The sequence below is a fragment of the Coptis chinensis genome, chromosome 3, assembly GCF_015680905.1.
Source record: "Coptis chinensis isolate HL-2020 chromosome 3, ASM1568090v1, whole genome shotgun sequence".
In the NCBI taxonomy this organism is placed as follows: Eukaryota; Viridiplantae; Streptophyta; class Magnoliopsida; order Ranunculales; family Ranunculaceae; genus Coptis; species Coptis chinensis.
Window position 1 is genome coordinate 44,875,493 of NC_141458.1, and position 72,089 is coordinate 44,947,581.

At 37.6% G+C, this 72,089-nt stretch overlaps 3 protein-coding genes, 2 long non-coding RNA genes and 1 pseudogene across 5 annotated transcripts; 3 read left to right on the forward strand and 3 right to left on the reverse strand.

The window, feature by feature from the left end:
- The first annotated feature begins 12,024 nt into the window (after positions 1-12,024).
- Positions 12,025-12,857, forward strand: LOC147509764 (uncharacterized). Its single transcript, XR_015216630.1, has 2 exons — positions 12,025-12,243; positions 12,563-12,857. It is a non-coding gene; the product is annotated as an uncharacterized LOC147509764 (long non-coding RNA).
- Positions 12,858-19,641: 6,784 nt separating this feature from the next.
- On the reverse strand, positions 19,642-20,424 carry LOC147509765 (uncharacterized). Its single transcript, XR_015216631.1, has 2 exons — positions 20,149-20,424; positions 19,642-20,038 (listed from the first exon to the last, which is right to left on the reverse strand). It is a non-coding gene; the product is annotated as an uncharacterized LOC147509765 (long non-coding RNA).
- Positions 20,425-21,199: 775 nt separating this feature from the next.
- Positions 21,200-26,476, forward strand: LOC147509766 (uncharacterized). Its single transcript, XM_086599248.1, has 10 exons — positions 21,200-21,488; positions 22,817-22,943; positions 23,019-23,119; positions 23,179-23,293; positions 23,786-23,895; positions 24,275-24,412; positions 24,503-24,599; positions 25,623-25,733; positions 25,848-25,938; positions 26,220-26,476. Exons 1-4 carry the CDS (start codon positions 21,377-21,379, stop codon positions 23,247-23,249), a joined length of 411 nt encoding a protein of 136 aa, XP_086455374.1. The 5' UTR covers positions 21,200-21,376; the 3' UTR covers positions 23,250-23,293; positions 23,786-23,895; positions 24,275-24,412; positions 24,503-24,599; positions 25,623-25,733; positions 25,848-25,938; positions 26,220-26,476.
- Positions 26,477-34,399: 7,923 nt separating this feature from the next.
- On the reverse strand, positions 34,400-39,089 carry LOC147509767 (Low temperature viability protein). The gene is made up of 5 exons (XM_086602000.1): positions 38,440-39,089; positions 38,007-38,372; positions 37,266-37,835; positions 36,918-37,062; positions 34,400-34,695 (listed from the first exon to the last, which is right to left on the reverse strand). The coding sequence occupies exons 1-4, from the start codon at positions 38,833-38,835 to the stop codon at positions 36,931-36,933; spliced, it is 1,464 nt and encodes a 487-aa protein (XP_086458126.1). The 5' UTR covers positions 38,836-39,089; the 3' UTR covers positions 34,400-34,695; positions 36,918-36,930.
- A 710-nt stretch (positions 39,090-39,799) lies between these two features.
- LOC147509768 (uncharacterized) lies at positions 39,800-44,390 on the forward strand. The gene is made up of 5 exons (XM_086599249.1): positions 39,800-40,530; positions 40,662-41,470; positions 41,552-41,737; positions 41,874-41,958; positions 44,351-44,390. The coding sequence occupies exons 2-4, from the start codon at positions 40,871-40,873 to the stop codon at positions 41,937-41,939; spliced, it is 852 nt and encodes a 283-aa protein (XP_086455375.1). The 5' UTR covers positions 39,800-40,530; positions 40,662-40,870; the 3' UTR covers positions 41,940-41,958; positions 44,351-44,390.
- A 15,838-nt stretch (positions 44,391-60,228) lies between these two features.
- Positions 60,229-60,322, reverse strand: LOC147509769 (small nucleolar RNA R71; annotated as a pseudogene).
- Between the last annotated feature and the right edge of the window lie 11,767 nt (positions 60,323-72,089).

Below are 72,089 nucleotides of genomic sequence, written 5' to 3' on the forward strand. Positions count from 1 at the left end.
TATCGCAATATGACATATATATCTCCGAGTATATATGCAGGTCTACAACCCAATAAATAAGTAATACTAAATTTAGAAGTTATGTTTTTTTCGACTAAATATGATCAAAACACTAAGTGGTGACGAAAGAGATGAAGAATGTAGAAAAGTAGTGAAAAAGCGATGGTGATCGAGTGAATAATGAGACTGTACCTTTCGGTTGCCTACGTACCTAAATTATCGATGGGATCAAGTCTCAAGAAAGTAGTTCTTTATAAAAAATAATTTGGTATTTATATGTGTAGAGTAGAGATTTATTGTAGCTCAAATAATCTTGTAGCTTAAGTTATTGTAATTGAACCCGACTCTTAATTGATGATTATCTCTTTGATATGAAATGAATCTAGACATAAATTATGTACGTAAGTGGCAAGCCATGTGGCTAGGGTTCAGCCCTAAACACATGAGTTAATGGGCCTGTACATTGATCTATGATATTGCAAATTGGGCCTTAGCCCTGTTGATTAAACGAATAAAGATGAGACCTCTACCAATGGACGTTTGCCACGTAGGTAGGGGTCGAAACACCTCCCCCGCTTTGGCATGTGAACGAAGTTCATATGGCAAAGAAGAGAAAAGAAAATTGCTGAGGAAAAGTAATGAGAAAATAAATAGTTATATGTGAAAATGTAATGTCGGTAAATATGATAAATAGGCGTAGAAAAGTAGTGAAAAAGCGATGGTGATCGAGTGAATGATGAGACTGTACCTTTCGGTTGCCTACGTACCCAAATTATTGATGAGATCAAGTCTCAAGAACGTAGTTCTTTATAAAAAAATAATTTGGTATTTATATGTGTAGAGTAGAGATTTATTGTAGCTCAAGTAATCTTGTAGCTTAAGTAATTGTAATTGAACCTGACTCTTAATTGATGATTATCTCTTTGATATGAAACAAATCTAGATATAAATTAATGTACGTAAGTGACAAGCCATGTGGCTAGGGTTCAGCCCTAGACACATGAGTTAATGGGCCTATACATTGATCTATGATATTGCAAATTGGGTCTTAGCCCTGTTGATTAAACGAATAAAGATGAGACCTCTACTAATGGACGTTTGCCATGTAGGCAGGGGTCGAAACACCGTCCCCTCTTTGGCATGTGAACAAAGTTCATATGGCAAAGAAGAGAAAAGAAAATTGTTGAGGAAAAGTAATGAGAAAATGAATAGTTATATGTGAAAATGTAATGTCGGTAAATATGATAAATAGGCGTAGAAAAGTAGTGAAAAAGCAATGGTGATCGAGTGAATGATGAGACTTTTCCTTTCGGTTGCCTACGTACCCAAATTATCAATGAGATCAAGTCTCAAGAACGTAGTTCTTTATAAAAAAATAATTTGGTATTTATATGTGTAGAGTAGAGATTTATTGTAGCTCAAGTAATCTTGTAGCTTAAGTAATTGTAATTGAACCTGACTCTTAATTGATGATTATCTCTTTGATATGAAACGAATCTAGACATAAATTAATGTACGTAAGTGGTAAGCCATGTGGCTAGGGTTCAGCCTTAGACACATGAGTTAATGGGCCTGTACATTGATCTATGATATTGCAAATTGGGTCTTAGCCCTGTTGATTAAACGAATAAAGATGAGACCTCTACTAATGGACGTTTGCCACGTAGGCAGGGGTCGAAACACCGTCCCCTCTTTGGCATGTGAACGAAGTTCTTATGGCAAAGAAGAGAAAGAAATGCTGAGGAAAAGTAATGAAAAAATGAATAGTTATATGTGAAAATGTAATGTCGGTAAATATGATAAATAGGCGTAGAAAAGTAGTGAAAAAGCGATGGTGATCGAGTGAATGATGAGACTGTACCTTTCGGTTGCCTACGTACCCAAATTATCGATAAGATCAAGTCTCAAGAACGTAGTTCTTTATAAAAAAATAATTTAGTATTTATATATGTAGAGTAGAGATTTATTGTAGCTCAAGTAATCTTGTAGCTTAAGTAATTGTAATTGAACCTGACTCTTAATTGATGATTATCTCTTTGATATGAAACAAATCTAGACATAAATTAATGTACGTAAGTGGCAAGCCATGTGGCTAGGGTTCAGCCCTAGACACATGAGTTAATGGGTCTGTACATTGATCTATGATATTGCAAATTGGGCCTTAGCCCTTTTGATTAAACGAATAAAGATGAGACCCCTACCAATGGACGTTTGTCACATAGGTGGGGGTAATGTAATGTCGGTACATATGATAAATGAATGAATAGTTATATGTGAAAATGAGAAAATGAATAGTTATATGTGAAAATGTAATATCGGTAAATATGATAAATAGGTGTGAATCAATGTAAACTAAATAATTTCAAACTAAACTATATGAGAATGCAATGTAGTTAATTGAGAGAAGATGAAGTGAGAATTAAAATAGGTGACCCAAAAAAAGTTACTAGCTAAGCAATTAAAATCAATTTTCGGATGTAATCGGTCTAGGAGTGATATGTGATTAATCAGTGAATCGGTGATTTAATCGGTTTAATCGGCTTTATATTATTATATTTAAATATATAATTATAGCTAATACATTATTTAATTTAACAGGTATGCACATCAGCCCATGAGAAAAACGATGTGTTTGGTAGCAAAAAAAAGACTATGTGATGAGCCCAGTACATATGAGCTTGAGCCCATAAGCTTTAACTTTAAAAGGAAAATAAAAACCGAAAAGTAGAACGCACGAAGGAAAAAAAAAACAAGAAAAGGGAAAAGGGTCGTCGTCTCCTCAATCTGTGGCATTTCTATTTTGGGGCAATTGAGTCATGAATATATTCGCGAAACCCCCCTCAAGAAGCATCTCTTAGCTCATGTGAACATGAACATGAATTTGTGTGGGTGACAACACAATGACGTGGGGATGGATTAGAAGATGAAAACCATCCTGAACATGGAGAAAATATTAAGGTGTTGAACTTGGACTTGGACTTGCACAGAAATTGAACGTGAAAGAAATTGATTGAACAGACTCGTATATAGATGAATTGAACGAGTTCGAACTGATAGAGAAGTAAACAGCAACATAAAACTAAAGCTATATATCTGAATTGGTGATGAAGTTGAATGGTAGGACCATGGTATGGAATTTGATGGGTGGTGGACACGAATAAGGTCTGTTGGAGTGAAAATTCGTTGGTGGCGGTGGCCTGAAATTGAGGAGTGGAGGTGGTTTGTTGTTGATGAGTGGTGATGGAACGAAGTTTTTGGGAATCATCTCTTTGAACGCCGGTAATCTATAGACGATTAGTGTTGTCGACCTCTTCACCCGATTGTTTTGCTCTTTCTCATTCGTTTTGAAGCGTAGCGACAACAATCTCTTTAAGCGATGTTTTGAAACTCCAAACGAAACTTGACCAAACCGCATAAAATCTTGCGGAATATGACAAAGCGATGTCAATGATTTTTGATAGCATGAAACAGGTATGTTAGTAATTCTTATTAGTTATCTTAAAATTTTGGTTAAGTCTGAAAGATTGACGAAAAGTTATTTTCTTTTTGCCGCAGGTAGAAGCAAAGGTGTTATACGACCGAAAAGTCCACAAAGAAAAGTTTCGATTAATGTCTTAGAAGAATTAAATAAGCTGATAGAAAGGTTTGCTAAGAAAGTTCCACTCAGAAGATTGCCTTAATGCCTTAAACGAAATAAAGAAGCGGGAGAAAATTTTGCTCGGAAAATTTTGTTCAGAAAGATTGGCACAATAAAGCTGTCAGAATGATTCACTCAGAAAGATCATCTCGTTGCCTTGAAGTTGTCAGAAAGTTTCAATTCGCTTGGAAAGATTCACTCAGAAAAAGCGGCTCAATGCCTTAGAAAAAATAATGAAACTGTTAGAAATGTTCAATTCGCTCGGAAAGATTCACTCTGAAAAATCGGCTCAATGCCTTAGAAAAAATAATGAAACTGTCGAAAAAATTTTGCTCGAAAAGTTTCGCTCATAAAGATTGGCTTAATGCCTTAGAAACAATAATGAGGCTGTTGAAGTTTTTTGTTCGAAAAATTTCTCGTAGAAAGATCGGCACAATGCCTTGGAAAAACAAATGAAGCTATCAAAAAAATTCGCTTGGAAAATTTCTCGTAGAAAGATCGGTACAATGCCTTAGAAAAAATAATGAAGCTGACGAAAATTTTCGCTCGAAAAATTTCTCGTAGAAAAATCGGCACAATGCATTTGAAAAAATAATGAAGCTGACGAAAATTTTCGCTCGAAAAATTTCTCTTAGAGAGATCGGCACAATGCTTTTGAAAAAATAATGAAACTGTCAAAAAATTTCACTTGGAAAATTTCTCGTAGAAAGATCAGCATAATGCCTTAGAAAAAATAATGAAGTTAACGAAAATTTTCGCTCGAAAAATTTCTTGTAGAAAGATCGGCACAATGCCTTTGAAAAAATAATGAAGTTCGCAGATAGTTTCGCTTGAAACAGAAAGATTTGTACGAGTTGTATAAGCAAAAAACTGATAAGGAACCATTGGGACTTTCCCAAACCAATGATTATGTGATTGTGTGAACGTAATACCATAGAGCTAAAAAATCTTGTGATGAAAATAAAAATAAAGTATGGGTTTGTTATTGAATATTGTTGTTGTGTCAAAGAACATACCTGCGGAAAACTGACAGTGTTGTTGATTTACGTAGTTGAAATGGAATAGAACGAGACGCCCCCAATGCAAACGTAAGTTGGCAAAATTAGAGTAAACGAGTGTAAAAACGTTCAAACTTAGATTAACGAATCCAAACGTGGTAACTTCGTTAGATTTTGTCGTAGCTATAGTAACGAACTAAACGAGCGTAAAAGCGTTCAAACTTAGACTGACGAAGTTAAACGTGGTAACTTCATCAAATTTTGTCGTAGCGATAGTAATGAACTAAGCGAGCGTAAAAGCATTCAAACTTAAACTGACGAAGCTAAACATGGTAACTTCGGTAGATTTTGTTGTAGCGATAGTAACGAACTAAGCGAGTGTAAAAACGTTCAAACTTAGACTGACGAAACTAAACGTGGTAACTTCGTCAGATTTTGTCGTAGCGATAGTAAGGAACTAAGATAGGGTAAAAGCGTTCAAACTTAGACTAACGAAGGTAAACGTGGTAACTTCGTTAGATTTTGTGGTAGCGATAGTAAGGAACTGAGCGAGCATAAAAGCGTTCAAACTGAGACTGACGAAGGTAAACGTGGTAACTTAGTCAGATTTTGTCATAGCGATAGTAAGAAACTAAGTGAGCGTAAAAGCGTTCAAACTTAGACTGACGAAGCTAAACGTGGTAACTTCAACAAATTTTGTCGTAGCGATAGTAACAAACTAAGCGAGTGTAAAAACGTTCAAACTTAGACTGACAAAGCTAAACTTGGTAACTTCGGCAGATTTTGTCGTAGCGATTGTAACGAACTAAGCGAGTGTAAAAACGTTCAAACTTAGACTGACGAAGCTAAACGTGGTAACTTCGTCAGATTTTGTCATAGCGATAGTAAGGAACTAAGTGAGCGTGAAAGCGTTCAAACTTAGACTGACGAAGCTAAACGTGGTAACTTAGTCAGATTTTGTCGTAGCGATAGTAAGGAACTTAGACTGACAAAGATAAACTTGGTAACTTCGGCAGATTTTGTCGTAGCGATAGTAACGAACTAAGCGAGTGTAAAAATGTTCAAACTTAGACTGACAAAGCTAAACGTGGTAACTTCGTCAGATTTTGTAGTAGCGATAGTAAGGAACTAAGCGAGCGTAAAAGCGTTCAAACTTAGACTAACGAAACTAAACATGGTAACTTTGTCAGATTTTGTCGTAGCGATAGTAAGAAACTAAGCGAGCGTAAAAGTGTTCAAACTTAGATTGACGAAGCTAAACGTGGTAACTTCGTCAGATTTTGTCGTAACGATAATAATATTGCGATGGAGACCAAATTATACTATTAGAACTGAAGTAAAAGAAATACTTTATTGATCACCAAATCTTGAAAAGTACAAAGATAATAACGAAAAAGAAACTATTGAACTGGATACTGACTAACAAATTTTTGTCTGGTTTTTCGTTCAACTTGTCTATTTTGTCCGCTCACAAAACAAAATTGTCAAATTTCTTGGACGTTGTATTATTTGCTATTGTCGGAAGTCAGCGATGCTGGAAAACCAAAACGGTAAATAATGTCTCGCCATAAGAAATTTTTAATGTCCAAAGCATGGATCGGGGCTTTCGCTCACTTAGTAAAATAATTTGTTGCGACAAGCAAGAAATGAACACTACCAAGGGTCGTCGAAAATAAACCAACAATGTCAAGGCCCCATTTTGCAAATGACCAAGGTTTATGGATTGGATGACGCTTCATCGCGGGAAGTTTGACCCATATCATATATCATGTTTTTGACAAGGCACACACTTCTGGGACAAACGTTTAACATCCTTTGGCATCTATGGCCACCAATACCATTGGGTTAGTGCTATGTAAGTGAGACTTCGTCCCCGAGAGTGGTGTTCACATAGTCCTGAATGAATTTCTTTGAGGCCTAGTAAATCGTTCGTTCTGGCTAAACAATGAAGGATAGGATTGAGACTTGTTCCGTTGTGATAGAGTTTTTGGTCAGCAGGAATTCTGAAGCATCGTCAGCTGCATGATTGTCATCGGTAGATACCAAGACATTATCAGTGCCAAGCTCGTTGGAATCATTTGACAACATAAGTGGTTAATCCGGTGTTGTCTTGGCAGCGATGACTTGATTTTCACAAATAAGTTGCGATAGAATCAGGATGTCTTACATCATAATGTGGATACTGCACAATACTGATAGATGTAAAATTTTATGCAATTTGTTGAATTAATTCCAAATAAACAACCATTCTATTATCGCGAGCCGCATATTATCATTCAAAGTGGCTAGTGACTAACTTAGAATAGTTAATCGTAACTTAGTCACCCCCAGCTGAAGAGTTGTACGTATATTGCAAATGACAGTTTCGTATTCAACCATATTATTTGAAGGGTCAAAATTCAAACATATAGACCTCTTAATTATGTCTTTATTCAGTTTCAAGATGACAAAACAAAGACCGGAGGCGGACTTATTATGCAAACTATCGGTGTAAATCTAACAATCAGGTGATATATCCGATAAATATTTCAAGTCATCGCCCCCAGGTGGTAATGACAATTAGGGATCGACATTGTCCTCATCGAGTAATGCGTTCGACATAGGAATATCATCAATAAGAAAACTAGTTATTAGCAAAACCAAAGTTTGTCTCTGTGTAATTGTACAAGTGTTAGAGACAATGTTGTAAGCGCTAAGGTAACTTTTCCATTCTGCGACTCAATTTGTAGACATTACGAAAAAACTTGCGTAGCGGATAGTCAGTATAAATTTCGATTATTCCTTCCTAGAAAAAAGCTTAAAACGTATGGCAGCAAGAAACAAGGCTAATGCAATTTTCTCAATGCAAGAATGCATTGATTCAGCTGATATAAGAGTCTTCCTAACAAAGAATATGAAACGACTACCGACACTATCAAACAACAATGAACAAATATGAATTAGAAATGTTTTGTTAAGATTCGTGAAAAGTAACAAGTACGAAGTCCGTATTCACGTCTTGAACTCATGGGTAACTATTGCGAACAACGAGAATCTAATTATCACCACGTAAACGATCACACATGCAACTATGTTGTTAGTGTGTGTTACGTTGTGGTGTGACAGATACAACACCATTTTCGAGAACTCGTGGATTACAAAACGTTGGGAACAGCGACATCGATCCCGCGCTTATGATGTCGTTGGCGTGTGTTATGTTGTGGTGCGATAGATGTCACATCATCTTTGAGAGGAATGGTTCATTTCAGATGACGCTTGTAGTAACTGTTCTATTTCCGATCTGTACATGCTTGAACTTTCGAAGAAGTGCTTCTCGAGGTATTTGACTTATATTATCAGTATCAGATTGCGGAGACCATATCTTCATGGAAAAGTAGTAATGTTGTGCGGCGCTGAAGAGGAATAAGACGGATTTTTTTTTACCCATTGTCTCCAGGTTGACCTTTAACATCATGGTTGGGTTGATCGACAGTAATTATATCGGGAACTTGAGCTCTTCTAGTATTCGTCATAATTTTTGCAGAACGTGATCGAGGGTGTTGAATAAGAACCGCAGACGGAGCCAATTATGTTTCGACCAAATATGATCAAAACACTAAGTGGTGACGAAAGAGATGAAGAACGTAAAAAAGTAGTGAAAAAGCGATGGTGATCGAGTGAATGATGAGACTGTAACTTTCGGTTGCCTACATACCCAAATTATCAATGGGATCAAGTATCAAGAACGTAGTTCTTTATAAAAAATAATTTGGTATTTATATGTGTAGATTAGAGATTTATATATTGTAGCTCAAGTAATCTTGTAGCTTAAGTAATTATAATTGAACCTGACTCTTAATTGATGATTATCTCTTTGATATGAAATGAATCTAGACATAAATTAATGTACATAAGTGGCAAGCCATGTGGCTAGGGTTCAGCCTTAGACACATGAGTTAATGGGCATGTACATTGATCTATGATATTGCAAATTGGGCCTTAGCCCTGTTGATTAAACGAATAAAGATGAGACCCTACCAATGGACGTTTGCCACGTAGGTGGGGGTCGAAACAATGTTGTTATTTGATCATCATGTGTACTGAGATGATCAACCGGTATTAATATATGGACCAAGGAATTTGCCAGCCAAAACAATGAATGCATGCATGTGTTGCCGCTGTATTTAGGACTTCGGACTTATCGTTTTGTCAGAAAGTCAGAGTACTTTTAGTAATAATTTTTGCCCTTCCATAGATATCTATGTTTCTCATCTGCTATTAGCCTGTCAATGAGCTAAATAGATTGATCATTATTTACTGCAATCAAAAGATTTTCATACTAACGTATTTAAGCTTATAATTGGAGTCTAAGATCTGACTTTATAGTTTATACATATTCTCATGATGTTGTTTAGATTAAGTAGAATAACAAACCATCATGACATAAGCAATTTCCTCGGCATAGATTTTTGATCATTTGTATCTTCAGGCTTCAGGGAGATTGCATTTTCATTAAATGCACCACCTATTTGGACTATAATATCTTGGTCTGAAACTATTTTTCCTTTCCAATTTATTCCTTTACCTTGCTATCAATGTGCATGGGTGACATGGGTGACAGTCCCATATTCATGTCAGTTTGGAATTTCTGTAAGACTTAAGTTCCATGATTGAAATTCTAAGTAGACTTCTAATGATATGAATTAAAAGTTTATTTCTTCGACTCAGGCAGCCTTTGTGAACTTGCATAACACTAAAAGTATTTGCAGTGGTGGCACCTTTTTTTTATTTTTCTTCTTAATTCTGATTAGATTTTTTTTGTGCTTTTGATGTATTGTGTTATAATATTATCTATTCAAATAACTTATGCAAGTTTGGAAGCATACCTGTGATAGCCCCTCTATTTTGACAACATTGAGTCTTTGTGTATGTTTGGAGAGACCCCAACCATAGCTTAAGGATGTATCCAAACTGAACCCGAGGCACAACATCTTTTGTTCGCACACTCTGACCACACTCAATCACCATAGTTCACCAGAAGGATTTACTATTAGTTAGATTTAGATTTCTCCAATAGGTTCTCTTCAAGCATTGAGCTTATTTAGATATACTAAGAAATGGTTGAGATTCTATACTATAAAATTGCATATTATAAGTTATGGTTTATAAGTTTTTGGTTGAACTATGTATGTCAACGATGTTTAAACCTACAAGATATGCTTTACATCTTAGTGCTCTCTCTTATTTGCAATTAGTTGTTAATTTATAAATTATTTCTATTCTGCTCTGCTTTATACCTGTCGAAGTAAAGCCATGCCCAAGGACCTTGATGGCATCCGTATCAGAAAGCATGCACAATTACTAATGGTACTCAACTGTTTCAATTGATACATGCACTTCTGCATACCTCTAAGGTGTACCAGGTTCGAAACTTACTATATAACTGCTAAGCAGTGGGGGTGTGAGCGGAGGGTGGAGAAGAGAGAGGGAGAGATGGGTTTGTGGGTGGGGAGAGAGAGAGAGATTTAGGGTTGGGTTGAGAGGGAGAGGGAAGGAAGGAGGGAGAGGGAGAGGGAGAGGGCGAGAGAGATAGGTGGGGACAGACAGACAAAAACCAACCAACTTTGTTTTTGTCCGCATACCCCCCCTTCTGCCCAGATCATTCACTCCACTCACTTGATTATAGATATATTTTTTACATATAGATTTATTTCAGTTTTGTTTCGTGTAAACACCACTAAATTCCTTTTCCAGGGCATAGATTTATTACTTCCAGCTATGAATTTTTAATTTTTATTTGTCAGGTGAAGGAGTGAGGATTAGTATATGGAGAAACATTCAATGTTGTACCCATTTCTATATTGAACAGTTTGTTTCCCCACCTTAAGTTTTCTGATAGATGTACTATAGTTCTCAAGCAGCATTTTGGAGCACTGGATGTCGCTAAGTAGCTAAATCGTAGAATATTGTGATGAGACCGCTGAAATTGGAAGAATTTTAGCTGTAGTTATTGAGATTAGAAAGTTTTGTAACGTAAGGGCAAGGACTTTAGAAACTGCCCAATTTTTATTTTCATTATGTTACACATTTAAAAGTTTGTATAGTTTCAGAAATGAAAATTCAGGTCTTTTCTTTTTACTCATGGGATGTTAGTAAGAGTTCATATTGACAGGTATCCGACTTGCGAAGTTGCCTTGGTAAATCAATTAGACGCCAAACATGTTGGTAGAGGTGATGGGTCTCCTGTATAATCCAAAAAAGGCCGCAGAGTCTCTAACCACTTGGCCACCCCAATACCTCCATGCACTTTACACAGGACACTTGGGTTTTCTAAAGTCTTGCTAATGTGCACTGATGATCATCTTCAACATAGAGATTGTATTATTTGTCCCAAACCTACCTACTATTGTCTAACTTATTTGTTAAGTCGTAAACTTGGTATGACACGTTGTGATAGACATAGGTGTGTATGAAATAGGCTGACATCCATTTAGTATTTTTCTGAAAACCAGTGTTGATGTTTGGTCGATTCATGTATATCCAAATAAATTTTTGTGGGATGAGTTTGACACAAATCCATTGTCAAAGCAGAGCTATTCAAAATATGTGCCCTTTTCTACCCTTTTCCTTCTGACGTGCATTGGTCGATCTATGTAGCTATGGTGATCCTCCAATCTCATTTACAAGATAACATCAATCGTTGATTTATGCGAAAAAAATGATTCATTTATCAGAGAGTAAGCTTCAATCTTTTCGATGTTTTTATTTTAATGTTATTGTCATTTGAGCATTAGTGTAAGATTAGTATCAGACTGTAGAACAATGAAAGATCATTTTAATTGGATTGGATTTGTGTGATCAAGTTTAAATAGTGGCTTGCTCCATGTTGAATACATTCATGGTTAGAATTTGTTTTGTTGATATAGGTAAACTGGAAATGTGTACAAGAATGTTAAGAAAAAGATTGAGAGAGGGGAGTGGCTTCTGCTTATAATGCCGTTATTAATGCACTGATTTAGAAGAATATGGTTGATATGGTAAGGAAATACGATGAAGAAATGTTAGCAAAAGGACTCTCAGCTATCCCACTCAAAATAGAAAGTTAAACCCAAAAAAGCCCCGCGATTTAAAAAACCAAACCTTTCTTCTTTTCTCTTCCGCATACCCTAAAAAAAAATTCGTAATCCTCAAAAACCACAAAACCCTTTTCATCTCCAAATTAGATCTGTTTCCGAATAATTATCTTTGAATTGAGGATTTGCTGTTAGGAGTTCGTGAATTGAAGATGTTATTATATGCTTTCTTATAACATACATACCAGACCTACCCACTGAAATGTGAATTGGGATTAGAAATGACTTGAGAATTCCATGTCCTTATCAAGACGATCGAGTGTGAAAGTAAGTATTTTCTATTTCCTCTTGCCGTGCATTATTTGCTTAATATGTCATTTATGTACTTGGTAATTTAATTAATTAATTGTGTGCTGAAGCCTGATTCAAGGTTATTTTGAATTGATGTTATTTGGTTAGGAATTCATGAATTGAAGATGCTATGCTATATGCTTCCCCATAACTTACATATGTGAATAGAGATTAGAACTGACTTTGGAAGTAAAACACAATTAGGGTTTGTCCATCATCATTGAAATTGTATCTACGGTTAGTTGATTAAGTCGCATTGTAGATCTCAAGTTGTCATGTTAGGCTTTATGTGGTGGTGCTCCTGATCATTGAAATTGTATCTACGGTTAGTTGATTAAGTCGCATTGTAGATCTCAAGTTGTCATGTTAGGCTTTATGTGGTGGTGCTCCTGAATCCCGATGGAGTAGTATATGCCTTTATTTGATTGTAATTGGTTTCTTCTGCTTCATTGATTTTATTCATTGTAATTGGGTGTATGCTAGAACAAAAACCAATTATTTTTATTGTGTGATGTACATTCTAGGAACCAAATCGTGTGGGCAAGTAAAGAGCACACCTGGATGTGGCTCACTTTCTAGATGGGCTCTTGGCCCTCAATTATACAAATATGGTAATTTCCTTTGACCTTTTTGGAACGAGGGTTAACTTAACTACAACCAAGTAACTGCAGACGATCTTAACGAGTCCATCTAAAGGAAGGCAGCAGTGGAGCTCTGGTCTGTTATTGTTTATGATTTGTCTACTTCCTTTCACTGTGTAATATCTTTTTATTATATGTGATTTCTGTACTTATTTGGTAAATTATTTTGTGTGTTGAATCCTGATTCAAGTTATTTCTGGATTGCGTTGTGTGGTTAGGAATCTGTGAACTAAACATGCTATGCTATATCCTTCCCCACAACTTAGATACCAGACCGGGACTAACCCAATGCATTGAAAATAGAGATTAGACTATTGACATGTATTTTCCCCTTAAACTATTGACATGTATTGACAGTTATTATATATAAGTAAAAGGGTATGAAATCATTGAACATTCAAGCACTAAACTCGATCCTTTTTAATCTACATTTTGTCCATCATTCCATGTGCTTAAACTTTATGGTTTTATCTGTTCTTTGAAGTCAAGAAACTTATGTTATAGTGCATGCAGCCAAACACTCTTTGGAAGTAACATTATTGTTGTAACACTGGCTAATTTTTTCTATGTTTCATTGGTTTTTTTACTGTTGATTGTTTTTTAAGAAGCAACTAAACACGGAAAATATTGAAGTCAAATTGAGGATGAGCTCATGTTCTTAGATTTATGAAGGAGGTTGAAGATCCCTGTGTTCAAGTATGTGTGGTGGTCTAACCAAGAAGAGAAGGTAAGGAAAGGTGTGTATAATTCCATCGTAACATATGTTTACTGCTATAGTATAATATAAGGTTAATCAAACACATAAATGCTTAATAACGTTTTCACAAATTCCATTGTACCCAACAAAGTTTTCTTAGACTTTCTTATATACTGAGCACAAAACCAGTTGCAAGTTGGTTCGAATTGAATCTTGATTTTGACTTTTTGTGGAGCAGAGACAAAATATAACACCCCGTCTTTTTATTTTATTTTCCTAGTATAATAATAATAAAAATAATAATGATGATAATAGGTTAAACTAAATATATGATAACTATCAGTTAAAGATAAAAGCCCCGTAGGTAAAAAGATAAGTTTCGTCCTTGTTTTTCGATGAGGTTTTAAAAACTAAAAAAGGGGATTCTCACGTAGAGTTTTTGAGGGAAAAACACAGCGAGAGTTTTATACAGAGGAAAGGAAAAAAAAAAGAGTTTTACTGACATAAGAAAAGGAAGATTTTTCTGTTAGCTAGCGGATAGTCAGAACGCAATACGGGTGAGTAGTATGAAGACATTCTTTTAAATTTTCGTTGAATGCTAATCATGTCGGTTATAGTGTTTTTCTTATATGATATAGTGTTATTGAACATATTGTAACTCTGTCAATGGTGGCCGGCGTTCATAAAAAAATGTTGAAGTACTGTATCTAGGCAAATTCTTATTTTTTTGTGATTATTATGTTGTGATGATGATGAGCAGGTGGTATTAGTAAATACCAAATCTTTGTTTGATTGGATTCAAATAGATATGCTATTACAAGGGTTTTGTTTTACTTCTACTATTGGTCTGTAGGATTTTGTTGGTGGTTGGAAGTGTTTTGGGTAAGGAGATGATCTATATAGATTGTGTGGGTTGCCGGGGAATGATTGGTAGTGGTGGAATTATAGTAGGAGTGCTGTGAAGCTTTGAATAGCCATTAATGGCGTTCAAACAAGAACCAAACTGTCCTGTTTTTTTTTTGTAGTTTGAATGATTGTTTTGTATGACTGTTGTTGTGCGATTGTTGTTGGGTTGAGGTGGATTGTTGGTGGTTAATTGGGTGCTGGAGAGGGGGAGATTGAAGCTTGAAGAAGCCATTAATGGCGTCGATCGCGAATTTTCTCAATATGAGGGAATTGAGAATTGAGGGTATCGGCGGATTGGGTTTTTTGTGAGGAGTGAAACCGTGGGGTTTATATTGGAGATAGGTTGGTGGTTTGTGATGGCCAATTGGTGGAAGTGGCGAGCTGGTGAGGGAGGAAGAAGATGAATAGTGAGGTTTTGGATTTTGTTGGGTTTGGGCCAAGCTAGTATGTGGGCTTGTGGGTTTTTTCTTTCTTTTTCATTTATGGGCTTAAGTTTTAGACTTTGGGCCTTAGTCTTTGGGCTTTTGGGTTAGAGGAGTTTAGGTCTGGTTGATCTTTGTTGACTGGTTGGTATTCTTATTGACCATTGGTAGGTTGACTTTGACTGTTGACCAGGGTTGACTTTAACATGTTGACCCAGTTTGACTTTTAACTCGGATTATGATTTGGTCTATTAGGATAGGTCTAGGGTTATTAGCATGCTTGGCTTTAGGCTAAGACCTTTCTATAAATACGTGTGTACGTGTATTAACTACTATGTGATATTTCAGTATTTTATGATATGCAATGCTATGACACTTAGACATCAATCTAATTAATAATGCGTAAACAATAATACACGAAACAAGATACTCCTCTGTTCTCTGAAATAATATATGCAATGAAATTCAATAATGCGTAAACAAATTACCGCACCCTTTTAGAACTCTCCACGCCTCAAGTTTTGGAAATGAGTTTTATGACTGATGATGTCATATGTTAGGTGGGCATTTATTGAATATGTCATAAATGGCCCGTTAGCGTTATAAATGGGCATTCATTGAATGTGCCATGAATGACCCGGGTATTCATTGAATGTGCCATGAATGACCAGATTGTTTGGACTGCCCTAGAGAGGAACTAAGGTATTCACCTTACGGGTTAGTTGTATTCCTTGAGTGTACGAGAATGTAGGGTTGGGTATTTCTTGAATGTAGCGGGAATGACCCAAGGCATTCATTGAATGTGCCATGAATGGCCCGTTAGTGATATGATAGGTATTCCTTGAATGTGGCGGGAATGACCTAAGGTATTCATTGAATGTGCCATGAATGACCTGAGTTTTTGTGCTCGAAGAGGCTGTGAAATATGTGTATGAAAGCCCAGAGATGACTATGATATTGTGGTATTCGTTGGGAGAGAGGCACACAGGAATGTGTGATTTGGCAAATGTGTGGAGTGCAAATCGTGGAGTAGGTACTAAAGGGTGAGTATATAAGAAAAGTAATTGATTAATTGATAAGAGAAATTGATTTGATTATGCGAGTGTGTTTGGGCTTACATTTGAATATCTATAGGATATCTACATATGTTATATAAAAAATTTTAACTTTCTTTTGCAGGAGGGTAGGACTTAGTAATATTTTGTGCAGGGACGCGGTCCTATCCTTATACAACAGTGGATATCGATAAGTTTTAATTCAATTACTTAGTTATTAAAACGAGTTATTATAATGAGTTAATGAAATGGAAGTCTTGCTTGGAAATAAACTATGGCGATTGAAATAGTAAAACTACCTGTCTTCCAAGCTGAGAATGATTAAGTTATGATATATTTAAAGTGTTAATTTGATAAGTAAAGATTGGAAATGTTTAGATGTGGTTAGTCTACTCATACTAGCAAATTCCATTTTGCTGACCCATGTTTGCTTTATTTTGGCAACGTGGGTGTGTTCTTGGGAACATAGGTGGAAGGTAGTGGAACCGCGGCATGTGATTTGGATTCTTGCCTAGAGCAGTCCGTTAGTTTCTTTTATTAGGTCTAATTCTTATTGGAAGGATGTAATAACATAGTTTACATTTTCAGCATGACATTAGAATAAGATATTGAAGACTTTTATTCCAAGAGTTTGTTTGATGTTTTGTTTAGACGGAAGATAGCTTAATAAAGTGATAGTGGAAAATTCTTAGGATTATGTTAATTTAAGTTGATTCTTTTATGATATGGGTTTTTTAGGTTTTTGGCATGTGTTGTATCCACCCCGTCATAGCCTGAGTTTTTAAACAATTGAACATAGTGATATTTTGAGATATTTATATTTCAAATATTCACTTTATAATTGTTTAGAAATTTGGGTCGTGACATTTTGGTATCAGAGCCTAGGTTAGCTTATATTTAGAAAATCTAAGTGATCCTCGGATGTGGAATATGGGTTATAGTGTTGAGAGTTTTGGGTATATGTGAATATTAACGAGAGTTTTGTTTGAACTGTAGATCATGGTTGAGACACGTAATGGTAATACTACTAGATCTACAGTGAACACTCTAGTACAGATGTCAGGAGGACAGTTGAATCGGTTGTTGTAGGCTATGCAGAATAACCATCCTGTTCAGGGAGATCGTTTTGCTAAGCGCAATAAGGAGTTTGGTACCCTTGGTGGGCAGCGATTTACTGGTGTTGGGAATGCGATTTCAGCGGAGTCTTGGATTCAAAGTTGTGAAAATGTATTTGAGCGTATCCAGCTTACTAAGGTTCAGAAGCCGGAGTTGGCAGCTCACCAACTTGATGACACTGCTAGGTTTTGGTGGCGAGCTCTCACCCCTAGTCTGGACACTAGAACTTTGACTTGGGAGGTCTTCAAGGTTAAATTTGAAAGTAAGTTCATTAGGAGGCGAAAAGAGCGATTGGCTCAACAGTTCTCGAGTTGACTCAAACCGGAAGTCCGTGGATCGGGTATGTGACCAAGTTTAATGAGTTATCGAGGTTTGCTCCCTATCTTGTGGATACTGACAAGAAGAAAAACCAAAAGTTCATACGTGGGTTAGAGAGTTACTTGTCTAGCAAGTTGATTCCTTTTGTCGGGGACACTTTTGATCGTGTGTTGGATTTGGCATTGAGATATGAGGAACAGAATGCAGCCCTAAGAGAGTCGAGGGGGAAGAGGAAGTTTGGTGAGATACCAGTTGTTGGTCCTATGCCTTTTGAGATCAGGCAGCCGAATAGATTTAGGCCTTATGATATTGCTCAGAGGGGTCCGTTTCAGAGACCACCTTCCTAGGGGTTTCAAGGAGGATTTCATCAGCAGGGTGCATTCCGACCCCAGGGAGGATTTGCACAGCAGGGTGGTTATAGGCCACCGGGACAGCCTGGAGGCTATAGACCTTAGGGAAATCAGTGGCAGAGTCAGGGTCCCCAGTTTCAGGGTCGAGCTCCCGCTCTTCCGTATCGACCAGCAGCATTACTTTTACTTGCACCAGCACCAGCGCTTAGAGCCATAGTTCCTGTTGAACGGGCTTGCTGGGAGTGTAAGCAGGTGGGTCTTTTATCTCGTTATTGCCCTACCAAGCAGGGTAATCAGCAGAACAGAGCACCAGCACCAGTCACTCGTGCTAGAGCCTATGCAGCTATGCCAGGACATATGAATGTTGAAGGTACCTTTAGTTCATCTCAGTTTATATTCAAAGTTTTATTTGATTCGGGTGCTTCATATTCCTTTATATCTCATCAGTATGTTGAGAAAGAACATTTTAAAACTACCCCTTTATCTAAGCCTTTGTGTGTTGAGACACCGTTAGGAGGTTCTGTTACCTTATATGACGAGTGCAAAGGTTTTAACTTGTATTTCTTAGATCGTGTCTTTGTGGTAGACTTGATCGTTTTGGGGTTTGAGGGTTTGCATTTCATACTTGGTATGGACTGGTTGACACGTTATCATGTTACCTTGGATTCTGAGAGGAGGGAAGTTATAGTGAATACACCTGGCATGCCGAGATTGAAATAGCGGAACTACCTGTCTTCCAAGCTAAGAATGATTAAGTTATGATATATTTAAAGTGTTAGTTTGATAAGTAAAGATTGGAAATGTTTATATGTGGTTAGTCTACTCATACCAACAAATTCCATTTTGCTGACTCATGTTTGCTTTGTTTTGGCAACGTGGGTGTGTTCTTGGGAACATAGGTGGAAAGTAGTGGAACCGCGGCGTGTGATTTGGATTCTTGCCTGGAGCAGTCCGTTAGTTTCTTTTATTAGGTCTGATTATTATTGGAATGATATAATAACGTAGTTTACATTTTCAGCATGACATGAGAATAAGATATTGAAGACTTTTATTCCAAGAGTTTGTTTGATGTTTTTTTTTGGACGGAAGATAGCTTAATAAAGTGATGGTGGAAAATTCTTGGGATTATTTTAATTTAAGTTGATTCTTTTATGATGTGGGTTTTTTAGGTTTTTGGTATGTGTTGTATCCACCCCGTCATAGCTTGGGTTTTTAGACAATTGAACATAGTGATGTTTTGAGATATTTATATTTCAAATATTCACTTTGTAATTGTTTAATTCCCCAATTTATTTTAGATTACTAAGAGTTGTGTTATTAGATGTTTTCAAGGTTTCTTTGGGTTTATCGTATTGACGATTGATGCAAAATGTTTCGCATGATTTTATCCCCGGAGTTATAATACTTTTTAGAGACCCTCCAAATTGTATCTACACCATAGCTAGTAATTCCTTCCCCAATTTATTATATATCTAGATTACTAAGAGTTGTGTTATTAGATGTTTATAAGGTTTCTTTGGGTTTATCCACGTTATATTGGTCCAAAATTTTTGATGCCAAATTTCAAAGAGATGTTCAACCCGTTTAAAAAGCTGCATGATTTTGACATTATTTAATGTTGAAAAGTTATAATACTTTTGACGTATATCGAACTTTGTGCCAAATTGTATCTACACCCCCTTCTACATTGGAAAGTCTATCGTTGCAGTTTCTTAACTTGAGGTACATAAAATTGAACACATAGCTCTCCAGAGATTGCATCCATGCAACAGTATGCATGTCTCCTAATGTGGAAACTCTTGCTGTAGAAGTAAATAAGGTAAAGCCCAAACACTTTAGTATTAGTATATTGTATGATTTTTGGACCTATAGTTTGCAGCTCAGTTGTCTAACCAACATATCTTAACCCGTGCTCATTTTACCTAGAAATGTACCTTTGCGTGGCGTCATATTTACTCACATTATGTAATCATCTAACACTGCAAGTTTTTATGCAATTTGACATTTAAAATTTATTAAGGCATACATCCATTTTCAAGACAATCAGGTTTCAACATAAGGTTGTAATATTTGGTAAATTGAGTTCACCCATCAAATATCACAACATAAACTGGAGACTATGTATTTATAAAATGATGGAACAAACATGTCAGGTTTCTTAAAAAGTCACATAATAACTTTGGGGAAAAAAACTGTGAATAATTTACATAGGATATTAATGGTCGGCTATGCCAGTCAAAACTGTTAAGAATGAGTTACAGAACTCTACAAGTCTGGAGAGAAAGCTGGTCACATAAAGTTCACATCTTCCTTCTGTTGCTCCAAAACAATAATGGTGGCAAGGGCAAGCCTATAGGCTGCAGATCTCAAATATCTTACTAGCACAAATATCTTTCACTTCCTTTGCTTCCCATGCTTCCCCTCCCATTGTTCTCTCCTCAGCTGAGTGAGCAATTTAGACTCACAAAAAGCCTCTGTAGTTGGCCAGTATAGTGCTACAAATCAAAACCATCAAAAAACCATTTGACACAATAGAATAATTTATCTGACTACACTTTGCAGTACACAATAATATTGGTGGCGTAACAGTCACTATTTTACTCACCTTCTCCTGACAAATCCGGTGGTGACAAAACCTATAGGCCACCGGTGAGACTCCCAGGTCACAGGGTCTTTAGGTTTCTGAAGCTCCCACTTTCCAGAAGTTTGCGGTGTATAGTATGAGCAAAGCAAGGACTGTGGAATTTGAAGTCGTTCTTCCTGTACATCTGATATGCATATTTTACATAGAGTATTCATTAATCAAGCACAGAAGGCACATTCTAAGATCAACAATGCCTCACCATAAACCACAATAAATTTATCTACCCACCAAAGTCCATCTTCCTAGAAAAAAAAAATAAACAAGGCTATATTTTAGTTGACTTTTGCTTATGTGTGTTTGTATTGGGTGAACTAGTATTACCCTCCCACTAGATGAGCCAATTAGGATCCCCACTAGATGGGAAATTAGGGTCTCCCCCTTAAATACATACAAAAAAATTTCGGTCAACCCACTTTGACTTTTTTTGTGTGTGTATTTAGGGGGGAGACCCTAATTTCCCATCGGGAAATCCTAATTGGCTCATCTAAAGGTGTAATACTAGTTAACCCGCTTGTTTATTTTGGATAGTACATATCAAAATCTTTTTTAGGTGTGTTTGTTTATTTTGGTGCAAAGCGATATTCAATCCACTTGATTAATTTTAGTTGACTTTTGCTTAGTTAGAAACTAATACTTATATCTAAGAAAAAGAAAATACAGAGACGACCCGAGTAGTATATTTGACATGATAAAGTGTCCAACTGTAGTATATTACTCTATTTAAATGCTCCAGTATTCACAAGAGAAACACCCAATATTCTACACAGCTTTTGGATTAGTTTATTGTTTCTAAATCAGTTTGCAGTCGTAGTGGGTATGTTTTTTGCATTTGATGAATTTTATTTTTTTTCACTTGAATCCAAGCCGGAAAGATATTACAAACCATATCTGAGACGCAAAAATACATAAAAGCGGACTCTTTATTTCTAGCTTGGCAATTGAAGAAAATTTAGGCACCATAATCTATAGTAGAATATGCTATTTCATTAATATACCGTAGGCAAGTTATGTTTAATCATGTATTATTAGTCTTTTGCTCTTTCAAATTATTAAGAAATTTACATATTTGTTAGTAGATAATAGTGATCTCTATGATGCAAGTCGTTCAGGGGATCCACTATGGATTTGGCTATGGAAAGTGTGGTCACTGTAATGAGCAAATGGTCATTTGAGTGTGTTGGATTTCAAGATGTTTAGATTGTTACGTTTTCTGCTAAATGTATCAAGTAGTGCAACATTCCAGCCAAGAGACCGAGAAAATCTAATCTGCAAGCAGGCAACTCCAAGTATTAATTATCTAGGTAAACTGTTTTTATCTCAAATTTCTGTTACCATGTACCTTTCACACTGATCTTATTTTCTGTTTCTCATGGTTCTTCTACAACTTGAAATTATCAAAAGATTATGTAATAGCTAATACCAGATGAGTAGTCGATCATTAGCCTATAACATGGATGATATTTAGAAGAGGGGTCATAGTCTCTCGGTGAGGATGTTTATATTGGATAGTACCAAAGGGGATTTTTTTTAAGGGTTATTTCAGCGTCTTATGTTATTGGGTCTCTTAATTAGTTATAGGATCATACTTAGAGAAGAAGTCACCGTTCGAATCTTTTTGACAATTCTTCTAGGAAATAAAACTGCTTTTACTTGGTTTATTGGAAAGATTGTTGATAGTGACCCTGATGACTAAACCTTTGTGTACTATGCTGATTATGGTGGTCATGGAGTGCTTGGCTAGTATTAAAATAAAATCTTTGATAAAACGGGTGGGAAAGAATAGGTGAATGGTCTTGACCACGTAAAATGAATTGACTTGGATCCAGTTTTCCTACTCCTTTACGGCTGCTGATTTCCTATTTAAGTCGCGTTGAGCCGTTCTATTTTCAAACTTGAAACTACTAACTAAATGATTAAATGGTGTAAACCAATTTTAATTGTTTTAAATTATTGTTTTACTAATAGAACAAAAGATAAAATGGTGTAAATATGACTTCTCTATGGGTTTGGATTTAATTTGTAGAAAGGGTTATTTCTTAATATGAAGTTGGGAATTTGTTGTAACAAAATACCAGGAAAGCTTGGAAATATTTCTATTAGAAGATGATGTCACGCGAGGTAGAAGAGTAAGGACACAAGTTAATACTGATCATGAAACTATATCAAATGGATTAAAGCGCATCAAAATTTTTGCTTGACAATATGCAACAATGCACATGATATGCTAAGGTGCTCAAAACTGACACCTAATAAAGGTACATAGAGTGTGAGCACTACAAGAAAATTGAGCTTTGGCCACAGGTACAAACAAGCTTTAGCCACGGTTATTAGCTGTTGCCAAGGTCCAACGGCCCATAGCTGTGGCCGTGGGGTATTGTTTGTGTATTTGGGTCTCACTTCCCATTTTGGCCACGGTTGTGTCCATTATTTTTGCAACCATTGGATTAGACTTGGTTTTCGATGTCTGGTTCAGATTACATTAAACCATCGTGAAAATAAGCAGAGCTGTAAAACTATTATCAAATATCGAAGGAGGGCTCTAGGAAAACTCTTCCTCTCTAAAATGAAATTATCTTCTCTCCTCTAAGGCTCTAACAAATCTTTCCTTCCCCTTCGTCTCTTACTCCAGGACAAGCATATATGTTTTCCCTCACCTCGCGCTCATTAGGTCAAGTGATTCTTTCACCTTGTCTACTCTTGAGTAAACAAAAGAGGGAAAATGGGCGTGTTGGTGCTGCCACCAATAGCCAACTGAGGTATTTTTCGTCCTTTTCTATCTCTTTTCTCTCAATTCCTGACTAATGATATTTATTTTTTGGTTGATCTGCTAGGGTTTTTCAAGTTAGTTGTTTTGGCACCCAAAAGGACAAACCTTTATTCATTATTTCAATGCAAAATTGCTCAATCTGGAAGAAAACTTGCTTTAACGAAGGTAACAAATATTTAGGGTTTCAATTTTATAATTCTTGGATGAATGTGTATGTTTTACAGGGTGCTGGTTTGGAGAATCTTGGGAATACATGTTTCCTCAACTCTGTTTTGCAGTGCCTTACTTACACTGAGCCTTTCGCTGCATACATGCAGAGTGGAAAACATAACATTTCTTGTGAGTGATTCAAATGTTTCTTACTTTCTTTGTTACACATTACTTGATGCAACACTTATGCCGTTACATTCCTGGTTTTTTTGTGGGTAGAAAAGATTTTAAAATTGTCATTTTGTTAATATTGTTCGTGATGTAATTTATGTGTTCTGAAAGTGAATATCTCTTATTATCGAAAAAAAAAAAAAAAAAAAGAAAGTGAATATCTCTTTTGTGATTTTCATATGCGGGCCAATCAATGACCAAAGACTGTTATCCCTGCTTATAAGATGTGACACTTTTCGGGATGTCCATGATTGTTTGTATGATTTTTCTGTGTGGAAAACTCTGTGTGAATCAGTTGATAAGATAATTGAAATGTTTATTCCTATAGGTTTATGTTTTGTTTCAACTGTAATTTGGCATTCAAGTTTTAGTGTTGCTGTGTTTTGCAAGCGTATCACTGCTTACATTTCATTTTCACTTTCACTTTCATTTTTGTGATGATTTCTTAAGGTCGCATTGCTGGGTTTTGTGCAATGTGTGCGATTCAAAATCATGTCGGTGTGCTCTGCTGATCAACCGGAAGAATATTAGCACCAAAAGATCTTGTGAAGAATTTTTGTGTATCCTATTTTATAAACATGTTTGTGTTGGTAAATTAGTAATTATTACAATCTGAGAACTTTGTCTTAGTGCCTTTGCAAAACAAGCTTTTGTCGATTATAGCTTTCTATTTCTTGATGATCTCCCTCAATGATTGTTTACCTTGTGAAAATAAAACATTGTCTCCCTTAGTGATGGACTGATGGGTGAGCAAATCAATTGTCCACATGCAAGTAGATATTGCTACGGTCTTTTTAAATAATGTTCATCTTACTAGGGGAGTGATGGGATCTTTTACCAATTAAGTAATCTTCATTCTCATTAACTTCATTTCAATTGGTGAACAAATTTTTCCATTTCCCTGCTCCCAGTTCTTGTTGTCTTTGACCAAATGATCAGGCATATCTAGGAACTTCCGAAATGCTTGACAGGAGGATGCACATGAATACATGGTTAGCTTGCTGGAATCAATGCACAAATGATGAAGATATGAAGTTAGTGTTTTTTCAGAAATTAGAACAAGATCATCAAGACATGGTTAGTGTTTTTTCAGTTTCAGTTGATTTTTCTTACATTGAGGGAAAAATCATTAAATCATTTTTTTAATTAATTTCTTCTATTGTGCAGCCACGCAGAAGACTGTTGATGGCCATCAATCAAAGGCTGGAGAGGTGGAAGGGCTGCATCATTCAACATCATTCCCAACAGTACTGGTGCTGATAAGGTACTAGCATAAATTTTTTTTTCCCTTTGGTCTTACCCCATTATAAAGTTGAGAGATTTTGAGGTATGGAGTGCTAATCTTAAGGACTAGATTAAAGTTTGAGATCAATAAAAGGTGAAGTTTAATTGATTGGGTTGCTTATACTAAGTTAAGGAAATGTTAATTTATTGTCATAAAATATTGTGAGAAGGGTGAAATATTTGTTGAGTGGATATTTGAAGTTGGTGAAGACAGATGAGAAGACTCTTCAATTGTCTCGTATCGTTACCGATACGCGCTCATTTCTATACTAAATCTTGTAGTTGAACACCCAATATTAGATATAGTTATTTAATTTCCTAAAGCTAACCGATTAAATTATATGAGACATACAGTGCATGGTTGTTTGGTTTAGTTCTTTAAAATATTAGAATTCAATGGAATTAGAACAAAGTACCAATAGTTTAATACTAGAAGCAAGTGTTTGAATGCTACTCTACAAGGTTTAGGTACATAGAAACAAACCATTAGGGTTGAATACCATCTGTACATATTTTAAGAAAAATGTCAGAGAGAAGGATGCCTTGTGTTGATTGTTCTTAACTTTCTCGATGCGTTAACTAATTTTAGGAATCTATTCTAACTACTTAAGTAGACTGATTTTGGAAGATGCACATGAGTTGATTGAAAGAAAGCAATGTACTGCTATGTACTTGTTTGAAAGAAAGCCAGCATGGTTATATTTTAATTTGTTGAGTATGTCTTAATTACAAACCAAAATAAAAATTCATGAACTTAATTATGTTTGTTTCAGCAGTTACGTTTGTAGGTCATAGAGCTGTCACAGAATTTTAATGCTTTTTGGTCATAGAGTAGCTACTTCAGATAAAAGGAATTGGTGAGAATAAAGTTGACAAAATTATTAAAGCATGCTCTTATTATTTTTCTTTTGCATCGTAGTGCTTAACCTTTTTGGTTTTTCCTACTTCATGCATCCATTGATTATTAGCAATTAATTTTGTCTTGTGTCTTCATTTTCAACAGCGTCAAAGTTGGTTCCATTGGGGTTTACTAGTGCTAGCAATATCCATGCACAAAGACTTGAAATCATTCTGATCATGACTGGATCGAGGGAGTTGGACAAGATTTTAGAGGGTAACTGTCTAGTATGTATGATAAGAATTTTGGTTTGTATACGCCAAGCAAATGAACCAAATAAAATGCTAATAAAGTGTCATTGTATTGCTTTAACATGGTACTTCTTAATAGGTGGAATTAGATCGGCTCTATAACTGAATTGTATGGCGATTTCCATGGTGGAAAGACTCAATTGTGTCACACTCTCTGTGTCACTTGTCAAGTAAGATCTTATGTCTACAACTACAAGTCCTTTCTCTGAATTCATCTGAATTAGAATAGTTAGCAAAGTTTAGTTTTTCAGTTTGATCATTTCCTTTATATAAACATAAAACTAACAATATTATAGGGAAACCGAGTTGCTTAAAATGGGTAAAATAGCATAGTAAAGTATTCGTGAGGAATGGATTTTTAAAACTAACCATTTACTATTCGAAGTTACCATTGCGCATAGCGTAGATGTTTGTCTTTGAAGTTCTAATGTTTGTTTTTATATGGCTGTAGATATATTTTCAAAGCCTACTCTCTAAGGCAGGATACATGATGAGGTACAGAGAAGCAAACCAAAATATATAGACTATGATCAGAAGTAGTTGATGCATTGTGTATATATGGCTGGGAGTATTGTGTATATATATGGTTGGGAACATAGTGAGTTTAGGTGCCGTTTATGGTGATGTTTTTATATTTTTTGAGTCATTCTTAATAGTATATTTCCAATTTCTTATATTTGTTCTTTATACAAGTTTGGATTGCTAATTGGTTCTATGATGTTCAATGTTTATGTACAATACATATTGTGTACGAAACCATGTTTAATTGTGGAGAATTATTGTCCTTGTGGGTTTTGCTTAGATTGTTAGAATTTTGTATGAACAGCAGGGTGATAAAAAAGGGTGAGACCAATTTTTTGAAAATAATTTAAAACATTCGCCACGGCCTTAAACCGTGGCCAAACAATACATTCAGTTAGCAAAAAATAAATCCCCACGGTTCACGTAAGGATTAACCACGGACATCAACTGCAGCAAAAGGAATATTTACCACGGCTCTTGGGACAGTTCAAAACCGTGGGAAAAAGGCAAGCTTTGCCCACAGCCATTGGCCGTGGCAAAAGGTTAGCCACAGGCGCATTGGCTACGGTCGTGCAACGGCTTTGGACCGTGGGAAAAGGCCTTTAGCCACAGTTAATGGCCGTGGCAAATACTCGGTATTCTTGTATTGGAGACTTTCTGTAGGACCTCTATTTAAGCATAGTCTAAGTATAAAATGCAGTTATGGAGAAGCTATGATAGAAGAACATATATGTGATGAATTGGCTACATCATTCCTGCCTTTTTTTAATTCTAGCATCCAGTACAATATGATTCTTCTTATTGGTGACCAAGCTTAATTACTTATATATTTGAGTCGACTTCATTATTGTTGATTGTTATATACTAAGAGAAAAAAAACTCCTTCAACATTCCTACTTATCGGGCCTCACAACTTCCCAAAATGAACCCTTCCAAGGATCCTTCGAACCAAAAGAACCTTTCAAAGATGGGTTGAACCTTCAACCTCCCCACTAGAGTTCAGGTACTACTTCAATTTCTTGCAGGTTTTTGTTTTCCGCTTCTGATTTTTCTTGCATGGGTTAATCCATCTTAATCCGTTCAATAATTATCTTTTCTGTCATAGTTGTGCATGGCATTGCTCCTATTTCTACTTATGTATTACTCATTATAGGTTATTCCTTTGTCTCTAATCTCTATGAGAAGGTGTTGCTGCATTTGGACCCATGAGAAGAAGAATTCAATGAGAAGAATTCCACGAGCAGCTGCGCTCCTCTAACTAAAATAAATCACCTTCACAGCTTCACCTTTGTCTTCTCTTAACACATTGCTACCTATTCGGAATTAGTTTACTATACACTTAGCAAGAATACAGCAAGGACACTTATTTTACTTTTGTGAGTTTTTCCTCATAAGTTGTGCAACTCCTAAGCACTACGTAATTAACTCCTAATCTCTTCACTCTTTCATATGATGATTTAATTTGGAGCATCTATCTCAAACGAGTACGTGGGCCAGTTACATAACCATCAATTACCATTAACTGCCCTCTTTATATCTGTAAGTGTACAGGTGTAAGTGTAATTGTACACTTACAGAGTTTCATGTACTCCTCGAGCTAACATAAAATGGTTCTTAAGAGGTTTACTTCCAACTGCTTTGGAAAGGTAAAGTCATTGGTATTTGACGTATCGATCACTTAACACTCCCCATCTGACATGCGGATTCACATTCTCTGTTAGAGAAATCTAACAGGTAAGTATTCTCCTTGCTTTTGCTTCCCTTAGCGAATTGGATAGCCCTGCATACCTGTCCAGCCATGTTCTTTTTTGGTGCATGTGCGTATTTGTGTCATGGCTATTTTTCAGTTGCTAACATCCATGCGTGGGGCATAACATTGGATGCCATGCACACTCCAAAGCATATAGACACTTTGTAATAGCATAAAAGGCGGACTGATGTTCTTTGGAAAATTTCAAAATTTTTGTAATTGTTATTAAGAACTCTGTATGGTAAGGGTAGTGGTATCCTAAAATACTTGTTATACCATTCAGATCATGAATTGCTTTGGCAGCTTCAAATGCTCTTTGGGCTTGGCTATAGGAAGATGTGTGCGCATATCGGCAGGCAAATTCATACCATTCACGGGGCAGAAATTGACATATTCACATAAACTAATTATTGATTATTATTTAACAGTTAAAAATGGTCAATTGTCTTGTATATTATGCTTCCGAGTGTCCTAGAGTGGATCTTTAGCTCAATGGAAGAGCATTTGAGTGTGCTTATACATCTCAAGATATGGTGGTTCAAATCCACCGAGGTCCTATCCATAATTACATCTTTTTTTTTTTTTTTTTTTATGAAATTAGGACTTCCCTTGCTTTAGAGTTGACTCCACTATTTTACTATGCTATTATTTTGAGTTCCATTCTAATGTAAACTCATGATCCCCGTGCTCTGTCTCAATTGGTCTAGATTTTACATGGAACTTACAAAATTCATCATTGCTATTTGGTGGATTTATTATCTACTTTGAGGAAAAGATGTAACTATGTATATTGTAAGAATTATCCAGTTTAACCATTAAAAAAAAATGTAATACCGTCAATTCTTAGTTATATTCTTAGCATTTAATTACATTTTTCTTTTTATAAAACTGCAATTAGAAATCTTTGATGATCCCACGTAGTGAATCATGTATAATTTTATTTTATTTTATTTATACCATATTTGTAAGGACACTACAGAAGGATTAATATAAGTTGGTATTATACACCACCTTAGATAATTAACGGAAAATCAAAAACTCGATGCAAATGTCTTGAGCTAATCTCAAAGAATAATTAACTTGAAATTGGAAACTGGATACAAATGTATTGAACTAACCCTAAAGAATAAGTAACCGGAAATCAGAAACTGGATGCAAATGCATCGAACTAACCTCAAAGAATAATTAACGGGAAATCAGAAACTGAAGCAACCGTATTAAACTAAAATCAAAGAATAATTATCGGGAAATCGGAAATTAGATGCAAATGTATTGAACTAACATCAAAAAATAATTAAAGAAAAATCAGGAAGTAGATGCAAATGTATTGAACTAACATCAAATAATAATTAACAGAAAATCTGAAACTGGATGCAACTACATCGAACTAACCTCAAAGAATAATAAACAAAAAATCTGAAACTAAACTAACCTTAAAGAATAACTAACGGAAAATCAGAAAGTTGATGCAAATACATTGAACTAACCGCAAAAAATAATTAATAGGAAATCAGAAACTCAAATGCATCAAACTAACCTAAAAAATAATTAACAAAAAATAACCTCAGTCAGAAACTCAAATGCATCGAACTAACCTCAAAGAATAATTGACGGGAAAATGAAAACTTAAATGCATAGAACTAACCTTAAAGAATAATTAACGGAAAATCGAAAACGTACTGGATGCAAATCCATTGAACGAACCTCAAAGAATAATTAACGGAAAATCAAAAATTGGATGAAAATGCATTGAACGAACCTCAAAGAATAATTAACGGGAAATCAGAAACTGGATGCAAATGCATTGAACTAACCTAAGAAAATTTATTAACGGGAACTCGAAAACTGGATGCAGCTGTATTGAACTAACCGCAAAATATAATTAACGGACAATCGGAAGCTAGATGCAAATGTATCAAACTATAACCTCAAAGAATAACTAACGAAAAATAGGAAACTGAATGCAACAACATTGAACTAACCTCAAAGAATAATAAATGGAAACTAACCTCAAAAAATAATTTACGAGAAATCGAACATTGGATGCAAATGCATTAAACTAATTTCAAAGAACAATTAATGGGAAATCGGAAACAAAATGCAAATGCATGAAACTAATCTCAAAGAATAATTAATGGGAAAATTGGAAATTGTGTGCAAATGCATCGAACTAACCTTAAGGAATAATAAACAAAAAATCATAAACTAAAACCTCAAAGAATTAATTAACAGGAAATCGAAAATTGAACTAACCCTAAAGAATAATTAATGGGAAATCAGAAACTTGATGCAATTGTATTGAACTAACCTCAATGAATACTTAACAGGAAATTGGAAACTAGATGCAGAACCTCAAAGAATAATTAATAGAAAATCAGAAACTAGATGCAAATGTATTAAACTAACCTCAAAGAATAATTAAAAGAAATAAAAAAATTAGATGCAAATGCGTTGAACTAACCTCAGAGCACACGATGTTGAGATTATTAGCGATATGATATATAGATGAAACATCACGATTTTGAATTTATCATTGCATTCACAAATATACTTACAAGCTCTATCAGCTCAGTTAGTAATTTGCATATTTTACTTTATATTTCTAGGTGACCCTTAAGTCTTAAGTCAGGTCGAAATAATCTAATGCTTTTATATCACGCGCACAATTGATAGTGCATAACCAGAATAAGAGCAGTAAAATTATTATCAAATTGTGGAGCCCTTGAGAATGGGATATTTAAGTGATTAAAATCCCAAACAACAAAACAAAACCCCAACCCTTCATGAAGCACCCCAAACTCTCTCACAAAAAAAACATACTTCTTAGGTTATTCTTAGCAACCACAGAAAGATTTCTCCTCGAACCAGTTGCCTGAGTATTGTACCTATATTAATATCCGTTCTGCCAAGATGCTCATAGGAGAGCCACGTCAGCAATTTTTTTAAGAAAGTCCTTACTTAAAAAATAATTACTACATTGTTTACCAAATTAGCCTTATTATTTGTGTGTTTAACAATTTATAAAAAAATGTTTTTGTCTTTTCACATGTTTAGGAAATAAAAAACTAAATACTCGACCGAATTGAATCCAAATAATTTCAGCCAAGTTTTTGGATATTTAGCTAAGTCGGTTTAGTATTTTGTCGAATTTCGAAATAGGGATTCATTTCATATTATTTCAGTCATTTATTTGATGTTCTTATTTATTTTTCACATTCCCTTTTTTAGTTTTCTTCTCCCCTTTCTTTTTTGTTAATAACTTTACTATGAAATATATTTTTTGTATAGAGCTTGATCTAGCAGAGCAATGAATCTCATGCAATGGTTCTCTTGGTTGATAAGTTTTCGATTCCCTTCTTAAGCTTTACAAGGAATCCAACCCTAGTAAGGTATCCTTTAATACGCCACTCAATTGAACGGTCTTTGATTAGTTGAGAAGTGTATAAATCTGCTGACCATACTTTTTGAGTATTTGTTCATCTACTAAACACACCCACCTAAGATCAATTGTTTATAAGGGATGGAACAGGAACACAACTGACGAAGGTCAATTGTTTATAAGAGATGGAAAAGGGACACAACTGCCAACATTTGCCTACAATTAAAGGTTGATTATATACTCTCTCAATCCTATATACTAGCATATGCCTTCTAGGTGCGAGAAGACATGGTGAACAATATGCTAGCAAGGGGGAGGATGTAGATCAAGCTTTGCTTCCTGAGCAGATGCGGAAATTGCGTTATATTTTGTCATGAGAAGCTCTTATCTAATTGATCACTCATAATCTTAGCATGATATTGCATGGACCAAAGATATACTTTTTTACTATTTTGTATGATTACCATTGTTGGTTATGTAATTATATAAAACTTGGGTTTCTTTGTTGCCCACTCACCATAACTTTAAGACCAATTACCCAAAATCATGTGTGATAATTAAGTAATAACTTGATCCTTTTAATGTTTAAATTAAATAACCATTTAAATAAAAATAATCCTCTTCTACTATAAATGTAGCAAGCCTGGCCAAAGCTAGGCAAAGTAGGTTTTGTACTGTGTAGTATGTTTGTATGGGCGAAGCGTGGAAATATATATATTTAGGAATCTTTAGTGTGGTACGTCAAATTTAAGAAACATGAATGAAGGTCCAGTATACTCTAACTAATGGTGGATTTGTTCGTACATGTCTTAAATGATTGAAGGTAGTTTTCCTGCAAGTAATATGCGTAGCTCTTTCGATTCTTATAAGAAAGAAAATCTCGGGTTCCTTTTTTCTCCTTCGAAGGTAGTTTTCCTGCAAGTAATATGCGTAGCTCTTTCGATTCTTATAAGAAAGAAAATCTCAAGTTCCTTTTTTCTCCTTCTTTTTAACTGTAATTTTGTCCTTTTTTTTCCTCTATTATGTTTCATTATATACTATTCCTATTCTTTTTTATTTTTGTTTCTAATTCTATCTTGATCTTGCTATTTCAGTTTCTGGAATTTAACGTTAACTCTTTGGCACATGGCACAATGACAAAGCTGAATCTTGGATTATATGATGTCAAATCTTAGATTGCACAATTTGGCAATGGAGCTGAAAAGAGATTTTGCACCTTGATGTACTATGTTGTATAGGGTTGTTTAGTCACAGCTAATGCGTAGTTCGATATTGAGTTCAATATTTTAGATTGAAATGAGTATGGATTGATTACAGAGAAGCTATTGATCAATTTGTTTATACTTACTTCTTGAAAGAATCATTCCTCAAAAGAATTAGTACAAAGAAAAATTAATTTCATATGGCCTCCCCGCTATTAATTTTTGATGCTATTGATGCAGGAAGGTCAGTCAATACTCTACCAATGGTAGGTAATGTTGTATGGCAGTTGTTAATAGTTTGATAAAAGTAAAAACAGTTCATCGTGAACTATCAATGTAGCATGCCCCGCCATAGGCGGGCTAATTGGCAGTGCTAATTAAAAGTTCAACTAAATATTTTTTTTGGACATAGAATGTAAATGACTTCATTACCGCAGAATGAATTCAACTAAATTTTTTTTTATAATTTCAAATAAACAGTCAAACTTTCAGAGAAAAACTAAATTCATATCTAAACTCCGAAGTAGATTACTTAATAACCTTCCAACCATGCATGAACAAACAAATTCCACAAAAAATTAGACACATGGAAGCAACTCAAGTGTGTTCTTCATGTTTACTACCAAGAAAAAAAAAGTGTGTTTTTTCTTGATTAAGAAACTTAAGATATAGACACATCCAGCGTAGGAACACCCTAAACCCTGACAAACAATTGCAATAAAGAAGAAGAATGACGACTAATCTTATATCGAGCCAAGGCTAGTCATAAAAAAAGCTTCTATTAGAGTTATTTCATGTCAATGATGAACAATGATCTTGGAATATTCATGTGGTGCTCACAATCTTATGGAGGGCTTTCAAAGCATTTCTAGAAGCAATCTTTTAGCGGGCACAAAATTTACATTGAGCTCTAGTCTTTTAAACTCATTTAAATCTTAAATCTTTATGGGCTTTTTATTTTCAACATTTAATTATTTTTTGAAAAAAAATAAAAATTGAGCCGATTAGTATGTCAAGTTCTAAAAAACGCTAGGCAGGGTAGTTGGGCGGTGGGAGAGCGCCTAGCACTTAGACCTTCTAGGCAGCGCTTAGACGAGCTAGGCGCTAGGCGGTTTTTTTTTCAAATATATCTTATAATATAGTAATACACACCTATATTACAATAAATGAAGAAAATCATTTACCATAACTCAAAAAATAAACACAAACAAATATACTTATTACAAAAATGTGTAATAGTTTAAGAAAATCGACTTCATATAAAAACATATTTTTTCTTATATTAACATATAATTTACATTGAACTTTAGTCTTTTAAACTCGTTCAAATCTAAAGCCTACATGGGTCTTTAATTTTCAACATTTAATCAATTAAAAAAAAAAAAAAACTTGACTAGACCGCCTAGCCCGCCTAATCGGTCCGCCTAGACCCGCTTAATCAGTCCACCAATTTTTTAAACGACTTGGGCCTAAGCGAGTCGGTTGGGCACCGCCTAGCACCTAGAGACCGCCCAGACAGATTTTTAGAACAGTGATGTATGCCTAGCCCACCTAGACCACTTTTTGAACTGACTTAGGCCTAGGCGAGTCCGTTGGGCACCGCCTAGGCCAATTTTTAGAACACTGGTTACAACTATATTTTACCTGTCCAGCACATGCCATTTTTCTTTTAAAAAAGTGCAGTATAGCATACTTTGTAATAATGCCGCGTTAAAATTTTACTTCATCTAACTTTTAAGCTTACCAAAACAAAGGCACCATCGGGGGTGCTCTAATCATGGATATAATATAATATATAACAAAATTTTTAAAAGAGAAACACATAAATAAACCCAAATATTCTTATCATAATAAGAAACTCTGATGACAACCGTCATTTTGGTTCCTTGAAGACCACACAACCTTCCTGTTTTTACTAGCTAACCGCTGACTAGACTCACACATAAAACTTCTAAGCGAAAAGCCAAGAAACTAAATTATTTGATCTTACTAAGACACGACTGTAGGCAGCAGCAGACAGGACCAGATCGATCTCTCATCAGGTTGGTTTGCCAGCAAGAAAATCTTACACAAACTGCAACCAAAGGGCCCAAAAGAAAGCACAGTTAGATCGAACAATGATAATTAAATAACATGTATTTCTCAAAGAAAAAAATAGAAAAGAACAGCGGGGAAAGAGAAAAAAGAAAAAGAAAAAGAAAAAGAAACATGAGTGATAGCATATTGATTTCTGAGCACAGGGACACTATTTATCCATATCACCAATACATGAGGACGGAGTCAGGATTTTGAGTTTGGAGGGGCAAAGTATACGAAGGGGCAGTAGTTAGTAGTACATAGTTTAAAAAGAATTTGGAGGGGGCAAAACCTTGTATATAGTTTTGGGGAGTTTTCATACTGATAGTAATATTACATACTACACATGACCATCCTAGCTACAAATTAGAATGTCAGTAACCACGTCAGTACGATTTCATGATGTTACGAGTAAGAGTGTATGACCATCTCCAGTTTATCCATGTTTTCCTCCCCAAGCATACAATAGGATTTCATGATGTTACGAGTAAGAGTGTAAGACCATCTCCAGTTTGTCCATGCTTTCCTCCCTAAGAATACAATATGCTGTTCTTTAAAATTTATGGATCATATCTTTTAAAAATATAAAAACAAAAGCTCAGAGAACATTGGACAGAAGTGCATAATATATAATGTAGATATTTGTATATGCTTCTATCCTACAGAAAATATCATATATGTACTAATCATAATAAGCTGAAAACTAACGGGCAAAATCATATACAGGAAAAGGAAAATATGCATTTAGTTTGTGCATGCATCCTCCCCCCCCCCCCAAGCACCTATTTTTCTCTTTTTACTGCCTATTTTTCAAATGTTGCAATTTCTAAACAATAAGGCTGAATTTGTATGGCATTGAATAATTCAAGAGTTGATTTTGGTGAATAACTATGTGTTTTGTGCTCTTTATTGTGAAGAGCTTGGAGTTTGTATAACATTTTCGTTCCTGAAATAACAACGAACTAAGTGAGGACTGATCTTAGCAGGCTGCTGGACAACCTTAGAAAAGCCAAGGGCATGGAAAGGCACCTAGACGTAAGGTCCAAAGTGGTGATGGTTTTGCACCATTAATGCAACTCTATAAGTCTAACCTCAGGTATGCGGCTCCCAGTATCTAGGGTTCTCTTCTGAGTTCTGACAATTAATCTCTCCTTGGTATATATCCAGGTATTCAGGGAAAAAAACAGAGGATGTTAGTGCTGATCGAAATGGGAAGAACGTGGGCAATAAAGTGTAGTCGGTCTGCTAAGTATGCTATAAGTGGCAAGGAGAAGTCATCCTAAAAGGTGGGGGACTACATTATCCCTTGGGTTTGACCCCGAGGGTATGCAAAATGCACTTGCCAGAATTCCATCCCATATCAGTTTAGTTCTCTCCATGGCCTTTTTGTGACAATCAATCACTAACCATCGAGGCTGAGGAAAACCCCAAACCTCCCATAGCTGGTTGGGAAGATGGGGATAAAATCGGTGGTAAAGTGGAGGTACGAGTCACAACCTTGCATTCTTTCATTCAGAAACAACTTTCTCTCTTTTCCCTCTCATAAGAACCACTTGCAGAATTTCTGCCGTACCACGAATTACTAACTATGATACTAACAATCACTACACCTGGAATGGATGAGCCCCATTCCTGTTAGGCCCATCCTTAATTGTGTATAAAACTACCCAACTTTTAGCCACATTTGGGATGGGCTCAATAGGAAAGGGCGCGCTATCCGCAATATGGCGCAAAATGGTGTAGCAAATACAATAGAGTGATATAGCATGTCGCTGATAGGATAATCGCCGACATCAATCCATTAAATTTTCCAGTACTTGGTTCTATCAGTTAGGCCGAGGATTGATTTCTGGAGTAATATCGTTTTCATAACTCATAAGAAGAGTTCATATCAGAGTTTCAAATGTACTTGCTGAGGTACCTGTACCTGTGCAAATTCATATATTCATAAATTGAATGCTCTATAGTGGCATACATTTATGTCTCTGGTGCTGAAAATACATAGTCAAAACATTGCTAGAAAATGAACCAAGCTTCATAGACATAACCGAATAACGTTAATCATATTTTCTACAGTAGGGTTTGTGTCCAATGAAGTGGTTTTTGGAAATCCTAATAATACCTGCTTACTAGTGACACAAAAAGGCAATGATTGTTAATTAGAAACACAAACAACAATTGTAGGCCAACTCGCAATAAATAAAAAGATAGAAGCCATACCCATGCAGTGATCTTACATAAGATGGATGGCTGATGGGCCTGAAAATGCAGCGACTTTCTGAGCATGTTGTCCTTCACACCTATAGATACCTTTCATTTCTTTCTTTGCTCTTCTTGCCTCTCGCCTCTCCTCCTTTACAGCAGCCTGCACGAGAAGAATTTCAATGGATAACACACACTTTGCAAAATATTATACTTCAAAGGTGCAAGCAAGCTAATGTTCTGATGTCTTCTGATCATAATTGTTTAGAAGTCAAATAGCCATTTGTTAAAAATCAAACTTTGAAAGTAGGCATATCTAAGAACAACGAAAATAATCAGAGGGCTTAATATTCACTGGATGTTTACCTTCCGTTGTTTCTTTTCCTCCTTTGATTCCACACCCTGTTGTTTCACTGATTTCCTTTCATTCTTTTCCTCCTTTGATTCGTCACCATGTCGTTTCTTCTTCAGCTTATCAAATCTTGACCCCCGAGCTTCTTTGACATTATCCACTGGGAGCTTCTGCTTTCCTCGAAGAGTAATTACATGAGTACCAATCCTTGGAACTTCTATTTTCCCAGGATGGTTATCCAGATTTGAATATGTAGATACAATAGTCTCACAGTCCCACAACTCAGACTCATCACTACTTTCCTCAACTAGTACTACCTCATCATCATCATTGTCACACATCTCGCCATATTCTACACACCGCCGAATCAGCTTAGCAGCTGACTCCCCAGCTTCACCATTTTTTGACCCCTCATTTTCACGCATGATATCTGCAGGAACTTTATACTTGCCATCAAGTTCCAGTTCATCTTTCACATGGCCTTTAAGGGAAAAAATAAGTTTATCCGCAAGGCTTTCGTCCTCAGCAACAACAGAACCATCTAATTCACTATCACTTTCCGTCTCGTACTCCTGAAGTGTGAGCTGCAACAAAACAGTCAAACTGTTAGAGCATTTCCAATGCAAGGTTACCAAAGCTGCCCTTGCATTTGGAAGCTTTGTTGCTATAGTTGTTTTATAAAATAATAATAACAATAATAATAACAAAAAAGACAAAAGAATTGACATTACTTCCATAAGAAAGGAAAGATTTACCATATCAAATTGTTCATCTAATAGACGCCGAACTCTCGGCTTCTCCTGAACAAATTTGCTTTCTTCTTGCAGACTATCCAAATCATGAACCAAGTCGTCGCTTACTATACACTCTTCATTCACATTTATCTTCTCATCCAACCCACCACCCAGAACATTTGCTTGCACAACAAAATCCTCTTCCAAGTCCTCCACATCCGAACCAAATCGAGACATGTCACTATCATAATCAAGCAAGGCCGATACTTCCGGATCAACAACTTTGTGAATCTTCACACCAACCGTCTTGGCCGCAACTCCATAAATCGAATTATCATTAAAATCCTCAGCAATTCCAGACACATTGACTCTGGACGCATCGTACGCCTGGAAAAACTCAATCAATCAAAGAGGACATTAAAAAAAAACTTAAATAAGTTAAAACTTGACCGACCTTTACGTCGAGAGAAAGCTGGTGATCAAGTTTAGCTTTAGTATTCTCGTAGTAAGCAGAACCAGCACCTGAATTCTTGATTTCGCGTAAATGAAGTAAATAATTATACCCATCATCTGGAAACCCAAGTTCTAAAATCTCTTTCCTAATATTATCCGGTAAACGGGTCGAGGAAGAAACCCGAACTGGTTTTTTATTATCTTCGTCATCTGCGTCAGCAAATATAGAATCCGGATCTTCTTCATCCGGATTGGAATAGGAATAATTGTTGTCGACTCTAGTGAAAACTCGGTCAGCGCTTGGTCCGCCTTGGTCATATTTGGGGTCAGCTGAGTCTCTTGCTAGTAATTGGAAAGTTGCAGATTTTTTCTTGTCTATGAACTTTTTCTTCCCCATTGCTAGTTTGGTTAATGTTCGAGAGGGGATATTGAGTAAACTATTGGGAACAGTGACAGGAGTTGTGCCTAAGAAGACCTGGTAAAGGGAAAGATGATATTGGATCTGCTTCACAGATTGCCTAATTTAGCCTAAGATATGGAAATTCTACGATCTTCAAATACGTGGAGTAAAACCCTACAAAAATTGACTTAGGGCATCTCCAATGGAGGGTGTAATTTTACGCTCCCACATAGGCTCCACATAGGTGCCACAAGGATTTTATACCCCCCACTCTTCTATGAGTAGTTTCCAATGGGAAAAATTAGCGAGGTGTATTTTAAAAGACGGACGTTTGTCGGACTGACGTTTGAGAAATTAATAGATTCAAACGTCACTTTAAATAACGTCCGACCTCTTTTATATTTCTTGAAGAAATGTCCCGCTTCTATTTTAAGTCGCACGTTACTTTGAGTAACGTGTCAATTGTTTTGCCAAAAAAAACCCAGAAACAGTCCAGTAGACCGAAACTCTGCTTCTTCTTCCTCTCAACTCCATTTTTCTCCATTTTTCTCTTCCAATGCCTCCTCGCAAACGTTTTTTTGGTGGTAGAGAACTCCGCGAAGAAGAATCAACAACGTCTAGTGTAAGAAACTTGGGGCAAGAAGACGAATTTGTTGCTCAAACACCGGATGAAAACACACTTGAACCCATTGTTTTTCCACCATTTATCAATCCACAACAACATCCACCACTAATTCGAAGCCCAAAAACGCATGTATCAAAGAAAGTGCTTGACAACCAAGTAAGTTTTAGTATATTTTTATTTAAGATTTACATGATTAGAAATCATTTGTTTAAGATTTACATGATTAGAAATCATTTGTTTAAATGTCTAAGCAAACTTTGGTGTTTGAATTCCTAATCGTTTACTATTTTAATTAATGAACCTTTTTTTTTTTTTTTATGTAATGACTAATCACAGGGTGTAACTCCTTGGTTGATTCGTTGTTCTTGGGAATCAGTTAAATTTTTTTGGAAAGCTCTTCGGAGTAGAAAGGAGCCGGGGTTTATACGAATTTGTGATGCCATATTGGCGACTCCGTTTGGTGGTATCATAGATGTGCCATATTTGAAAAATGACAAGGCACTAATAACGTACGCCTTGGTTGAGCGTTGGTGGGAACACATAGCTTCCACTTTCCTTGTGGAGAGGCCACCATCACCCCATTAGATTTCTCCATGCTTACGGGGTTGAGTATAGGGAGAAGAAGACTGTTACAATCTAACCACAGTTATGAGACTTTTGAAATGGCGCAACAGCTATTTCCTGGAAAAGAATTTAAAGACGATGATCTGGCTAAGGCGTTGAGGTTGACTCCATCTAATTGGACAGGCACTGGGATACAATGTAGATGGTTTGAAGATAGGTATGTGAATTACATTTTGGAGAAACCTAAAGGGTGGGAGCCAGGGGCTGATCACGAGGAGGAGTACATACTTGCTTTTCTATTTTATATGATTGGTCAAGCTTTTCTCAACACAGGAACAAGTTCCATTCGCCTCTCCCTTGTTACAGATCTTTTGGATAGGTCGGTCATGAAAGATATTGACTTTGGTGGTGCCATTTATGCGTATTTGTTTAGAGGCATGGATGAGGCTGTGCGTACTAAATCTAGCAAGGGGCAAATATTGGGATTTAGCATTATCTTGCAGGTAATTACGTCTTAATTTTTTATTATATTTTGAAATGTAGTCGAATTAAAATATTAATCTTGCAGGCTGTGTATTATTAAATTTGTAAAACTAACTAACGAATGCTAACCATTATTTTATTTTTACTATAGTATTGGTGGTTTGAGTACGCGCGTACATTGAACCCCATTCAAGATCCATTGTACAACGGGGATGAAGTTCCAAGGATAAAGGCTTGGGGTAAAAACAGAGTTGAGAAACACTATGGAACAGTAAGACATAGTATTCATTTGTCTCGTCAGCAGATTGAGATGCTACTGCTAATAAGATCGTATGGACACCTTGGATTACGTCATGCATAATGGTGAGAGAGCGTGACTCATTTGCTGAGGATGGTTCGATGCAAAACTATTGGGATGTTTGTCACCATGCCTTGGACTTGAGTAGGAGGAGGGTGGTTTTCATTTCGCCAGGCCCTTTAAAAGCATGGTACCTTGGGGATCGAGCTTGGCGCCAACTTACAGGAGAGGTTGCTATCCCCCACCCACCACTGGAAAAAATGTGTGCTGTAGATGTCACTCTTGCACAAATATTGTGGTACCGAGAGAACCATTGGCCGTTTGCTAGTTCTTTTATCACTGCAGATTATGGTACTTATGACTATTATTGGGCTACTGTTTCTCGAGGGTCCATCCTACCGGGGCCTATTTATCGTGTATCCAACCTTGATTTAGTCACTCCGGAGGTCTTAAGACAAGACCTCCAATTCCCAGGGCCTTCACAGGCGACCTATGCACCAGGTGGATATGATGCTCATGTGTTGTTGGGGGTTGACCCAACAGACGATGTTTGGACGGCACGTATGGTTGGATCAGAAGGCCAAGTAGTTAATTATGCGATTCCACCTATTGACAATAGTGTATTACCACAGCTAGATCCACGCATTAACGAACATGACGTGGTAAGTTTTATGTGCTCAAATTAGTTAATTGTTGTATTTTAATTTTTCAATAGACTAATGTATACTTTTCCATATAAATAGGATACTCTACGGTCTATGTATGCGTTGTCATTGAGATTGACACATGGCATGCGTCGAGTTCTACTTGACACATCTCGGCAGAGTTTCAAGGACCTAGAGGCTGAGAGGACGAGGGGGGATATAGCAGAGCATGAGCTCGAGGATATTAGACTACGCTTTGGTCAAGCGTACATGGATAGCCAGGTGGTACAATTTTTGTTTATTAAGTGTATATTTTTGTAATAAGGCCTACATCAAGCAATGCACGGAAAGGCCTCCTGGTATATATTTTTTATTACATATAAATTGTTGTTTACTTAATAGCAACTAATTTGGATTGCAGACCACTCAGACTCGTACAGGGACACAAAATACAAGGACGCAGAGAGGGCGCGCAAATAGAACTTAAGGCTTTTGATTCAGTTTTGGTTAGTATACAAACTTCAAACAATTTTAGCTCTAATATATTTTGATTCAGTTTTGATTCAGCATGTGTTTTTGTTTGGATATTTTCATGGGCTGGGATTTTTTATTTGGGTATTTTTAGGTACTATAATGTGTTGGAGTGAGTTATGAGTTTGATGCTTGTTTTATTTTTTTGCTTCTTTTTGTTGGACTACAATTTTTTCTTTGCGATTGCACTTTCTTGAATTGATTTTTAGTTTTCTCTCACAAGATCCGGAATTATTGTACTTAGACTAGTCATCCGGTATTTATGATTGCTTGATTGTGGGTGAGATACTTCCCAAGCCAAGGCAATTGGATGCCAAGTTTGTAATGCCAAGACTTGTCATCGCAGACTTGGCATCGCAGACCAAAAGAACACAATAACTGCACAAGGGTGGATAGAACAATAACTGCACAAGGGCGGATAGAACCAGGACAAACCTCTGGTTTTTCTTTCCAGTTCTGTAATTTTTCCGCAAATTTCGACCTTAGTTGGACACGTCCATTATTTTCATTCTTCAGAATTCGCCCAGATTAACTTCATAGATTATAAGAGATATAACCATGCTCACAAGTCACAACTCACTTTCTATTTGATATATAAGATGTCACAACTCGCAAGGGAATGGAAGTACAAACTGAGGATTTTATACTTGCATATAAATACCCATCTATAATGTTGACTAGGATTTTATATGGTGGAAGGGACTAGTTTGTGATGCCAAGACTTGTCATGGTGGATCTAACATATGGCTGTGATGCCAACCCCTTTAGTTAAAATAGCTGTGATGCCAAGTCTTGTGGAAGGGAGTGTAATTAATAGCAAGGGTAGGATTGAACACTAGTTGATGTCTTCTTGTTAAGGTAGTTTGTTGTATTCTTTTTTCTGGTTATGTTGAATTTCCTAGTTATTTTATTGTAAGCATTTATTGTCATCTCGTCTTTGTAAAATTTGTTGTCATCGAGCAAATTTGTTTGATCTAAATGTACATACCAGCAGAAAGTACATTACATGAATCCATGGAATTTACTTTCCAAAGTTCTCAACCTTCTCCAAATCCAACCTTCTATTATCAAATCCTAGAAAAGGTAATTTAGTTAAACCTCAATTACTTCTTGTTCTCGAGATACCCCTTGTTCTTTTTTTTTCCCCCGATTCTCTACAGGATAAGGGTGTCTTTGATTGGTGGGAATATCTCCCACTCATTCAAGAAAGAAAATATATGGAAAGCACTACAATGTCGGTAAGTTACATCTTATGGCGAATTTCGATGCCCCAAAACTTTCGGTGTATATTTGAATCACAAATGGTCAGAATTTAATGAATATACACCTCACTGCATATAGCATACACTAAGTTCAATGAAGGACCAAGCTGATCAACGTAAAAGGAACTTCATTACTCACATCCTGTCTATTCATTTTCTAGAGTTTCTCATTGCTAGAGTTTCTCCTATGCCCTGAACTAGTGCTTAGCTTCTGCTAGAACCATTTTCTTCCCTGTCGCCTACACTAGCAATTCTAACCGTATCATTGTACTCCCAGTTGCTCCTCTTCTCCCTAGAAGCTCCTTTGAGCTTATCATTCAGCTCTAGGTCCTTTAGAACTGGCCATTTCAACTCGATTTGCTGAAGCAAACCAAACCAGATATTAATATCACCAAGATAAGAAAAAAAAAAGTTGTTGTGCAGAAGAATGGGTGAGCTTATATGATAATAAATTTACAACAGGTACTACACATTGACAGTGACTATTTCTCGGGAATCCTCGCCCAGAATTATAAGTACAGCTTGACAATCAGGGACACTGGTTATCGCACCTAATACAAAACTTACGGGAAAATTAAGGTTGTATCATGTTTAGTAAATGAAGATACACTTTAGGACTACTAGCTTACTTCGCATGTAATTTGTGTCTTTGTGCTTATTTTTCATTTTTTGGGTTCACTCCCTATTTCCATTAAAATGCTTACAAGACAGAAAGGTTGAAAGAAAAGAGTAGCCTAATGTAGCTTTACTCTTGTTATCATCCTCAATACAGCATGCTTAATGGGAAAATATTTATGAAGTAACACTTCACAATATCGATATTGTGCACTTTCTATAGACAATAGGGCATTAGGCTACAGATATGAATGCTTTTCTGTTTACTCTGGTTTTCTACAATTCCATGTATGATGCTAACTAAAACTTATGTGTATTTCTCTGCAAGAAGTTTGAAGCCTGTTGGAAATGTTGGAAATCTTTGGAAATGCTTGCTAGTAGCCACCAAGAAGTTTGAAGCCTCTTTGGAAATGCTTCAGAGAGCGAAGTTTGAAGAATTTGGAAATGCTTCGTAGCGAAGTTTGAAGGTTGGAATCCATGGTAGCAGAAGTTTGAAGCCTGCTGGAAATACACTAATAGTTTGAAGGCTTTTGTTTAGTGTTGGCGCGTAAAGTTCTGAAATTTGTTTGGTTGTAAGAGTACTAGTTTTATGAACTTCAAATTGATGTCAGTGTGAACTTTTGGTTGTAATAGTACAGGTGCTTATATGATATGTTGAATATTCAAATGATACTCTGTCGAAATCTTTTTAAGGTGCTTATATGATATGTTGAATATTTAAATGATACTTTGCCGATTTTTTTTAGGTGCTTATATGATATGCTTAAATATTCAAAGGAAACTCAGCCAATTTTTTTTAAGATGTTCAATTGACATCAAACAATAAAAGTAAGATTAGATAGATAAATCATAAGCTAAAATTCATCATGATTAAAGTACATAAACCATAGTCCAACACTCCAACACATTAAACATAACACAGTTAAACAAGATTTAATCCAATTATTGTTCTCCAGCGAAATCCCATAGATGCTCCATTAAGTCTTGAGTTAATTGAATGTTGGTTGCACGATTTTGAATGATATTTAATCGATTAACCAAATTAAGAACATGTTGATACTCATTTTCTGGTTGCTCCAAAGCAAATCTTCTATCCCCTTCTGGAGGTTCCCAATTGACAACTCCAATTTCACGCTCGTCCTCAACAATTAAGTTGTGGAGGATTACACAAGTCTTCATTATGCGTCCAAGATCTTCCCGCTTCCAAAAGCGTGCCGAACTGCACACAATAGCAAATCGTGATTGAGAGCACCAAAAGCACGTTCCACGCCCTTCGACATGACTCTTGAAATATGACAAAGTTCTTTTCTTTTGCATTCATTGGTCGTTTGATCGTTCGAATTAGAGTAGCCCATTGCGGATAAATACCATCTGCAAGATAATATCCCATACCATACGGATTTCCATTTACAATGAAATTACAAGCAGGAGATTCACTTGAACAAGAAATGCAGTTTTTAAAATATAATAAGATGTGGTGATAAATTTATGGAGCGCAAATTTTTTTAATATTTTTATTTTACCTGAAATAAGAGGTTGGAACACATTAGACCTATGGAGCACATTAATATCATTGTTGAAACCTGGCACACCAAAAAATGCATGCCATATCCATAAATCTTGATCGGCTACGGCTTCTAAAATAATGGTTGGCTCTTTCTTATGTCCCCTATGTGAACCTTGCCACTCGACCGGACAATTTTTCCATGTCCAATGCATGCAATCAATGCTCCCAAGCATGCCTGGAAAGCCACGTGCCTCATTCACTTCTAGTAAACGGTTTACATCCTCTTGTGTAGGTGTTCTAAGGTAACGATCCTCAAACACACCATTCACAGCATCACAAAAGTGCATCAAACTTTCTATAGCTGTACTTTCTCCAAGCATAAAGGTCTCATCTGTAGAATCTGCTGCACAACCTTGTGCGAGCATACGAACCGCACACAACACCTTTTGTAAGCCGGACACTCCCCATTTTCCTATCCCATCTTTCTTGTCTACGAAGTAATTGTCATATTCTTGGACACTAGCTAAAATTCGCAAAAATAGATGGCGATGCATGCGATACCTTTGTTAAAAAAAATAATAAAATGATTAAAATAGAAACTATGCACACTTAAAATAACTAAGAAAATTTACAAAGAATGTGGCAATAATATAAAATAAAAAACTACATCAAAATGATAAATAATTTAAACAAAAAAATAAACTCACTACGCTAAAATGATATACATACGAAATTAGTAAAAATATAACTATACATACCTTCGTCGAAAATAGCCATCATAAAAAATAGGCTTATCAACAAAATACAATCTCCTTAGATGGTTCTTACAATATAATCGATCGCGGTGAACATAGTTTCTCCCCATTACACTACCACCATGCTTTGAAGTCTCTTCTCCCTCCTCAACAATTTCTTGAATTAGTGGTATCATAGGACCAACCATATTTTCGACTTTTGGACGAAACATATCATTAACCAAATTTTCCATTTCTTCATCTTTGGAAGAACTACTAGATAAAGAAGATAAATTGTTCTAAAAAAGAGATTGGTTGAAAGCAATTTTATCTTCTCTTGACATTGTTGAAATGCTAAAATTGTTGATCTATGAAGATAATGAAATCTAACTTATATAATTTGGAAGGTGGAGACAATGAACTAATTAATTTTTTTGGGAGAATGATAGTTGGGTGGGGCACATTAATTTGCATTCTTCTTAATGAGAGTCAAGTAGAATGTGTGGTTAAAGTAATCAATGTTTTATTTTTTTCAATGAGATTCAAATAGAGTGATTTGTGATTAATTGCCAAACAACTTGCATGTCTTATTAAAAAAAAAATTTGAAGTAAATTCTCATTTGTTGATTTTAGGCCATAGTCTCAACAATAGTCTAAGAAAAATACATCTAAACTTATCAACTCTATATGTTTGATTTTACGAAATATATATATAAGAAATGATTGATAAAAAAACATCTCCAATTGAAAATTACTACTAGATTCAAATTTTAAGGAATTTAAATAAACATCAAGAACAAATACTAGAACAAGAATAAATATTACATCTCAAACTCCCCCAACCCCCCACATCACCACTTGTTCAATTGTCTCCTTTCCACTTTTTGTAAATCTCGACTTGCTTTGCTTTGAAGTATTCACGTCGAAAATCCGAAAGATCCATTGCCATAATTTTAGCTTCTTCTCTTCTTTCCATAGCTTCAATTTTTTTGTTCTTCAACTCTTGGTCACGATCTTTAGATTGAAGTTGTGTTTCCAAGAGTTTGTTTTGCTTTTCCATTCTCAACTCAACACGGCTAACAAACCCCTCAACCACTTTTGCCGCTTCACTAGCTCTCCTTTTTCTCTCTTTTTGCTTCTTCACGCCATCCGGTCGTATAAGATCACTAGTCGTCATAGTAGGCGCATTAACATCTTCATCTAAACAAATTGGAGTTTGTGAATCATTAACATTCGATGACCCCTCACCTTGAATTTTCTTTGAAGTCTTTGGTTTTGTCTTTGTTTCCATTGATCTATGCCACTTGGGGGTATCTTTAAGCATAAGATAGCAATGGTCAAAAGGAAAAGGGGTATCTTCTTGATCTTGATAAGCTACTCTTGCTCTAACCATCTAAAAAAAAAAAAGTTAGAAAAGTAAAAAGAAAAAAAAATAATTAAAAACAAATAGAATTAATCGATCATTAGCCAACAAAATAGAGTTACCATATCTTGTATACTAGTCCCACTAGGACGATTGTTCTCCAATTGTGCCATATAGCCAACAAATTTGCTCACACCTTTGTTAATCATTTGCCAACGCGCTTTGATTGATTCTAAGGTGCGTGGAGTGCCGGGATTGCGTAATTTAAACTCATTTGTTATTCGTTGCCAATAATTACCCGAAGTTTGACCCACACCTACAATCCCATCTTCTCCAATTGTTAGCCAACTTTCACAAAGTTTCACATCTTCACTAATTGTGAAATTCGATAGGCGGTTTCTTTTTTTTCCATTGGTGGGTGTTGGAGAAATTTCATCTAGAGAATCCATTGACTAGGAAAAAAAAAACTTTGAAGAGAATTATAATGGAAAATAATAGAAACAAAAGTGACCAGTGTTTATGCACTTCAAATTAAAAAAAAATCATTTTTTTCCCGTTTTAGCAGGAACGTCACTTGGAGTGACGTTTGAGTTCATATTTGAATGGGACGTCACTTGAAGTAATGTTTGAGTTGCAACGGTTGAAACGTCACTCAAAGTGACGTCCGAAAATTATTTTACTCAGACGTCAGTTCAAGTGTCGCCCGGGCTTTTTATTAACTAATAGCGAGAGGGGGAATTCCCCACCCTCTCTATTAGCTAATACACTATTACCTACGGTATAGCACTCCCATTGGAGAGAGTTTTTTAATATTTGGGGTGTAAAATTTCCACTCTATACGGTTTACACCCCCCATTGGAGATGCCCTTACTAGCTTAAAATCTGAAACCTTATATTGCTGTTGATATTTCGCGGTATGTCATAATATACCAGAATATAAAGATTATGAGATACTGATATTATGAAATGCAAAACCGGTCAACAGCCTTAATTTTCTAACTTGGTAACGAGATCATATGTGGTGTAGTCGTACTGACCTAGTTCATACATCAAATCCCAATCATTTTCCTATTAAAAAAAAGGGAATCACATTTCTAAACTTCTCTCTAATCAGTTCCAAACTTGAAAGATCTCCGAAGTTGATAAGTGACCAATTGGGATTCATGTTCAGAAAAAATATTCAATTTTTAGGTTTGTTCTAAAGAAGGGCAAATGGAAAAATCCAATAGCAGAAAGAATAGTGAGGGAGATAATGAAATTTCTCTCACTAGTTTCTTTATATATGGTAAGATGAACGGTTAAGATCATCTCAAACAACGTGTCGGTTTGAGATGGAAATATCATCATTACCTTCTTCGGAAAACGACGTATCTAATTGAGTTGTAAGCAGTTGCATAACTGTTTATGAAAAAGATTCATGCGCCAAAAACAGTGACGTTTCAATAGCTACGCTTCACGTTCTAATGGCACGAGGGGGATCTATAGGGAATTTCCCGCTATTGTCTAGATGACACATGTTGAATGAAGAAATACCTCATGACTACATGTTCATATTACGAGACAAGGACTACCAAATCAAGTATGGAAATAAGTAACCTTGTGCTCATCACGTGACTTCAGTGGCATGTGTTTGTCATGTGATAAACCGTCTTTTGGTAAGAGTGTTCTCCAAGTCATTAGGAACTAATATGGACTGTAGAGGTACATTTTAGTCACGACCTTACAATCTCGGAGAATAAGGTTTGTAAAGATGTTTGATTGAACTCAGGTCGGTGTTTTGAGCTGCCTACATATCCAGTTCTCTGATGAACTGGAATCAAGTCAGACATAGTTCATCTTGAGTGATTGAGTTGGAGATGGAGAGAATGTGAGCCTCCCCCCCCCCTTGAGAATGGAGAAGACGCCTCCTTCTATAGGCGTAGATCCCCTTTTTGCGCTGTCTTGATGATTGCTTTTACTCCTTCCGTTACGAAGTAATGATCTGTCATTAATGATGTTGTTGACTAGCTTGCAGCGGTTACGTTTCCTAGGTCGTTTGGATGACCTGACCTTAGGTCGTATGCACGACCTGCTTGTAATCTAGACACGTGGTCTGCCACGAGTGGTTGAGAGTGGAGGGTACTGACATAGCCCCCTTTCTTTATATCACTATTTGTAGAATAGTGGTGTAAAGAAAGATAATAAAGGAGACCGCGTGTCTTACTTGGTTGAAAATAGAGATTGCTGCGAATTGAATTTGCTGTGTTTGTAGGCTGGATGTCATTTGTTGCTTAGAGATTTGTTAGGAGTTGATGTGGTAAGTCCTACGTTGTAGTGTGCAGATCGTAGCTCATAGTGAGTAGATCGTAAATCGTATGTCGTAGTTCGTAGATTGAATTTGACTGATAATTAGCCTTTGAGTGGTAATTACAGTTGAATTAAGTTTAAGCCTATTAGAGGCCTTAAGTTGATTTGTGGTCCTTTTGGGGGTACCCTGGATTGGATTTAACTGATAATTAGCCTTTAAGTGGTAATTACAGATGAATCAAGCTTAACCCTGGCGTTGGTGTTAAGTTGATTTGTACACCTTTTGGGGGCATTTTTGTTGATAGTTAGCCTTTCGAGGGGCGTCAAAATGGTTGATAGCTAGCCTTTTGGGGGGGGGGGGGGGGTCACTATGATTGATAGCTAGCCTTTTTGGGGCGTCACTATGGTTGTTTCCCGTTGAGCATCTTTGATTGCGATTTGATATCATAGTGCATGGTTCGAACTTGATCCTTAGCAGGGCGTCAAGCTGATTGGTTTATAACTAGCCTTTTGGGGGCACTATTATTGTCGTAGATGCTATTTGAGTTAGCTGATTAGTAAGCCTTTTGGGGGCGTTACTATGATCGTAGATGCCAATTTGGTTGGCTGATAGTAAGCCTTTTAGGGACATTACTATGACCATAGATGCCAATTTGGTTGGCTGATAGTAAGCCTGATCTGAGAATGACCAGATCTGAGGATGACCTGATTTAAGGACAACCTGACTTGAGGACAACCTGACTTAAGGATGAGCTGATCTGAGGATGACCTGCTCTGACCTGACTTGATGATGACTTGATCTGAGGACGACTGACCTGAGAATGACCTGAGCTGCGGACGGCCTGATCAGAGGATGAGCTTATCTGAGGATGACCTGATCCTGAGGACGACCTGACTTGAGGATGACATGACTAATGACGACCTAGCTGATGGAAGGCTGATGGATGACCTAGCGAAGGTCTTTGCATGAGATCTGGCTGAGGTTTTGATATCGCTTTGTGATGAGTTATGCTGGTGTGTGCTTCTCCTTATTAATATAGGTCTATAGCTTAGCATGCTCTGAAATTTCTGTTTGAGTTTGGTTGAACCAACACCTTAGTTGACCTGGTAAGGAGCGACCTGTAAGCTGGATTTCTGGATCTATATTGTCACCGATTCACCGTAAAGGAATGTGTGACATGGTGGTAGTTGCAGCCTTCGGGTTGGTACTAGATCGACTGCAAGTGATCTATAAGTATAAAGTATATCTTTCAACATAGAAGTGTGCACAAATTATCCGAACTGATCTAAAGATTAAAGATTAGTATAAATGAAGGATAGTTGAATGTAGACTTATCTTAGAAACCGACTTTTTCGCTTTGTCGCCATTGATAGTTGAATGAAAGAATCAATCGTTTCTTCCATGGTGGTTTTTCCATTAGTTGTAAGTCACTGTAAGCTTTGAGCTTTCGGACTTGTAGTTGGTATGTCATGCAGAGGCATGTGATTAATACTTCATATTCCGCTTCATTGTTGGATGTTGCAAAATCGATTTTGATTAACTTTTATAGGTGGGTTCCTTCTGGTGAAGTTAACACAGCCCCCAGTCCACTACTGCTGTTGTTGCACGCTCTATCTACGTAGAAGTGTCATGTGTCTGGGGTTGTTGGTTGATGGAGTGAAGTGATGGGCTAAGGTTCCCAGTTTACATCTACGTCGGGGAAGTCAGCAACGACCTGACCTTTGCGACACTTTATGAGAACAAAGTCGATGTGATGCTCTCCGAGTTCTTCAGCCCATTTGGCCATGCGGGCTGTTTTGTTGTTAGAACTCAAAACCTACTTGATGGGTACATCTGTTATGACCTTGATACTGTGAGCCTGGAAGTAAGGTCGAAACATGCGAGCAGAGTATAACAAAGATAGTATTGTTTTCTCAATTGGAGAGTAATGCTTTTCTGAATTTGCCAATGTCTTGCTGGTGAAATAGACTGGTTTTTCGATTCCATCACTTTTGTGAAAGAGGACCGAGCTGATGGCAAAGTCGATAGTCGCAAGGTAAAGCCCTAGTGTTTCTCCTTCATTTAGTTTGGACAGGATAGGTGGAGTTGATAAGTAAGCCTTCAGGTCGTTGAACGCTTTGTGGCATTCGTCTGTCCATGTGAATGCTGCGCCCTTCTTGAGTATTTGCAGGAACAGTCTGTACTTATCAGATACATGTGAGATGAATTTGTTGAGGGCTGAAACCATGCTATATAGCTTGTGAATTTGTTGCTTGGAAGTTGGTTTTGGCATTTCAAGGAGAGCTCGTATTTGTTATGGGTTTGCTTCAATGCGTCTTTGTGAAACGAGGTATCCTAAGAATTTCCCTGAGACTACCCCAAATACACATTTTGCTGGGTTAAGCTTTATCTTGTTTGGCGCAATCTTTTAAAGGCTTCTTGCAGGTGAGAAATGTGATCGCCAGCCTTTTGACTTTTGACTACCATGTCGTCTATGTGGACTTCCATAGTGTCGCCCAGCAAGTCTTTGAACATCTTCGTGACAAGTCTTTGGTAGGTCGCACCGGCGTTCTTCAAGCCGAATGGTAAAATGTTGTAGCAAAACGTTCCTTGTTCGGTTATGAAGGACGTCTTCTCCTGGTTTTCTTCTGCAAGTGGTATCTGATTGTATCCACTATATGCGTCCATAAATGATAGAAGTTCATGTATACAAGTTTGATCTACCAGTATGTCAATCCTTGGTAGGGGAAAGTTGTCATTTGGGCAATGCTTGTTAACGTTGGTAAAGTCTATGCAGAGTCGTACCTGGCCATTTTTCTTAGGAACGGCTACAATGTTAGCTAGCCAGGTTGGGTACTCGACATCTCTGATAAATCCAACATTTTTTAGCTTTTCTATCTCTTCGTTGATGGCTTTTTGAAATTTGAGTGATAGTTTCCTAGGTCGTTGTTTAATAGGCTTTACAGTTGGATCTACATTTAATTTGTGGCAAGTGACCTGAGGGTCAATTCCTGGCATATCGATATACGGCCAAGCAAAAACATATTTATTGAGAGATAGAAATTTAACAAGTTGCTTATTGAGCTTGGGGTCTAAATCAGCCCCTACATAAACAAATTTTGGGTCATCATTTGTGCCCAAATTGACTTTTTCTCCCGGTTTGATTTGTGCTTGTTTCTCCATGAGCTTGTCTGTTGCTGATGTTGGGGGGCTGGAAGCTTGAGGATCTTTCAGCTTTGGGATTTTTTTTGTTTGGACGACCTGAGTTTTGGCCATGGTTGTTGTGCTAACTTGATTGCATCGATGAGCTTCTAGTTGGTTGCTTCTGAGCTCCATGATGCCTCGGGGTCCGGGGAACCACAAGACTTGGTGTAAGATGGATGGAATTGCTTGGATCTTGTGAATCTACCTACGTCCTAATATGGTAGTGTAGGACAACTTGACATCAATCACACTGAAGCGTGTTAATATTTTGACCATGTCCTCTTTTTCTCCAATGGAGACTGGTAGGATGACGTCTCGAATGGCATCTGTGCGGTCTCCGTTGAATTCATAGAGAGGTGTATTTGACTCTATCATCACCGAGTCTGGCAAGTGCATATCCTTGTATGTTTGGTAGAAGAGAATGTCGCAGGAGCTGCCTAGATCGATTATGACTCTTTTGACTGTCCATTCGTTGATCTTGACGTGCACTACCAGGGCATCATTGTGGGGTAGGCACACCTTGTCAAGATCTTCCTAGGTAAATGATATGGAGGTCGTGCATGGAGAGTTGGTAAGAGTGATCACTTCAGCTTTGTGGGAGAGGTGTAGATTTCTTGCAATGCTACTCCTATGCTTTTCACAACCTGAGGTCTCGTTGCTGGAGATGTCTGTAATCATGTGGATTACCTTTTCCTCATCATGATCGGAGGAGTGCTGTCTCCTGTTGTGCCTCGACCGACCTAGAGATTTAGATCGTCGGGCTATTTTGCTTATGCTCCTTCTGCGAGCAGGTTTTTCATGGCTTCGGCTCCTGCTTCTGTTGTGGTTGGCATTCAGCTTATGCTCGCTTTCCGGCAGGAACTCTTTTAGTTTTCCCTCTTCGACTAAGTCTTGGAGGTAGTGCTTGGGACTCTAACATTCATCAGTGTCATGGTGGTGGAGTTTGTGGAAATGGCAGTATGGATGTCCTAGTATTATTACTATCACCTTGTTGATGTTTGGCTTGAAGTAAGGTGTTGTATATATCTTCTTCAGGATATGGCTTGGCATCCTAGAGAAGTTGGAGAATTCTCTTTTGGTGTAGGAGGGCTTGTAGGAATTGTTGCCCTTGTTGTTGTTGCCTGAGTGCTGATAGCTTTCTTTGGGTCCTCGCTTATCGCTTACTGCGAGGACTTCTTTGCCTTTGCGCTAGGCCATCCATTCTTCATACTTCATGTACTTGTCGACTCTGTGGTACAGGTCGTCTAGGCGCTTTGGCTTGTTGCACATGAGAGACCCTGCTAGATCGGAGTCATCTATGAGTGCGTTGGTGAACGCAGAAGTTGTGAAGCTGTCCTTGAGTCCTGGCTCCATTGATAGGAGCTCTTTCTTGAAACGTCCTAGGAAAGCGCGGATAGTCTCGCCATGTGCTTCCTTCAGTTGGAACAACGAGTCTAGGTTGGCTTGTTTCTTCCTATTGTGGACGAACTCTGCTGCAATCTTGGCCAGCTTGTTGAAGTTGTTGATTGAATCAGGAGTGAGCGTGTAGAACTAGTCTAATACTTCGTCCTTCAAGCTGGCTGGAAAGAGTTTGCACTTTAAGTAGTCATAGTCTAGAGCGCTATAAAGCCCAAGGATCTGGCTTAAGCGAGCTATGTGCTGGCCTGGACATGACCTACCGTCATACAACGGGAACTTTGGTTGGATGAAATCTATGGGAGGTTGCTTGTCCCTGACTTCAGTGGTGAATGGTGACCCCTTGTACGACTGGAGCATCTTTCGAATGATCTAGGTTGCGCTGGCCTTTTCACTTGACTTCTCCAACCTCTGGACGAAGTCTTCTAGTCATTGATTGGTGGTGGTGGTGAGGGTTGTGATTGTGTTGTTCTCGATTGCATCTTGAGTTTCGTTGTTGGTGTTGGAGGTGGTTTGCTTGTGCATAGCTTGGTTCTCTAGATGGAGCGTGATGAATGATTCGCTAAGGAATTTGACTTGATCTACTAGAGCTTGTAGCTGTGCTTCCATGGTGGTTTTCTGACCAGCTTCGTGGGCTTGAGAAAAGAGTGTGTGTGTTTTTCTCAAGGAAACGAACCGGCAAACGGCGCTAATGTAGAGGTACATTTTAGTCAGGACCTTACAATCTCGGAGAATAGGGTTTGTATAAGATGTTTGATTGAACTCAAGTCAGTGTTCTGAGCTGCCTACGTATCCAGTTCTCTGATGAACTGGAATCAAGTCAGACGTAGTTCATCTTGAGTGATTGAGTTGGAGATGGAGAGAATGTGAGCCTCCCCCCTTGAGAATGGAGAAGACGCCTCCTTTTATAGGCGTAGATCCCCTTTTTGCGCTGTATTGATAATTGCTTTTACTCCTACCATTATGAAGTAATGATCTGTCATTAATGACGATGTTGACTAGCTTGCTGTGATTACGTTTCCTAGGTCGTTTGGACGACCTGACCTTAGGTCGTATGCAAGACCTGCTTGTAGTCTGGACACGTGGTCTGCCACGAGTGGTTAAGAGTGGAGGGTACTGACATGGACATTTCCTGAACTTAAAAAAATAGAGGAGGGTGGTCCTTGATGATAAGGAAATAATCATGGAGGCATATCGTGAGAGTTGCCCCTTAGGGATAACCTTCTATTCAAAGAATGGATATCACAACCAAGAAGGGAACTCGCACTGAACAAAGATGTCGTCCAGATTCAGACTTCCTAATAAGGTGGACTCCTAATAGGAAAGCAGAGTCCCAAGAGGGAAAGGAACTCACAGACGGTGAGATAAACCCTAACCGGCCCTAGGACTCCTAAGACTTTTCCTATAAAAGCCAAAAGGATTCACTCTCATGAACTATGCGATTATGGTTTGATTCTTCTATATATATTATAGGAGATAAGTAGGCAGCCGAATATCGGTTCAACCCAAGCATCATTATCCTTCACAGTTCTTTAGTTCTGCATCACACGGTCTAGTAGTAGAGGATCGTAGAACCAACCTCCCCCCCCCCCAAAAAAAAAATCTATGGTTATTTACAACTTCATTAAACACTCTTCTACACTATTACCTTGGGACGTCAAAGCAATTGTGTTTGATATTTAAGAAATGTTCACATTGAATCCTTTTTTTAGTATTCATTGGACTTATCTAGAAGGCACTTGTTTCGACCCCCACCTACGTGGCAAACGTCCATGAGTAGGGGTCTCTATTTTATTCATTTAATCAACAGGGCTAAAGCCCAATTCGCAATATCATGGATCAATGTACAGGCCCATTAACGCATGTGTCTAAGGCTAAACCTTAGCCACATGACTTGCCACTAATGTACATTGATTTATGTCCATATTCATTTCTTATCAAAGAGATAATTATCAGTTGACAGTTATATTCTATCACAATTACTCAAGCAACAAGATTACTCGAGCTACAAGGATTCTCTACTCTACCTATATAAATACCACATTATTTTTCATAAGGAACTACGTGGAAACTTGATCCCTAGAGAATAGATATTGGGTACGTAGGCAGCCATTATTTGGTTCAGTTTCATCTCCCCCAACATCAAATTCCTTTGTTTCTTAGTGCGTTCTTTACCATTGCTCTCGTTGTGTTGAAGCAGTTTATCGCCAAAACATAATTTATTTGTCGTGGGGAATTTAGAATTCATTATCACGTGAAACAATCAAGATGGTAAGCACAAGAAGCGGACCAAATAGTCGACATATTCCTCCCCGCTAATAATACTCGCGAACCCTCGAAATTCAAATCGCCAATGCAAGAACCGTTGAACAATCAAGTTGATCCTAGTAGTAGGATCAAGTCATGAACATCCAATCAGAAGAAACAAGAATCGCCACCGCCTCCGCCACCGCCACCGCGAAAAGGCAAGATAACCGCCGCACCAACCCTAACAGCCTTTGCAACAAGAAAACCGACAAGTCGGTAATCCTCCATGCGGTTCGCCGTTTGTCCATGTCGATCCTTCGGTTGACATGGATATGGATGTGGACATTACTCTCACACCAACTAACGGAAAAGGTGATAGTAATGACCAATTTACCCCTAATACGGTTGGCGTGAGTTACTGAATGAAGTTAAAAATTTAAATAGGAACTTGAGAAGGAAGCTGGCAAAGAGGCAAAGGCCGGTGGACGATGCTGCAAATTCAACAACATCAAGGCAACCACGAAGGGACGCATGCCATTCCAGTGTATGGGACCGTCTTGAAGATCCACTTCATCGTCCTCAACAACGTGTTATTTCTCAAACACAATCAACCAGTGCACCCTCTAAGAGTAATAACCCTATTACCCGTACTTATTGGGAGAATCGGATTGCCAGGGATAACTAATACCCTAGACATGTCCGATCTCAAATGGAAGATTTACCTCTGAGAAGCAATTTCAGGGAAGACCGCCATCCGAGATATGTCCGACATGACTGGGAAGGCAGGCATCCCAGACAAGAGCAACAAAACATGGAGAAATGGTATAATTATACCGACCACCCGGCCTAGACAGGTTGGTTACAAGGACAGACAAAGACAATCACCGGTCGGAGCTGATCGTGCGTACCGCCAAAGATCTCTAACTCTAATAAGAGAAAATGGAAGGTATCCTTCTCCACATGGGCACGACCGGGGGCATCCAATTGTTCGAGCCAATACTTTAACTGTAACAGAACAACAGTTGAAAGAGTTGATTGCAAAAGAACTTAACGATAGAGAGTTGATAAGAGCCCAAAACTGTAGTTTTAACCTTTTAACAGTCATACTTTTAGACCAATTATGTGAGTAATAATTAAGAGTTAACACTGATCACGTGTTTTTATGCATTTCGGGCTTCAAAGTCCATTATGTGCAGAAATGTGCCACTTTAGCGAGATAAAGGAGCAAAGGTCGGTTACTAAGGAGTTCCGTAAAGTGATTAAAGGCCAAGTTTCTAGAAGACAAAGTTTTTCCAAAAGCCCGGCCAAAAGTTGAAAAGTCGACGCTGGGCGTAAACAAACACACAAAGTCGTGAGAACTTCTGAAGGCCATATCTTTGGACTCAGACCTCGGAATGGGGCCTACCTTATGTCAAAACGACCGGCTTGGAAAGATCTTTCCAATGGTCTAAGCCTTGATCCAGTCAGAGGAGCAGAAGTGGACGAAAAGTCTATTGAAGCCAACTGCAGTTGAAGAGGCCTTTTTGGACTGAAAGAATTGGGTTTTGGGCACGATTCTCGGCCCAAAACATGGCTCCAAGCCCATGCACGATTTTGGATCTGAATGTATAAAAACAAAAGTTTAGCTCTTTGTTATTGGTAGATCTTTTAGTAAAGAATAGTAGATTTTTAGGTTAGAAAATAAAGGTAGCTTAGAATAGAAAGTAGCCATTAAAATAGCTTCTAGATCTAGTTTTTCATGTAGATTAATTAAGTTTAGTTCCATTTCAATTATTGTATTAGATTAAACCTTTGAATCTTGTTCTTCATTTTGATTAGATCAATAAAGTAGTATTTTTATCAATTTTGATTTTTTGTCATTTCCATTTCTAGATCCAATTTCAATTCCTGTCCTTATTGCATTTTTGTCATTAAATTAGATTTCATTATTGTTTAATTAAGTAAATTTCAATTCTTTATATCATGTTTAGTTTAAATTTAATCGGAAATGATTGCGTAATGATTCTCGGCTAAACCTCCATTAGAGGGGGTTGAGAAGCCTTGATGAAAGCTTGATTCCGATTAACGTAGATTCGTCGTAATTTCCTTTCCACTCTAGAAACGTTTAGTTCACCATGAGAATGGGTTTAATCGTTCACATGCTAGTTATTAATTGGTAGAAATGCCATGTGTAATTAGGGATTAGGAAGAACCAATTATTCTGCGAAGCAGTTCAATTCGGATTACGACGATTTGTAGTTAATAGGATTAAGTCGAGTTAAGGTGGAATCAATTCCCCTCTAACTCCTTATCATCGAATCAACGTAGCATTCCCTTAGTTATTCCCATCGTCGACTAGTTGCATTTCGTGGGTAGTTGCATCGTAGTCTAGTTGCCTTTTTCGTAAATCTCTCATTAGACTTTAAGTTTAGAGTACTTACACTTGAGAACATATAGCATGGAAGGACTAAGAGTGGAACGAATCACTTTCTACTCCACTATATCTCATAGACTTGAGAGTAGAATCTTTGATAATATAGGCATTTAAGATTAAGTTTAGTTTTACTTGCGTTTAGAGTTCATCGCTTTATTTCAGTAGGTAAGACTATTCATTTTATGTTTTATCAAAATACCGCCCATCTTAGTTTCACTTTTCGTATTGTTTTCATAGTGTAGTAATCGTTCTTAAAGTCCCATTTCACCCACCCACCCTTGTTTGATTCATCTTGTGGTTGTCCATTTGAGTTGAAAAATTCTCGGTAAAATTACATTGATGCTGGCTTGCTTCCTTGAGCGCGACCCCTAACTCATCGGACCTGGACCTCGAAAGCGACCAGCCCCATGTGGAGCTACGCGACCCGCCCTTCAACTCGGAAATAAAATACAAATACACCGACCAGCGACGAAGCGCCTCTTTAACAAAATTTTTCGATTTCGGACAGTTTTGATTCGAACTTTGATCTTTCATATTTTTCGGTGTTCTAACATGCTATATACAACTGAACAAGCGTAAACAAGACGCTATTCATAAGCGAAGCAAGGACGAATCAGGTATTCCTTTCTTCCACACCTCGCATCTCCTCGTTAGAGGTTTATACTAGTATATCGAATTGTTTGGAGTGTTGATGTGTTTAGCTAAGTTTGGTTTTAGCCTTGTATGAGATTAAGGTCCGGGTGAACAAAACACCGAGCGTAATTACACAACAACGTCAACAAACAAGTCTATTTAGTATACCACCCACTACACCTCTAGCTACTATTTCACACACATCACCCGACCAATGCCCGACGAAGAAGAAGAGAGGCCTCTCTCGACTTCTACAAAGCCTTGGGCGATAGCCCCAAATCTTGCATCGTTCTAGTAGCGTAGACCCAAAGGAGGATTTCGAATCCCCAAATATTTTTAATTTGTTACCCGTTTTTCATGGATTAGACCATGAAAAACCTTATCGGACATCGTGGGATTGAACAAGTCCTAACAACATTCCACCATCCTACACGGTTAGTACGGAACAAATTAAATTAAAGGTATTCCTTTTTCACCTTAATTTAAAAGGCGGCGTCTTGGTTAAGCGCCCAAACGCCTAATTACGTGGACTCGTGGGCTAAACTTGTTCAATTTGTTTATGGAACATTTTTACCTACCCCTAAAGGACGGATGAGATGCTTTCCAAGATTCATTTCTTTCGACAAAATCCTCATGAAACATTTTCAGAGGCTTGGAATCGTTTCACCGATCTCCTTATAGAGTGTCCACATCATAACTTAGCGAAAGACACGTTAGTTCGTGCCTTTTTCAAAGGACTTCTACACCACCATAAAGAAGTCCTTGACATAATGAATGGGGGTAGTTTCTTAAGCAAAGGAGCTTCGGAGGCTTATAAATTTTTAGAGGACCAAACTAAGCAAAATAACAACTGGGGGGGTAGTGACGATTACTCGGCTCCGCTAGTTCTTCTTCAACAGTTTAAGGCTACCAGTATGTTTGAGGTTAAATTAGATCCTGAGCTTAAAACTCTAATTGAATCCCTCACAAAAAGGTAGAGGCCATTTCTGTACAACAAAAGCCAATCCCCATCATGAATGTAAATTCAAATCCATGTAGTTTCATTTGGAGCCCCGAGCATCCCGACTCCCATTGTCCTATAGCCTATGAACAGGCTTGTTCCATTAATAGTGAACCTAATGCCCCTTGGAGACAAAATCCCAACTTCGGTTGGAGAAATAACCAAAACCTCACACCTCAAGGGTACAATAACCAATATGTTAGGCCTACGCACAGCTTTAACCAAGCCCTACTACGACAAGGGCGTGGTCGGGAATTTTAATAATTATAACAACCAAGTGCAACCTCGACAAGGTCAAGCACAAGGTCAAAGTAGTTATAATAATTATAATGCTAGTAGAGGTATCGTTCCAGTAAATAATAACTACCAAAATCCACCCATAAATAATTCACGTGAAATAGTTCCAAATCCACACCACCCGTGACTACTACACCCACACAACCGGATCGTCTTGACACCTTCATACAAGTGAGCCAAAACTTTTCCAAACCATGGCTCAATCTAACCAACCTTCTACAATGGGTTAATAATTTAACCAAACGGTTGGCTCAAGATAAAGCCCAACCTAAAGGTGTGTTTCAGTGTAACGAAATACCTAATCCTAAAACAACAAATACAGCCTTTGAGGTAACCGATAATACTAGTAATGAGTATGAAAATGTAGGTGAGCTAAAGGCCATCACCACTCTCCGTTACGGAGTGGTTGATAACAAAGTAACTATGCCTATAGTTACCCCACCAAGAGCCCCTACACCGCTATATTACTAGATACCGAAATAGAAACCAAGAGCCTACCACTGTAGATTTACGATTACAACAAAACCTAAGAAACGAGGAAGCCACGGTTAAACACCCGGGTAATACCATTGCTAAATATAGACGAAAACCACCGTTTCCACAAAAATTAGCCATGTTAACTAGGGATACAAATTACGAGGAGATTAGGGATGTTTTAAGAATCTAACTATAAACCTTCCCTTCCTCGAAGCTATAAAAAGCTACCACACCATGCTAAGTTTCTTAAGGAATTGTGTACTACTAGGCGTAAGACCAATATACCAAAAGATGCCTTTTAACGAACAATTCCTAACTCTATCGAACATAATGGAATTGTTAAGTACAAGGACCCGGGTCGCCCCATCAGACAATGCACCTTAGGAGATTCTTATCTGACGACTAATCGTTATTAGACTTGGGGGCTAGTGTCAACTTACTCCCGTTTTTTATTTGTATAGACAAATAGGTCTAGACGAGATGCAACCCACTAGAATGGCGTTGCAATTAGCTGGTCGGTCTATTAAGTATCCTAAGGGTATCGTCGAAAATGTTATGGTAAAATTCAGGATTTTTACTACTATCGCTGATTTTGTCATCCTCGACACAGAAGTCGTTAACGACTCTGTCCCAATCATTTTAGGGCGACCTTTTCTGGCAACTGCCAATGTGCTCATTAATTGCCGCGATGGTTCAATGTCCATGTCTTTTGGCCATCTTGCTATTGAAGTCAATGTTTTTAAAACAAAGACACAGTTACCCGATTCGTCTATGGATGGATAGGTTAGCATGATCGAGAGCGTTGCTCGAGATTATTTCAACAACACGTTCCCTGATAATCATATGCCCAAATTTCTTTCCTTTGGAAGATCAGACTCCAATATTTCCATCCCTACATTAGTCGATACACATATTACGGATGAGAAGGACATAGATGACTTTCTCAAAGATATAGAGGACTATCATAGTAATGAGGATATGACCAATCTAGATGAGCAATTCGATGAGTTTCTTTGAGCAGGTGATGAATCACCCTATCAAGAACTACTTTACATAACATCCACCTCGATTCCCCTCCTTCCACCCTTTCAAAGGAATCCCGAGTTTGCACTCGATCCTGTTGTTTCTTCTGTGCTTCATAATTTTTTAAATTCACCTAGTAAACAAATACTACAAAAGGACAAACCATTTGACACCTTCATTTTAAGAATTGAGACAGTCCCTACACACATAATGAATGAGTTTTGTGCTAAAACCACATCCTCATTGTTTACAGGCTGTCTTTCTACAACTTATCCCTATCCACCATATTCTCCACAACCATTCACTTTTCCACACTTATTTACTAGAACACCCACTCATTCAAAAATGAAAAATAAGGTGCATGATAGGTTACATAATAGGGTTATCCGATTTCATTTTCATTTCACTAGGTTGAGTCATGGGAAATCTTGGTGCTTGATTGTGTTTGGATATGTTTTCTGGGATATTTATTTATGGAATGATCCACAACTATTTCGGTTGTTGATATATGATAAACTGCATGTTCATACATATGTTTAGACAAGTCTCGAGTATCTGACTATAAACGACTCAACTTTTGTGTTTGGTGCATTTCCTTTCATTTCCATATATTGGTGAGTGCACCATTAAGGTAACCGAGCCCTCCCTATGGAGTGTGTGGCTATAAGTACCGGATCCTAAGTCCACGTTTAAACATAATTCACGTTTTCCACTCTTGCATGTTTTCTCGGATTTTTTGAGTCATGTGAATTATGTCTTTATTGTTTATTGTTTTTATTTTTAAAATTAAAATATATATATATATATATTAAAGAATAAGCATAGTAACCTAGGAAGTCTCGGGAATCTGACTTTAAAAGACCATCGCTAAAAACAAATTTTCTAAGCTTCGTTGTAAAAAATTTGTTTGGGGGTGGGGTGTTCGTGTTGCCGTCCTAAAATGTTTTATGCCCCATTAGAGTTGCTTAGGCCATTTTATTGTATTACGATTCGGGTTGACATAATCCAGGAAATTGGATTTCAATTGTTCGCATAACGAAAGTCATGCATGCACTTCGAGGCGTTTTCCACTATCTTATATGTCATCCACGGTCGGAATGGAATGTTTTATGGATCATTGGATTGGAAATTCTCTCCTAATCATTTCCATATCTCATTCGCAAAAATCGGACCGATGAATAACGAAGCGGCAATTTTGATTTGAAGTTTCGAAAAAATCGAAAAAATCACAAATTTCGATTTTGGGCTTGGGCCCAACCCAGCGCTACCGACAAAGCGACGGCTCCCTTACCTTTTTAGCACTTTCGCGATCTTCTTCTCCATTCCGCCATTAATGCCAAGCTCCAAAACCTAAAAACAAAATCAAAATAAAAAGAAAACGAGAATTAACCCGCCCAAAATCAAATCCCAACCCAAATCGACTCCAAACACCACCGACCACCACTCCCACCAATTTACATCACTAAAACCACCGAAAATTCAAAATTTTTGGTGCTGCCGCCACCACTCCACCACCACCACCGTTGTTTCAACCGGTCGATTAAAATCCGACCACTATATCACATTTAAAACCCCACTACATTCCAAACTTCCAATGGCTCAACAACCGAATTTTTTGAGACAAGCTTTTACCGCCCGACCACTTCGCCGCTTTTTACGGTGACGAGATGATCACTTTCGAGGCTGGAGTAGCTTGTGGTACTTTCGATTGAAGCCTATTACCGGAAGGACTTAGTCCGGCCGGTTCTACGATCTGAGGGAGTTAGAAGGGACTAGGATTTTTGTAGTTGTGGGGCAAAGAAGAGGAAGGAAGTGACGATGGGTTGTTGGTCGAGATTCTAGGCATTCCGCCTAGAATCCATCTGATGTCACCCTGCAGGAGTCCCAGCATAATGGGGTAGAGCCATTGATGCACGAGACAGTTATTGGAGGGACTACAATGCAAGATCGCATTGTGTTCGACAAAACTTCCATTAGGACCAACCAAACCGGCTACAACCCGGTGGATTGGGCCGGAACGATCGAGGAAAGGGAAGGTCGGCGATATCGGCTGAAGCGCCTCCATATCTTATGGATACTCGGGAGCGGAAGTATGATTTCTGCATCTTAGAGTTTTAACGAGCATGATTAGGGGAGTAGGGAGGTCTCATTTGCCCCTCTCCCCGTGTTGATAACAAAGATGATGCTCAAATTGAGGATTTCAGCGATCGATGTCGGACATACATCACTCTCCATCGTAACCCTCGCATCTATAAGGAGTGTGTCCAATGGGTTTGGAGATTGGCTGAGGATAGAGAAGAAGAAGAAGAGGATGGAGGAGCTGAGAATGCCGAGGAGGCTGGGGGACATCAGGATGCCTTCGAGGATGAGGAGGACTTGACCTGTTTTGACGCGGATGCCTTGGAGAGGTGTTGGACAGATGCAGAACGCATGGCTGTGATCCATCGAGGCATCGTTAACACTATCTGTGAAGACCTCGGACTCGGCAGCAACGATGCATCACAACTTCGAGCTCCGATTACTGAGAGAGGGCGAGATGTGGGAACAGATGGCGCCGAGCTAGAAGCTCGGCCCGATTCGGGGCGAGATCGACCACGATTCCCACCTCACGGGGACTCTCCTTCGAGGACACACCATCCAGCACGAAGGCCGTCGCCGAAGGGCGATCTAATGGTGCCGGCTCTTCAGAGCTCGGGAGCGATCTCGGAGCATGTTCCCTCCGCCACCAGTTCGGAGTAGCTAGGGATAGTATAGTTTGATGTTTTATGTTTTATTTGTAATTTCATTATTGTTATTTATTTTAATGCAAGTTTATTTCCGTAATTTGAATTTTTGTAGTGTAATGTACTCGAATGAAAATTTTTAATATAAGGGGTTATTTTCAGTATGTGGTTGTTTCATATTGATCCCACCTTCCCAACTTGTTTGGGGGTGGTTTTATCAATTCAAGCATTATTTTTATAACCCTCGTGTTAGAATTTATTATTGCGGAGTCAAGGTGAAAATATGGTTAGTTTAGGCATATCTATGATTGAGTATCATTGTAGGATGAAATCTAGATTAAATAGGTACATTCTATCATAAAATCAACCTAAAAGATCTTTGGGTTTGAATTAGAATCAAGGATATGAGTTGTTTCCATTTTCGGGTTTGAAAATTTTAGGATTTCGAAACTGCCGTGAATTAGTTTTGGCAACTTCCGATCCATTTTGGCAACTTTAAACCTATATAAACTTGATACAATCTATCCTCACAACTCACACTACACCTAAACTCCATCACTCACCTTTCCTCCCCGATTCCCTCGTTTGGCTCATTTTCCGAAGTTTACGCAACTCCGAGCGCTTTTCAAGGCTTCTATAGAGGGCGCTTTCGGCTCTGATATTTTTTTCTGAGTTTTGTTAGAGCGCGCTCACTAGTAAGAGCCCAAAACTGTAGTTTTAACCCTTTAACAGTCATACTTTTAGACCAATTATGTGAGTAATAATTAAGAGTTAACACTGATTACGTGTTTTTATGCATTTCAGGCTTCAAAGTCCATTATGTGCAGAAATGTGCCACTTTAGTGAGATAAAGGAGAAAAGGTCGGTTACTAAGGAGTTCCGTAATTAAAGGCCAAGATTCAAGAAGATAAAGCCTTCCTAAAGCCCGGTCAAAAGCTGAAAAGTTGACACGGGCTGAAACAGCACACAAGTCAGCAGAAATTTCGAAAGCAGTATCTTTGGACTCAGACCTCGGAATTGGGCCTACCTTATGTCAAAACGACCGGCTCGGAAAGAGATTTCCAATGGTCTAAGCCTTGACCCAATCAGAGGAGCAGAAGTGGACGAAAAGTCTATGGAAGCAAACTGCAGCTGAAGAGGCCTTTTTGGACTGAAAGAATTGGGTTTTGGGCCTGATTCTCTGGCCCAAAACATGGCTCCAAGCCCATGCACGATTTTGGATCTGAAAGTATAAAACAAAAGTTTAGCTCTTTGTTAATGGTAGCTAGTTAGACCTAAATTAATATAGATAATTCTAGATCTGTTTTCATTAATTAAATTAAGCTTTAGTTCCATTTTCAATTCTTGTTTTAGATTAAGTCTTTGAATCATTGTTCTTGATTGATTAGATAAATAAAATAGTTATTTTCTCAATTTCGAATTGTGTTATTTCAATTTATAGATCTGATTTTAATTCTTGTTGATTATCATTCCGTAGTTTAAATAGATTGAACCATTGTTAGTTAATTTAGTTAAGTTAGAATTTTAATATGATGTGTAGTTATAATGAAATGGGAAATGATGGTTTGATGACTCAAGGCTAAAACCTCCATTAGAGGGGTTGATGAAGCCTTGATGAAAACTTAGTGGTATAGTGTAGAAACATTGTAGAATCTATTCCAATCTAGAAGGTCGTGATTAAGCCATGAGAATGGGTGGGCGACCTCACATGCTAGTTAGTACTTTCGATAGAAATGCCATGAACACTAGGGATTAGAACTCGAATTCTTGCCATAAGAACATAAGAATCGAGATACAAGAATCTATGTTAGGCTATTAAGTTGGATTCGAGGTGGATTCAATTCCCTCTAATCCTTTATCTAGATTCAAGCACAATCATATTTCCATAGCATTAAGTAGTTAAAATCAAGTAATCAAATTCAGTAAGTATCGTAGCATATCACCTTCGTAAAGCTCTCATTGATTTAAGACCGACTAATTAGATTAGAAAACATTCCATGCTAGAGCACTAGGAGTGGAACGAACTTTCTACTCCACTATATCTCATAGGATTGAGAGTAGAGAAAACTTTGATAAATATAAGCATCATAAGATTAGTTTAGTTTACTTACGTGTTGAGTTCATCGTTCATTCGTAGGTAGACTATTCAATTTTATCCTTTTATCAAATGGCGCCGTTGCCATCTTAGTTGCACTTTAGCATTGTTTTCATAGTAGAATTAGTCATTTTTAAGTCCCATTAAACCCACCCACCCTTGTTTGATTCATACTGTGGTTATTCGTTTCAGCGTTGAAAAAATTCCGGAAAATATTACGGAGCGCCGCGCGCTATATCTATAAGTCTCGGACTTTGGAGCGACCGCCCTCTTCTGGAAGCGACCGCCCTCTTCTGGACGCGACCGCCCCTTCCCCGACCGGACTTTGGACCAGCCCTCTTACCAAAGCGACCACCGCTCCGTCTTGGACTAGGAAGCGCGACCGCGCTTCTCCGGCGCACTGCGCTCTAAGCAAAATTTTGCCGCCCGCGGATTTCTACGAGGTTTGTTTCAAACTTCGATTTTTAAGTTTTTCGGTGTTCTAACTTGTTATTTACATGAACACACGTAAACAAGGCGCTATTCATAAAGCGAAGCAAGGGCGCTTTCAGGTATTCCTTTCTTCCATACCTCGCATCTCGGTTAGAGGTTCATACTAATATATCAAGATTGTTTGGGTTGTTTTCGTGTTTAGACTTAGACTTGCATGAGATTAAGGTGCGGTGGGAGAAAAACCGAGCGTAATTAACCGTCAACAAACAAACATATCGAGTATACCAATCATAACACCTCTAACTACTATTCCACCAACCATACCTGACATAATGGGTGAAGAAAGAGAGACTCCTCTCTCCGACTTCTACAAAGCTTTGAACGATAGCCCTAAATCTTGCATCGTTCTAGCAAAACCTTACCAACACATGCGTAGGATTGAACAAGTCTTTACAACATTCCATCATCCTACGGTTGGTGCGGAACAAATTAAACTGAGGGTATTTCCCTTCACCTTAGCCGATAAGGCAGCGTCTTGGTTAACTGCCCAAGCACCTAACTCTGTGGACTCGTGGGCTAAACTTGTTCAGCTATTTATGGAACATTTTTACCCACCCCTAAAGATGGATGAAATGCTTTCCAAGATTCATTTCTTCCGACAGAACCCTCATGAATCATTTTTTGAGGGCTTGGAATCGTTCACCGATCCGCTAATAGAGTGTCCACACCATAACCTAGCAAAAGACCGTTAGTTCGTGCCTTTTTCAAAGGACTTCAACATCACCATAAAGAAGTCCTTGACATAATGAATGGGGGTAGTTTCTAAGTAAAGGAGCCTCGAGGAGGCTTATAAATTTTTAGAAGAACAAACTAAACGCGATAATAACAATTGGGGTGATGATATCCCCGGCTCGCTAGTTCTTCTTCAACGAGTTAAAGATTAAGCGGTATGTTTGAGATGAAACCGACCCAGAACTTAAAAATTTAATCGAATCTCTAACTAAAAAGTAGAGGCTATTTCTATTCAACAAAAGTCTATTCCGTCATGAATGTCAACTCCAACCCATGTAATTTCTGTTTGAGTCACGAGCACCCCGACTCCTATTGTCCTCTCGCCTATGAACAACAACAATTAGAGCAAGATAATGTTTGCTCCATTAATAACTATCCTATTCCTAATGCCCCATGGAGACAACATCCCAACTTTAGTTGGCGAAACAATCAACAAGTTACAACTCGGGGTTTAATAACCAAAATGTTAGGCAAACAAACAACTATAATCAAGCTCCACCTAGGCAAGGGCGAGGGGACAAGGTCGGGAAATTATAATAATTATAACAACCAAAGCGAAAACCACGACAAGGTGTAGCACAAGGTCAGAATAATTATAATAATTATAATACCAATAGAGGTATCGTTCGGTTAACAATAGTAACTATCAAAACCCACCCATAAATAATCAGCGTGAGATAGTTCGGTCGCACCAATTGCGTGATTACTACACCTACACAACCGGACCCGTATTGGCGCCTTTATACTGGTTACCCAACAACTTTTCCAATCAATGACTCAATCAAACCAACAGATATTACAATCCATAAATCGGGGCATACAACGGTTAGCCCAAGAAAGACCAACCAAAAGGCGTGTTTCGGGACAAAGCGATACCAAACCCTAAAACAACAAACCACGACCTTTGAGGTAAAGCGGTAAATACTAATGCGAAAGCGACAATAGTAGGTGACCTGAATGCCATCACCACTCTCCGCTCACGGAAGGTGGTTGATAACAAAGTAACTATGCCTATAGTTACCCATTGATACTCCTACACCGGATATCGATCTAGATCTTGAAATAGAAGCCCGAAGAACCTACCAGCGTAGAGGTACCCGGTTAAACCACAACCTAAGAAATAGAAAGCCAAGGTTACACATCAAAGTCGTGCCATACGCTAAATATAGAGTGAAACCACCATTCCCAAAAATTAGCCATGCTAACCGGGGATACCAACCGAGGAGATTAGGAGCGTTTTCAAAATCTAGCGATAAACCTTCCTTTTTCGAAGCTATTAAAAAGCTACCTAATCGCTAAGTTTCTTAAAGAGTTGTGCACTACTAGGCGTAAGACCAACATACCTAAAGGCGCCTTTTAAGCTGAACAATTCCCAACTTTATCCGAAAATAATGAAATTGTTAAGTACAAAGGACCTTGGTAGATCCCTATTGTAAAATGCACCTTAGGAGATTCCCATATGACGACCGCTTTATTAGACACGGGGAAGTGTGTTACTCCCTCGATTATTACTTGTATAAACAAATAGGTCTACGGGAAATGCAACCTACAAAATAAGCGTTGCAATTAGCGGGACGTGTCTATTAAGTATCCTAAAGGGTGTAGTGGAAAAGCGTGCTTGTTAAGGTTCGGGATTTCTATTATCCTGCGGATTTTGTTATCCTCGATATAGAAATTAAGCTAATGACTCTGTCACCCGATCATCTTAGAAGCCCTTTTTTAGCAACTTGCCAACGACTTATTAATTGCCGCGATGGTAAGATGTCCTTATCTTTTGACCATCTCACGGTTGAGGTAAATGTTTTTAAAATGATGAAACAGTTAGAGATTAGATCTATAGATGGGGAGGTTAGCATGATCGAGAGCTTAGCTCAAGATTATTTTAACAACACGTTTCACGAAAACAATATGTACAAATTCCTTTCTTTTGGAAAGTCAGATTTTGTAAATGACTCCTACTTAGAGGAAGTCAACACCATCCTTGAGTCCACACCAATTGTAGACACCGGTTGCTCCACATATTGAGTATGAAGACTTGCTACCTAAGCAAGTATTCATTATGCAAAATGAGGACCCCGACGAAACATCTATTGATTTTCCTCCCACCCGGTCTTAAACCCCTTCCCCGAGTTAAAATATATACAACTTGATCCGGATGGTAATCATCCGGTAATTATATCTTCTGTTATCTAAGGATGAAGAGAGACGCGTTTAATCCGGGTGATTAGGGAACATCGGTCTGCGATTGGTTGGTCCCTAGCTGACATTAAGGGAATTGACCCTAATGTTTGCACTCATCATTATCCATTTGGAGGATAGCGAAGACTTCTCGCGAACCTCGGTCGTCTTGAACCCCGCCATGAAAGAGGTGGTTAGGGAAGAAGTCTTTACGATTACTTTCGATGCGGGTATCATATACCCCATCTCGATAGTGAATGGGTAAGCCCCATTCATGTAGTTCCTAAAAAATCGGGAGTTACCATGGTTAAGTAGCGGAAAAGGTGACTATGTTGTCACCACAAGGTCCTATGAAATGGAGGATCTGTATTGATTTGAGACGTTTAAATGCTATGACACAAAATGATCACTTTCCTTTACCCTTTATAGATCAAATGCTTTCGAGCGCCTAGCTGGTCATGCTTTTTATTGTTTTACGGATGGCTACTCGGGCTATTTTCAGATTATTATTGATATTGATGACCAAGAAAAGACTACCTTCACATGTCCCTTTGGAGCGTATGCCTATAAGCGAATGCCTTTTGGCCTTTGTAATGCTCTGGAACCTTCGGTGTATGCTTCATATATTTAGTGACATGGTAGAAGCTTTATGGAAGTTTTCATGGATGATTTTTCTATCTATGGAGACTCCTTCACGGACTATTTGTCTAACTTTGTCAAAGGTTTTGACAAGGTGTGAAGAAACGAGCCTCGTTTTAAACTGGGAAAAGTGTCATTTCATGGTGAAAAAGGGCATAGTACTAGGTCACATTGTATCTAGTGATGGCATCGAAGTAGATAAGGCCAAACTAGATAAGATAGCAACTCTACCTAAAACCGCGGTTGTCAGGTGATATTAGAACCTTTCTAGGCCATGCGAGGTTTTATAGGCGATTTATTAAAGACTTTCGAAAATAGCTAGGCCTTTAACTAATCTGCTTTTGAAAGATGCAATCTTTGATTTTAATTTTAATTGTAAGCAGGCTTTTGAAACTTTAAAAGCCGCCCTAACCTCTGCACCAATTATCTGACCTCTCGATTAGTCTAAACCTTTCGAACTCATGTGTGATGCTAGTGACTATGCGGTTAGTGCGATCTTGGGACAAAAAAACTAGATAATAAGTCCACTTTGTCATTTATTATGCTAGTAAAACATTAAGCGATGCTCAACGAAATTATTCAACTCTGAGAAAAAGAATTCTTAGCCGTCATTTATGCTTTAGATAAGTTTAGTCCTTATTTGGTTGGTTCTAAAACTTTAGTTTTACACGGACCATGCGACCTTAAGTACCTTCTTGCAAAGAAGGATGCTAGCGAGATTAATCCGATGGATCCTTTCTCCTGCAAGAGTTCACATTAGAAATAAAGGACAAAAAAGAGGGAAAGCGTAGTTGCCGACCACTTATCTAGA

Excerpts from the sequence above, each read along its gene's own strand:
- LOC147509766 (XM_086599248.1), top strand. The coding sequence starts at position 21,377 with ATGTTTAGATTGTTACGTTTTCTGCTAAATGTATCAAGTAGTGCAACA. Across the intron at positions 22,944-23,018 it reads GCCACCAATAGCCAACTGAG|GGTTTTTCAAGTTAGTTGTT; the intron begins GTATTTTTCGTC and ends TTGATCTGCTAG. Across the intron at positions 23,120-23,178 it reads GAAAACTTGCTTTAACGAAG|GGTGCTGGTTTGGAGAATCT; the intron begins GTAACAAATATT and ends TATGTTTTACAG.
- LOC147509767 (XM_086602000.1), bottom strand. The coding sequence starts at position 38,835 with ATGGGGAAGAAAAAGTTCATAGACAAGAAAAAATCTGCAACTTTCCAA. Across the intron at positions 37,836-38,006 it reads TAGATGAACAATTTGATATG|CTCACACTTCAGGAGTACGA; the intron begins GTAAATCTTTCC and ends GTTTTGTTGCAG. Across the intron at positions 37,063-37,265 it reads AGGAAAAGAAACAACGGAAG|GCTGCTGTAAAGGAGGAGAG; the intron begins GTAAACATCCAG and ends CTTCTCGTGCAG.
- LOC147509768 (XM_086599249.1), top strand. The coding sequence starts at position 40,871 with ATGGTGAGAGAGCGTGACTCATTTGCTGAGGATGGTTCGATGCAAAAC. Across the intron at positions 41,471-41,551 it reads GCATTAACGAACATGACGTG|GATACTCTACGGTCTATGTA; the intron begins GTAAGTTTTATG and ends CCATATAAATAG. Across the intron at positions 41,738-41,873 it reads CGTACATGGATAGCCAGGTG|ACCACTCAGACTCGTACAGG; the intron begins GTACAATTTTTG and ends TTTGGATTGCAG.